At 44.9% G+C, this 72,089-nt stretch overlaps 1 protein-coding gene across 1 annotated transcript; it reads right to left on the bottom strand.

Moving 5' to 3' along the window:
• Positions 1-21,871: 21,871 nt before the first annotated feature.
• LOC146198539 (lachesin-like) lies at positions 21,872-61,864 on the bottom strand. The gene is made up of 7 exons (XM_084594041.1): positions 61,657-61,864; positions 58,771-58,926; positions 48,557-48,685; positions 40,171-40,461; positions 26,104-26,217; positions 23,461-23,547; positions 21,872-22,384 (listed from the first exon to the last, which is right to left on the bottom strand). Exons 1-7 carry the CDS (start codon positions 61,853-61,855, stop codon positions 22,290-22,292), a joined length of 1,071 nt encoding a protein of 356 aa, XP_084450167.1. The 5' UTR covers positions 61,856-61,864; the 3' UTR covers positions 21,872-22,289.
• Positions 61,865-72,089: the final 10,225 nt, after the last annotated feature.

Below are 72,089 nucleotides of genomic sequence, written 5' to 3'. Positions count from 1 at the left end.
CTGCTAAGGAGCAGTGTCGCATATACGCGCTGGTCACTTCGCGTAGAGACGAATTGACCACTGTGGCCACTGCAATTTTGGTGTCTCCTCCTCTCAATAAAGCGTCTGCATACACGGTCGTGTCTTGAGGAGCGTATGTTTTTTCAATGAATTCGGCCCTTGCTTCTCATCTGCCTCGGTAGAGTTTGGGGTACATGTTCCTCGGGATAAGCACTCCCTTGAGGGACTTGCGAAACTCATCGGGGGTCGTTTCTGTCCTCGCTATTTCTCGTATCTGCTCGCGATATCCGAGCCTCTATAAGAGCGCCCTTCCAGTCATTGTCTGCACCAGCCTAAGTTTTTGCAACTCAAGCTGCATCTCGTGTAGCTCCTGGAAACTGTTTTGCATTCCAAGGGCCATGAGTTTTTTTATAGACGTGTTGCGTGGTAGTTGAAGCGCTGGCTTATACGCTTTGCGTAGCAGGATGTCCGCTTGTTGTATTTCGCTTTTGTTAAGGCACTGGAAGGGTAAGCTGTACATAATTTGGCTAATTACTATGAGTAGTTTTAGTGTGCTCTCTTCGCACATTTCATGCCACCTGTTGGTGCTGCGGGGGATCATGCGTGCAACTTGTAGCGTTGTTGCTTTGAACAGGGTAAAGTGTGAATACTGCGCGGGTTGGATTGAACCCTCATGCCTCATATACTTATTGTTGTCTTTTCTGGTATGGGCATTCCTTCCGAATTTTTATCTGTTGTTGGCCGTCATTGCACCCGCTACTGTTTCAGTGGTGGACGACGGCTGTTGCGACGCGCGTCTTTCTGTCCGTCTTTTTTTTCTTTCTTCTCTATTTTCCCTTCTGTCCGCACGAGGCAGTGGAGGTGGCTCCGCTACAGAGCCAGTAGCAGGCTCGTGCATTTTCTTTTTTTTTTCTTTTTACAGCCACAACAACAACAACTGCAACACCTACAGCTTTCGCTCTGTCACTAGGATCAAGCTATGCTTAAACCCCCCCAATTTTTTTCCACCCTCTACCGCCATGTAGTCTGCTCCTGGCCAAGTTGGCCAAGTTCCTCTCGACGTCGCTTTGTCGACGCCTCAGGTTTCATATCTACACTGCTGCTGGCACTGCTGCTAGCTCAGCCTCCTCCTCATCTATTAAATGCTCTCCGTGGCCACGGTCAGCCCCATCGGCCTGCAGGCTGGGCGTACGGAAGCGTGCAATCCGCTCTCTCATGACCATAAGTGGCGCAATTTGGGACCCTGCAGTCTTATCGAATGTGTCCCGCATTTTGAAAAACGTTTTGTCGCTTTTCATTGGTCAACGGACCCCGCCGTTCACCTCCTGCTCTATGACGAATTCAACAAACACGCGAAGAAACATCCCATACCCATTAGCTCTAACCACGTCTTGCATTCTGGGACTGCATTTTCTTAGCGGCGACTTGAAGTTGGCGAGGCCGAATAGGTGGCCTTAGAAGGACTTTATTTTGTCCTTCCCTGACTGAAGATGGCAGTTTCCAGACAATAATGAACTACTGCACATTGACCTCGTGCTCTTATGACATGGCATCCACGAAAGCTCTTCGAGTTGCTCCCTCAAATATTTTGGTCATGGAATAATGCCTGGTGATTCCTTTCGCTTCTGCTAATAGCTGCCACTCGGAATCATTTAACGTGGCGGGACAGGACACAACAGGGGAAGAAGGATGTACCGGAGTAGTACATTGAAATTCCTTCGGTTCACTGTGGAATACTTTACGTTAGGACTTATTGAACGCTATCCAGAAGCCTTATAAGCTACGAGATGCCGCATTTCAGTGCTTCGCATATGAATCCTTGTACGCGTACGTAGTGGCATACATAGATCGTTTGGCCGGACAAACAGTGCTAGAGCAGTAGGGCCTTGTAATGAACCATAATGTATCCATACGCATTACACACTTTCCTTCCTACACTTACCACGTCCATTATTCTGCGCCAAGTGAGGCCATTTCCACACGTTGCCAAGCCCTGGCGCCATACATCAAACTACGAACACGGCAATTCGGGCGCTGCGAAGTTCGATAACAGCTTCGTGATTCAAGTCGGGAGTGAGTAAATCAATGTCGCGGCCCAATCACCGCTGAGCTTCCCATGTTTACTCCCACGTGTAGACACATACTACGCGTTAACCCAAAAAAGCAGTTCATCAAAGGAAAACAAAAAAGAAATATAAAAAAGTGCACGTATTGAAGTGTACATGGGACTCCGGTTGACGAAAGGCTGATGCGACAGGCGTGCACTCCGAGCGAGCGTAAAACCACAGACCAAGTGCAACGGTAGCGATGGGAATCTCCGCCGATACGCAATGTTGTACTACGATTGAATCCTCTTTCTTCCGCCAGCGTCCTTTTTTCAATTTCACCCACCACTTATTACTGCCTAGCACGCGTTGTTTACGACCGATAGCGGCCAGAGTGCATATCTTATCAATCACCGCTCCCTCAGATGTGTTGTTCGTTATTTTTGTCTCTGTTACCTTTGTGCCAGCACTCTCTGGAGGCCATCGGTTATGCCACTTGCATCGAATGCCGCGAGTGCGCACGCAAACATATACATACATCGCGTCCATTGTTTCTTGCGCCTATCTCGTCACATCAGACTGGCTCTGGCACGAGAGGCAAGGTTACGCTATGCGAGCTCCCCGCCCAACACCGCAAAGTCTGTCGAACACGAACTGTGCTCAAGAGAGTAAGAGCGCACCACACGCTTTCGCACCAGACGGCTGGGTTCTCGCGAAAAACGAAAAGCAACTTTCTTTTTTTTTTTACTCTATTCGCATTTTCTTTTCATATTTCTTCTTTGGGCCTGACTGCCCTTTGTACCCTCTGTTGGGTTTTGGGGCCCCGTCACGTCCCGCTTGCTCACTTTCTTCTTTTTTCACGCGCCAAGCGTTGCATCGTTCTGTTCTGTACCACTCTCGTTTTCGGAGAATTTCGCGTTGTCTCTAGTTTCTGTACTTTTTAATCGCACGTGAACGTTGCTTTCTTAGCGCCGGCCTGAGCAAGTGCGCCCACTGGCGTCAGCAGCGCCCCTCCTCGGCCAACTTGGGATGCGTATCTCCTCTCGCGTTAGATGGCTCCCCTGGGCAAAAGACTGTGATGGGATGGATGCGGGATAGGGTGAAGGGAATATAATAGAATATGGAGGAGGTGCGAAATCACTTTCGAACTTTGTTAGCTTCCATCCTTTATGCTTCGTTTACGTCTCTCACCCTTTTTAAGTGGAAAGTTGCTCTCTACGCAGAACTCATCTTTCGCTCTGACGTACTGACATCCAAGCCGTCGTGCTTGAAGAGATGCTAAAAAAATGGATCGGTTTTAAATCACTTACCGTGAAGCAATATCTTCTGGTTTAGCTGGAGCGTATACTCCAAGAGGACGCCCAGTGATTAGACGTTTTATACATATTTCCACATGAGCGTTCATTCTTGCATTTGTTTTAGGTGTTACCGTAGCAGCTTGAGGGCCCTTTGATAAGAGAAAACTTAGTTCACATTATGGAAGCAACCTACGTTCAGAGGCTGAACGCCTCATTGGGCCCGAATATCAGGAAAATCTTATTGTGCCGCTATAGAGGGCACCATTAGCGTACAATAAGAAAGTAAAAAATAATCAGTCCCCACATATACATTGCTGCTTGCCTAAGGACATGTAGACGTTTCTTTATAGTTCCAAACTTTAGATGCAACTTACTTGCTCACAATCAATCAAGAGTAGCGAAGGGGGAAGGGCGTAAAGCACATAAGCAGGAAGAAGAGAAAAAATGCAAATGATCGTAGTAAAATTAGTTATATATAAGGTGCAGTTTTGGTTGGTGCGGCAATACAAGACTTCAGTTATCCGCACTTTAATGGCACGAATAAAATAAACTGTGTGAAAGCCATCGCTATAGAAATCGCTGTTCTTATCGTTTGCCACACTTCGACCAGGCTATCGATATCACAGATGGCTATAGAAGTCGTTTACTATCTGTTCACTACGACCAGTTATGAATCACCAAAAAGGCGTAGAATAAATGAGGAAAGATACGGTTAAAATATAGAAGATGGCATATCACATATGCTAAAGACAGAGACCTAATGGAGCCGGTTACTAACACCTTGCAGGCGAACTTCAGCCAGGGGAAGACTTATTTTTATCAGCTCCGTAGCGATTAGTTAATATAAGAGAATGTATTTACGTACATGCCCGAAAAATCTGGGCAAGCATATACCACGCACCCTTAGTCCCGAGTGTCTTTCTATGGGAGCACTAAAACAGGATTCAGTTTAAGTCCAAGATAAATGAAGTCTGTAGCGCTATTTATTCGTTATGTCACCGTATAAATGAAATATTGCAATCCTGAAGGCATCCAAGAAAATCACTCCTGTGCTCCTGTCTAGCGAGCACATATCAGGGGCACAGAATTATCTGCAGATGCTGGACGTGCTCAATTCTGCCCTTGCAGCTCTCCAGTAGCGGGCGATATGGTTTTCCATTCCTCATCGTTCTGAAAAGAGGTCTGGATGTCTCACTTTGTTATCCGCATTATCATCCACGATGGAAGGCCGCCTTGCACCAAGATGGAAAGCCTATCACCGTGTGAATAATCGTGCTTTGCGACAAAGTGCAATACTAGTATACGCTACATGCAGGATGTTGTGATCGGTGGCCCACTAGGTGCGCATGCCGCTGTTGCGGCGGCCTGCGATTATCAGCGCGAGTTTTTCTTTTCTTTTCTTTCACTGTGTGCTTGCCCCTGAGCGCGCAGCATTCTTTTCTATTTTTTCATTTATGCCCTCTCTTTCTTTTCTCTCAATGCGGATAGAAAACCAGAGCATTGTTCTGGTTATCCGCTTCTTGCCTTTTCTTGACCCGTCTTCGTCATTTAACTACTCAGTGCGGGATATGCACAAACTTTCCAAGCACTTTTGTTACGCGTAAAAGGATCAGACCATTCCTGCCAGTATGCTGATAGCAGTACCCTGCAATGTACTACAGTTTCTTCGCAATTACTGTTAAAAAAGCGTCCCATTGTTTTCCTATGGCAGCCTTAACGCGAATAAATAAGCAATAAAAGTAAGATATTGCTAAGCATCATGAGGTATAAGACCATCCTCATCAATATTTTCAACACAGTATCTCACAATAGTCCATAGTCGTTTGTCTCGTAGTTAAAATTGATAGCCAACAAAGCTGACTCGGAATACATAACCATGATTTGGTAGCCTTATCAGCTTTATACATTCATGACATCGTGAAGATGTCTGTAAACCAAAACCATGTTTACAGACTTCAACGACGCTTGCGGACGCCTGAAGCAGCCGAGGACATTATCTGTGCTATCGTGTGCTAATACACTATTCTGTGCTGTCGTCTATTATGGTGAGTGGTTCGCTACAGTTGCTTTTCTTCGCTTACTAACGTATTTATGGTATGGCATGGTATTTGATAAGTGCTTTCTGATTGTAGTGAGTAGATTCTTTATGGTTTGAACTACAGTCCTAATAAATAAATAAATGTAGCCCACGCGGAAGCTATTCTGACTCCAAGAAAAATGTGTGCGATTCGGAGGAGCTCCACGCTGATGGGACGCTGGTTGTGGTGTTTCCTGAATCGTAACACACAATTACTGTAGCCTCTGAAAAATATATCAGCTCCCAAATGTCGTTCTAATCTTCGTCACTCTCTTCTTCGAAGTGCTATCCAAACTTTAACGAAACGTCGTCTCCATGGATCCCATGTGAAACGAGAAAGAAGTTCGGATTTTTTTTTCCTTCTGTGTTTAGGGGGGCCGTGTTTCGGCCCAGTGCACCCAGTCGGCGGTGACTGCGGCAAACACATATCGTGGTTCTTTATATATGAATAGCTTTTGGAATCACACCCAGTATTTTCACATTTTTCACACCTTCTCTACTATAATAAGGACGACATTCTAGTTGATATAATAAAACTGTTGTCTTGCCGCAACCGTACCATAACAACAGCGCCACCCCCTTCTTCTGACGTCACACATGAGTACTGGGGGTGCATACTTTTATAGGTGTGAACCCAGGATTGAACGGAATTGTACAATTATCTCTCGAAAATTAATTTTCAGCAGCTTATCACACTGCCGATTCCCCTTGAGGCAACCGTTGATATTGTTTTTCTTCCGGCTAGCAAACACAGTCTTGGAACTTCAGTGGCACCATGAAAGGATAGGTAAGGTAAGAAAACATGTGTACATGTGCAGACAACACGATGTTCACCAAATTATTCCCTCGTTGCACTTATTTTGTAAGCTCTAGATATGGTCGAAAAACAATTATTTACTCTCGGGCATAATTTTTCCCCTTCGGATTTGTCACGCGCGAAAAGACTCGTAATTCCCGCTATCGCGATCATCTGTCTGTGACAATGCTTCCTCTTCCTACCGTCAAATGCCGTTGGTTATCTTTCTGCGGATCTTTGTTTTCTTGTTGCTAGTCGCTTTTGTCTCCTTCATGCATCGAGTGCATCACAGTGCTGAAGACGTCCGCAATTCCCTTGTCCTTAAAGGTAATCTGTTATTGAGGAAGCGTGTCTGGCTATACTGGTGGACCTCCGCCCTCCACCGTCTTCGCCCTTAACGCGCGGTACCAGTTTCGCCGCACAGAGAGGCGTGGGCGCGGTGCTTCATACATCACAGACATTTACTCTCAGACATGCCGCTTCTTGCTGCGTCGAGTGGGCGGGTCATCAAGACGGATATAAGTGTAGCAGCGCTCCGTCGGCTGGGGCTGCGCTGCTAGCGACCTCATCCCAATGGGAGATGTCGTTAGCTTCGTCAGAGGGAGAAGGAAGCTGAAGGCTGCGGAAGAAGGTGTCTGCTTTGCCTCTTAATCAGGCACTTCTGGCCCGCCATCGGTAATCTGTTATTCGACTTCTCTTCTATTTTTTATTCTGCTGTAGGAGCTGAGTAAAAAATATCATCTGCAGTTGCAAAAGACGGCAGTTTTTCAATGTTTACCGACACTCTTACGACCAATGAATAAATTTTAGGCTTTTATTAATATTTAGGTGATTGGTCTTCGACAACTGGACAATTTTTGCTTCATTTTTTTAAGGTAACGCTCATTGGTTACAGAAGCAACGTCTGCATAATCACTTTTTAACGTCACTTCACGACGCCTATCATGTAACCCTGTTACCTAAAATGATGCGAGAGACTTCTTTTGTGCCCTTCATTTTAGTTTCCGAGCGCGTATGAAGATTTACGCTGCTCTTCCCCTCCCCCTACCATATATTTTCCTTGTGCATATTTCCACTAAAAAAGTGGCAAGCAGCAGAACAGCGCAGCTGCTCTTAAATAAAGGCGAAGCTAGCTGAGCCGCGCGCTCATCCGAGAGACGAAGACGACGCTCGGCCATGCACGCTTCAAGATATGGTTCGGTCGCATGGTGGCGCCAATAGAGTGAAAGAAAGTGGCAATATTTTAAAGCACCTTTTGTCTGTCAGTTCGACCGCCTGCCTGCCTGCCTGCCTGCCTGCCTGGCCTGGCCTGGCCTGGCCTGGCCTGGCCTGCCTGGCCTGCCCACCCGCCCGCCCGTCCGTTTGTCCGTCCGCCCGTCCGTTTGTCCGTCCGTCCGTCCGTCCGTAGTCGGTCGGTCGGTCGGTCGGTGGAGATTTGATTTACCCAGTGGCAAAATACAGAAGCGATATAAGAAATGAACCTCGAGATAAAACGAGACGAAAAAGTCGAGGTCTGGAACTTGGTTAAACTTCTCTTCCGTTATGCAGGATGGATTTTCTGCAATAATTGCTTCATTATTTGCGTCGTGCTCTTCAGTCATGAAATATATGCTAGGCCGAAATTCATGTTCTCGGGGCCTTGTAAGGGGAAACCAGACTTACGGCATTGCTCCAAAACTCGACTACATAAAATTCACAGCCAGGCCGCGTCTGTTACTCGCTTCTCTTATTTTAGTTCTGTCACTTTTTATTTCCTTTTTCTCTGCGCAAAATACGCTGCACAGGGCGCCTCGAGAAGAAAGACTTCACGATCTGATTGCGTGCGCACACTTTTTTTTTTTAACACCGTTAGCACGTCTGCATACTGACGGGGTGTGGAATATGCAGGAAGAAAAGAACCAAATAAAGGAAAACTTAATGCGAAGAGCCAGTAACCGCGATACACTATGCATATTTAAATGACCGGCTATATGCAAAAACGGGCTCCGTGCAGAGTGGCTTCGTGAAATGAACCCGCCCTAAACTTATAAAAACGCGCTGCGAGACGCGCATGGTGGCATCGTAAACCAAGGCAGAAAGCGTTCGATAGTGTCACCCTTTTGCAAGCTTAATAAAATATTCAACTGCTTGTCGACGCCATCGCGTCCCGTGAGTTGCACTCAACGGTTCTACCCTCCAGGAAGAAGCAAAAGAAGAGATGAAAATGTGTCGCTGAGAGCGCATACAAGCGGCGAATTCGTCCTCACAACGACGCGCAGCTCCCGGATGTTCCCGCACCTCGGCGCAAAATATCCCAGTGCACACTCACGTGATGCAGTGGATTGCTTAGGAGATGTTTCTCTGGCCCTCGCGCACCCTCTTGGAGAATTTCGATGCGGGTGCTATTAATGGTGTTAGTTTCTTGCATCATCTTCTCCTCCGTCGTTTCTGCTCCACGGGAGCAGCGATTCTATCTCTGTGGATTTTGCATTTTAGTATAAAGTGCCTTTCCACATTCTACTTTTTCATAAGGAAGCGATGAGGAGATTGGAGATGTTTCTTCGCTACTTTATCTTCGCGTTGTTCGCTACTTTCATCGCTACGCTGCAAATCTTCGATCTGGCAAACAAGGCGCGACAAGAATGTTGCCAACATACAGGCGGGGAAACGATGCGAACAGCTCCGTCCTCGGAACCAGCGATGCAACCAAAGAAGAAAGGGGAGAAGCGAAAAAAAAAAAAAATAAAGACGAGAAAAAAGGACGGTCGAAGCAGCATCAAAAGCGCGCGCGTCGCGCGGCGGACGGCGGCAAGACCGAGCCACCACCAGCCGAATGGATCGCGGTGTTTCCAGTGTTTGCGATGCTTCACGTTGGGCCAACAATTTCGACCGATCCTCACGTACGCATTGGTGGTGTACGTCTCCACTGCTGACGCGTTTCTTTTTCTTCATTGCTGTATCCTCGCTTTTGTTTTTTGACTTCGCAACTGTCTCTTTCCTTTCCTTTATCCTGCGTCTTTTGGTTTTCGCCGGGTTCTCATGCCATGAACTTCACGGCACATTTATGACGCCTCCCTTTTTTCACACCGTCGCAACTGTAACATCTTTTACTTTACTGCCTGTGGCGTAATTCATAATATTGTTACGGTAGGGCACTTTATGCCTGGCTGATGTTGCAATGCAAGACTATCGTGACAGCCGGCTGCTTATGACACCCAACGAGAAATATACCTCATCAAATTCGATCTCAATGAAACCTCGCCTCGCGTTTAGCGGCTATCTTGCATGTCTGGTGGGGACGTTTTCCTTTTGTACCGTCACAATACCGTCCCTTATTAAGGCGAAAGCCTTTAATGGCTCATGTTGTCGTGGACAAAATGTGCCCCGCTTTTGCGGCGTTCTGATTAGCCAAGGCGGGATGACGTCATAGAGGTCTCGACCAATCACAAAGCACCACAGTATGAGCGAATGCGTGCCTTATATGCCATATGTCAATCAATAGTCAGTTACTAATTAATAAAAAGCAATTACCAATAATGTATACTTAAGTAATTCAATATTTATTTGCTTAAGTATTTATTTAATTACCCACTTGATTACTAATTAGTACCAGTTGCGTAGCATAACGCGGCACTTAGGCTTCCGCTTTACACTACTTTAGTCGCTAAAGTCCCTCGTAATATTTTTTCACAACCTTCTCCCTCAACGTGGCGCCGGGCTTTACTTGACTAGTCAAGGACTAGCTGCTAAACCAGTTATCTTTAGTGATCTGTACCAGGGCATGGTCGGCTTTTATATTGCATGTAAATAAAGTTCTCTCTCTCTCTCTCTCTCTCTCTCTCTCTCTCTCTTTTTCAGTTATTTAATGGACAGATTTAATTGAAAATCATCATTACTTGAGGACACTTGATTGGGAGTAAAGGCAATAAACAAAAATGTCTGATGCGTTTAACACGAATAGAGCTCAGCACGTACTAGTAGCCTATCTGCTGTACCCAGTAGGCGTGTCCAGTTGTAGGCCTGGATGTAGTGCATGTAATTTGAATGAAGTTGTTTCGCTCTCAGCAACGGAATGTGCCAAGACGAAGGCTAAAGGTGACACAAAGAGCAACTTTAAACAAATGCATGTAAATTCATAAAGATTCGGATAATTCCATCTCCGCCCTTTTCGCCACCTTTTCTTTTATGCGTTTAGACTACGGTAAATGCTCTTCATTAGGAAATGTTCTGCTAAAAAAGAAAAGAAAACAGTATTTTTACTGGAAAAAGAAAGGTGAGGACAGGACAGATACCTCGTTTTTTATCTTTAGTCCCGTCAAAATGCTACGTTCTTTGTTGACCATAATGTCTGACCAACTGGGCCCGCCGTATATTTTGTTACAACAAGCGGATGACCTTGGCGTACTGACGGGACGGGAGCACGGCGTCGAACCGAAATGACAATCTAAACGAATTTTGGCAATACTTTCAGTCCGGCCGCTGTTTCCTAAGCGCTTTCCTGTCGCTGGAGTAGCACGTGCGTCAACAACAGTGTCTTCCCGTGTCTCTCTTGAGATGTACGCAAGCAATTATAGAAATATGTCATCATCCGCAAGCATTGTCAAGCTTCTTTCCTAACTTTTAGCCTGCGGACTGTTCTAAATATGCACCCATATGCATTCTAGAATAAGTCCTATTCCTATCTTGCGTGTTGCTCATATAAAAACGAGCAGATGTGATTCTGGCAGGTTTTCCTCAAAATGTTGGGCATGGCGGGTCGTACTCTGCAAGCAATATTTTCCCATAGGAGAACCGGACAAATGGGGAAACGTGTCTACGATCCAAAACTTGCGTCATAGTCCTGCATTGAGCGTCCAAAGGTAGGGGGGCAGAAAAAGCTCCTGAATGCCGAACGAAAATCCTGAACGTAAGTTCCGTACTTCATTGAATGAAAGAGAAACCCTAATCACTATCCAGCTATTGTTAGGCTGCTGTGTTAGCCTTATGAGCAAAGAAAGGTTATACACTTCCGGCATAAAATCAACTCAACCTAAACAGGAACCATAACCTCTATTTTTCTCTATAAGGAAGAAATATTTGAAGGCATCGTTGCAATGCGCTTAAATGCTGAAGTGGGGCCGGGCCGCTCGTTTCTGAGAAGCTTAACCGAAGGCGCCGCCATTAAGTCGCCTTTTCTCTCTTCCCGCCGTTACTGAAGGAAGATACAAAGTTATAGACGCTTTGCATTGGAATAGGGTCAGAAGGCTATACTTCGCCGCAGAAAAACGCTGCAGTACACTAGAAGCTTTGGAGCCATTGCCGACTGACAAGAACCCCGACCCATCAGGGCATATTCGCAGGAAATATATTTTCAGCTCATAACTACGAAGGCTAACGAAGCTACACCCAAGGTATTCGGTTGAACTTCGAGTCATGCGTGCTTGTGAGATGGATAGCGAACTGGAACGTCCTGGTAAACGTACGCAAAGCAGCGTAGTTTTCGTAGTACTGCGCGCGTCTGGCGAGACAGCGCCATGGATATGGGGCCGCTGATTGAGAGCCGCTAGATCTGGCGAGGCCGCGCAGCTCTACGCTATAGAGAAGAGCAACACCCACATTTCGGCCTACAGCTCGAAAACGCCGCGGATAATAGCGAAGGGGATATAAGGAGAGGGTTCCTGTGTGAACGAGCCAGTAAACTCGCGAGGGAGCTGAATTGCGTCCCGATCACCATGCGTGGCAAGCGCACCTGCGACCGGATCGCTTCCCCGGGGGCTCCCGGCGCCGATCCCTCACGGGCGCTGCCGCAAGCCGATAGATTCACCGAGCAGTAATTCATGCCACTGAATGAAAGTCCTCGCTGCTCCACTTTTTATGCTGGCATTTGTTTTACCCTTTTCGAGCAAACACAGCAAAGGCGAACCCCCTTCCGTTGCCGATATTTTCGATTCGATAAGGCACGACTGTTCGCGGCTTTCTTTGAGCTGTTAGCGACCCCAGGGCAGCTTGCACCTGATGCTCCGCACTTGTTGTGTACCGGTTGTGTTATTCAAATGCCCCAGTGACACAGGCCATGCAGGGGGAATGAGAAGTGGAGAAAAATTCTTACTCATTGATAGCCCAGGGAGGATGCCAATACGCTGCCATTTCATCAGCGCCTCAGAGCGCCTACATTTTAGCGTGCGTCATAGCTGACGTACGCCGATAATGTACGGGCTCACTAAATTCTGTCACTTCCGGGGAAAAGTATTTCTTGCCCAAAAAGCACACTGCGTTAGTCACTCGAAGAACGGATTGATGTCATTGAATATTACCCGCATGCTTCGGGTGTCAAAGTTTCGTACAAGCTGCCAGTAAATAAGTGCATGAAATTTTTGAAAGTATATTATGATGGAGCTTGCGGTATTACTTGCGGATGGTGTGATAAAAGGCACTTCATTTATCCCGCCGAATCATGTAAAAAAAATGTGGTTTCCAGTTTTTTTCTAAATTAAAGTTCACCACTGGCGTTCATAAGCGATACCATTCAGACTGTGAATACTGCAAGACGAAGTATGTTTACCGGTACAAAAGGTTGAATCTTGGAACAGTTAATTATTCATGAGATGTTGCATTATACGGGACTTACCGCTTCTATTTAGATGTGACAAATGACTTGCAAATCAGCGGCTTCTTGTCAGCAAAGTATTTCGTCTAACTGTACCCACAGCACACTTTTTGTAGCCGGGTTGATGTAGCACGTCGTGAGAAGCGATAAAAACTAAATATGGGCATTGAGAAAATTGCATCTGCACTGTACTTGCTCAGGCGGCCAAGTCCAATGTTCTGGCATGAGCACCATGCGCAGTCTCAAAAATAATAGCTACATAAAAGCGCCTTCATCTTAAACTGAGGACCCTCGTCAAGGTGTTCCAGAGCAGGACAGGATTCACTCGAGGAATGGCTTTTGTGTTTTTCCTGAAGCGTTACTGCAGGCGCTGTAAGCTTATCGCCCTAATTTCTCCGAATGCAAAACATATTATCATTCTGAGATTAGTCATCTCTGTGACAATATTCGGATAATATATGAACCTAGAGCCCAGACCATCGCGTCAAGAGAACAAATTGTGTGCTTTGATGTCTTCAAGTGTGCAGGCTTAACATGCTCAGGCTCGAAGGCCTTTCTAGTTTAAATTCGAACACCACCGATTCTAGGCTATCGTAGTTAAAAGCTTGAAGGGCGGCAAAACCTTTACTTCGCCCTGCGGGGGCACGCACGCTAGTCACGCACTGCTGGCCCACTGTCATGCAAATTTTCAGGCCTTGCGTACCGATCTCGGAGCGATCTGATGTGCATGTCAATGTGCTCGCGTGACCTCCTACTTTTCGGAAGAAATACAAGGAAACTCTCAAGGATATCGAGACAAGGACGTTCTGCTTTAGGTAGCAAAGCTCGCTTGCGCGTGGAATCTGAAATCGGGACTAGTTCGATGTGTCACAGGGAACTGTCTGATATGGTGTGGCATACAGTACGGTATGGTATTTTGCGGTATGGTATGGTATGTAAAGATATACTACGGCACGGAAATACACGTTACGGTATCCGTAACAGTGTTACCAAATTAACGATTTTCCTGCTACATTTAGTGGATTTTTACTCTGTTTAACAGGTGAAGTGTATTACGGTGAGTGTTTTTTAGCAGCTTTTACGTCGTATTGGCTTTTCTACAGGCGATTTTAGTTTTCCCCCAAATTTTGTTTAAAATAGTGTAAGTTATTTGAAATTATATTAATTTCTCGAACAGAACACGGCTGTGAGTGCATGAGGTCACGAAATCTCAAAGGAGCGAATGTTCGAACGCGTCCAATACTCATTGAATTGATTTTTGCGGCAATTTTAACGATGTCCTCGAGCGAGGTGATACCGCGCATGAGGTCCGGTAGACTGGGACCTGTCAAGTATGTGCAGATTAGAGAAGAGTGATGGCAGGACCCTAATTTACGAGAACAAAATCTCTGCCATACAACTGCAGTGTAAGAAGCCCGCTCTTGTCAGCTGGAGGAGCCGTGGCATTAGCGCAGCTGCATTTTGAGATGACGTGGGCTAGTACAGGAATGCTACCGACAACAATCCCTTCCACGAGCTGGTCGAATTTGCTCTTTCGACGCTGATACTGTTCTGGTAGAGCGCAGGGGCTCCACTCATGTTCAATGGCTGAAGATTATCAAATGTAAACAAACGACCCAATGTGAACGGAGATGTCGAATTCTGTCGTAATAAATTTTCGAGTCAGACACCTAAGGCAGCGTAAATGCTATTGAAACTGGACAACGAAGTGCGCGAAAATGGAGTCCAAACAATCGGCACGATGTAAGTGTGTACGTTGGCAGTAGTGCTGGAATCCCGCCTAGAACCAGTGGTGCGAGCGAACAATCGCCCTCATAATACTCAGCAAACCGAGACAAAGGACAAGACGTTTTTTACACCGTGCCTGCAGAAAGTAGTTTGTAGTGAGATAAAATGCACTTTTACAGATACAATTTAAAATAAATTTAATTTTGGTATGGTAAACAGGCAGGACATTCTGTTGAATGGAAGTGTTCGCAGTCTGATATTTGTAGTCAAACTAGAACAAAGTGATTTATATTATATTTAAAATGTTGATCGCATTGTTTGCGCCCCAAATAAAAAAATAACATGCGTAAAATTACCTTTTGATGCAAATATTCAACTTAGCAGTTATTATCAGGTTATAGGGCTTCCTGTCGCTGGTTTTCAGTTTTTGAATTGGCAACTCTGCTTACTGTAAAGAACGAAGAGGTGGTACGGTACGGCCTGGTATGGTATAGTAGGGTTTGACGTGGCATAGAATGGCAAGGCTTGGTACGGTATGGTATATTATGGTATGGTATGGTATGGTATGGTATGGTATGGTATGGTATGGTATGGTATGGTATGGTATGGTATGGCATTGCATGGTATGGTATGGTATGGCATGGTATGGTATGGTATGCTATTGTATTGTATGGTATGGTATGGTGCGTTATGGTATGGTATGGTATGGTATGGTATGGTATGGTATGGTATGGTATGGTATGGTATGGTATGGTATGGTATGGTATGGTGTGTTATGGTATGATATGATATTGTATAATATGGTATGGTATGGTACGGTACGATATGTGGTAGTGTATGGTATAGTATCTGAGTTTTAGCGTCCCAAAACAGCACGTGAGCTATGAGGGACGCCGTATACTGGGGGACTCAGGATTAAACCCTTGCTGTTCTTTAACGCGCACTGACAATGCGAAAAACGTGGAAGTGTGCATTTTGCCTACATTGGATTGAAGTCGCCGTCATAGAGACTAGATGCATCATTAATGGTTTCAGCAGCCAAATGCGATAACCGCTGAGTAACGGCCGATGCTCTAAATGGTGCCTTTCCTAAGTAACTTCGCACATTCAGAATGTAGCCTACATAACTGTAAACTGCAATTATTAGCAGTGCGAAGCCTGATGCGTTGCCAATCCTTATCTCTAAAATTAATATACTAGTTTCTTGACTCAAACATAATGTCTGCTTCTGATGTCACCCTAGGGAGCCTAGTTTACATAAACAGTCCTTAATGACTGGCTTGGGCATTGGATGCGGTCCGTCGTTATATGTATGGATGTCACTTGCAGAGATCAGTGAACATGGTTTCCGAGGCCTTCCGTTTCAAGTATTATTTCGCGATTAATTTTTTATTTTTGAAGGCTCGAGGTCTATCGATACTTTCTTTCTTCATTCCTTTAAGCGTCTATTGGTGCTGGTGCTGCTGTTGAGATCATGGTTTATAGCTCGCCGCCATTTAGGTCCACCTGCTTGGCCACCAGGCGCTGGTGCACGCCTGGCGAGCGAAATGATGCATCATACAAAAAATACACGTTCACACTTTTTTTTTTATTACAGTTCCATGCGCAGAAGTAACTCGCATTGCTCCAGTTGAAGCAAGGCAAGCGCTCGTGGACGCATATGTGCTTGTTCTGTCGTCATTGCCACCAACGAACAAACTTTGCTTTTTTGCAGCGATTCCATTTCCACTCACTAAGGACAGTTAACTGGAGCAATGTGTCGAAAAGCTATCATTCTCCGCTTTACAATCAGCGCTGGCCAAGATAAACCTTACCACCTGTCTGTTTTCTCTTTCAGTATCTTTCTCTCATCCTACCGCAGTAGCAATAAAAACGTATCATTTTTTATGAAAAACTATTTGAGTTCGTTGTCTGCTCAGGTGAAATGCACACTGAATTTCCATTGAACTCCTCAGGGGCATCTTGGTTGCCTGACGGTCCCACTGCTTGGCTAAGAGCTACCCGCGGGTGTTGTGTAATGTCAGTAGCAAAGTCTTTTTCAACTACTCTTTGCATCGGCGAAAGTGGATGGCCTATGAACTATGTAGGAACTTCCCTTGCCAAATCTCCTCGTGGCTAAGTACATTGGGGGGACTTCATCTTAATACAACTTCATTCCAGTTCCTTTGCGATTAATTGAGGCTGTTTCCAGCGCACACCTGTAAACTTTCCACATTTTCTCGTACTGCCATTGACTTTGGCTCTTCAATCCTTTGCCTTCCACCTACCATGCCCCCTCTCCCAAGCACAAATATATATTCAGGCAGGTTACATGGTTGCTTGGTTTAAGGTACTTCGTGTAAATTCCTGTCCTCACAACGCAAACAAGGCTCTAACATGGCTATGTTTGATTATAAAAAGGTTTACGTGGTTTGTTGAATAAATCAGTGTAAATCTGCAAGAAAAAGTGGAATATATTCGCCTGTTCTTGACAGACGTTCGGATGCTAAACAGCGGCTTTATCTTTTTAGGCCCGCACGAGCTACTTTTTTTTTTTTTTTTTTTTCACGAAAGCCGCATACATTCGCAGAAATGAAGACTGCACGACAAGCTGCAAAGCTATAACAGGACGTCGAAAAATGAAGCTACCTAAGTCCCAGCATAATGTCATTAGGCATGCATGCTTAGTGTTGTCTGCACTGTTTTCATTTATAAGAAGTTCAGACTCCGGCCTTTCGAGCTTCAGACATTCGAATAGTAACACCTCGGAATTCGGCTCTTCGACTTCCACGTGCAAGGTTTAGTTTTTTAATTTAGGAAGATGAAGTGTCAGCGCGGAAACGTTTTCGCGTACATGCCGGCTTCTGCATATTTCCTGCCATGCACCGCGGAAAAGTTGACGTAAACAGCGACCAAGGTATTTAGGTCATCCAACGTGACGTAAGGGTGTGAGTTAATTGGCGCACGCAGCAAATGTGAAATGCGGCAAAGGTTGGCTGCTTCTCGGAGTGCGCATTGTTGTAACCTTGTTCTTTGATAACCTAATTATTCAGCTCAAGTTACCCGATAAACGTTCCTTCGCAATATGTAATCAAGGTTTCATCATTGTACAGCTGCAACTAGTTGCACGTGGTCTAAGTTATATCGCCATACCTTCATTCTTTCACCAAGAAATGTCATAGCTGTAGGCGCAGTCAGGGTGTGGGAATGGTCATTGTATGTTCACGTTGTGGCTCAGGTGCGTAAAGCGAAAGTTTTACTCGCCTAACAGGAGCCAACCTCATTGTCGGGCCAGATTTGACTTCAGGTGTGGCGCGAGGAGGCGGCGCCGCGTTCCTTCTTCGCGCGTGCAGCGCGCAGAGCCGGCGGCGCTCGCTTCTTTTTCTACTTCGCTCACCCGCTACTTCTTCTTCACATAACTGGATTCTTTTTCCTGGCGACCATATTTCTACCAATAAACAACATTACCTGACACGATGCCACACAGCCTTGATGTCATCGGTCCAACCTTTCTCTCCACCGCCACCATTGGATATCTGGTTCACCTACTGGGACTTTCCCCTTCAAAGTGTCCTCGACACCTTCGTGACGTCTAGACTCGACTGTGTGTCCTCGAGGTTCGCAGACAGTCATGGAGGAGTTAAACCAAAGCAAGCCATGTCTGACCACGCTTAATGGAGCTTCCGATCTGTAAGCTAGGTTATTTGTATATGAGTGTAACCAGATTTGGCAATTGTATAACCGGACTTATCCTAGCTAAGCCGCAGCCATTTTTTTCTTTTTTAGCACAAGAAAAAGCAAATCTTCTAGGAAACAATTTTTTCCTGAAACATAGTGATTTTTCTTTATGCCCATGAGGGCATCACTAAATGCTACCCCAGCTCTACGCTGGTTTACTGCTGGATGTCATCCTGGATTGAACTGAATGAATTATTAATTTCACTTTTTTCGCCTAGACTATTTATTATTGGAGATGGTTTTCGTAATTGTTCCTCCCTTGTTGGATTGAGATGCGAGTTGAGAATAGGCGCTGTTGTAATCTACTAGTGAGATTTAGCTTGCGATTCTTCTGCCGGGGCAGTGAAACTGAAATAATAATTAGATGTTTATTTGGCGATATTAGATGCCAGTAATCGGAGCATTGAATTCGTAGTTCACTCTCATGTCAAATCAATACACTTTTGAGAATATGGTGACTACACTTTTCACCCTATCCAATCTGTCCACATGTTTACTGCACCTTCGGTTCTTTCGTTCCTATCAAAAGACTACCCGTGGTTGTGACGCGGATAGGAAATACGAGATGTAAGTTGGATCTAACATCGCCAGCGAATTCTTCAATCCACGGCGCAAAGCACCTGCTGATGTGCCCCATGAAGTGAAGACCAGAATGCTTAAATAAGTCACACTGAACAAACCATGATGTCTTTAAAAAAGAAAGATGGACGCCCTTTATTGTACTCATTGACGTACGTTTGGCACTTCAGAAACCAAAGACACGCTTCAGCGCAATACAGTATGTACACACTGTTACTACCGCGACCACCACAGTCATGATCATCGTCACACACATATACATCTGTTGCTGTTGTCGTCGATTCGCTGTTGAGCTTCGGTGCGAATACATGAGTATGTATGTGTGTGTGTGTGTGTGGTATTTACAAGAAGTGTTCAAGTCCTCCATACCCAAGGCAACACTGGCTTCGCGAGAAAACTGTGGGACAGAAATCCTGAGACATTTTGTCGACACCGCTGAAAGCAGACGAAGACTAAACATTTCACGCTCTGCGTTGGTAAATAACTGCCAAAATAAAGCTGCCTTTTTTTTATGTCATCGCTTCTTTGTTTTTTAATGCTCCTAATGCAATAAATTTTCTCGAATTCGCTGAAAGTGAGCGCAACCTCAAGGAAGCTTTTTTGGTTATTGCTAACTTTAGATTTCTGCACCCTTGATGCATTTCTATTGTTGAATAGAAAGCGCACAAATATGCGGTCGGAAACTCGAACTGAGAGCTCGCCACGCCAGCGTTGCCAGGTGCGTCGTGATGTAGACCAGCGACGCTTTTGTGGAGGAGACCAAGGTATGGAACGCTGAAATAAAATTATGAAAAACTTCGACCTATTATATACACGTGTGCGCTGCTAGCGTGAGCATGCTTACACTCGCGCTTAAGAGCCAGCATTTTCTGCACTTCATGTTTCATAATTTCTTGTAAGCAGGCCATCGACAGACTTGAAAGTTTTACGCAAACAAGAAGGAAGAAATCTCCTTCTGAATGGAGGTAAGAAATCTTAACCGTGTGTGCAATATGCTGAGCACCGTCGACTTTATTGAAATACTCAAGGTGTGTAGTTAGGATCCTGGAGAAGTAATGATCGCGCGTGAAAGTATCGTAAGAAGTACACTTGAATATAACGCACGATTTCCGCACCATTATGTCTCAGCCTTATTCAAAAAGACGTTCTACTGAAAACCGAACTCAGCCTGGACTGAATGCAACAGCTGTAATACACTGTGCTGCGATAATACGTTAAATTCTTGTTTATTGTGCTTCCATGGCAAAAACACCGCAATACTGTTAACCAGTTTTATTTTATTTTTTTTTTTAGATAGATTGAAACTAATTGCTTAGCTTTTAACATAAAGCATCTCGTAGGCGGTCTGTTTCTGTTCTCTATTGAAGATCCGCATATTCAGTTACACCCTAGACCTGCGTAAGGATAAAAAGAAACGCCTTCCTCTTGCGCATTGAGTAAGAAACATATAATCATATCATCAGCCGAGGCTCTTTTGGCACTTATTAGAAATCATGAAAAATAATAAATTTATGAAACCGCGTCCACAAACAAGCTCATCTCTCCGTTAAGCTTTGCGGAATATACTTGTTTCGTTATTCGCCTTATTTGATCTTATTGATTTTCATCCAACTTGGCTGAGCACCATGGTGACTACGCTAGATGCGATCACACATATTTTCTTCAATGCAGCAAAGTTTGAATCCAATTTGTAGTTATAGATGCGTGCTTCAGCAACACCTTGTAAACGAATAACATCCCTGCATCTTCTCTCCACTTCCACGCGACTGAAAATGTACCTTCATACACATCTAGATTTCAAATATTCTGATTTTGTTTTTATTTTTTTCTCTACATCCTAACCCGATGTCTTCAACTACATAGACTGCATATCACCCCCCCCCCCCCCAAAAAAAAAAAGAAAAAAAAAATATCAGATACATTTGCGACTGTTAGGGATATCACGTCGCTACAAAATTTATGTCATTTCAGGTCTTCACTCTGTACGCCCTCAACCCTCTCTTTTTCTCCCGGTATGGGCACTAGCGCGTACATCAATAATTTAATCTGAGAGCTAAATCCTGTGCTGCGCCCTTCAAAACATTGTTAAAAAAACAGAGACACCACGCAAACCTCCTTGTGGCCAATGTTGGTAAACATCCTTTCGTTCCTGTTCAGAGAACACGAGAGGATTGTTCTTGGCGATACGCATTGATCAGCAGGTATCATTGCATGCATGACGGTGATGTTTATGCTGCTAACGTGAACCGCGAAATGGCAACGGAGTGTCGTTCGGCAGTCTACTTGGCTACGGTTTTCAAAAACGCGTACTTGCGAGGAATGGTTTGAGAAAGAGATAAGTATCATTGCACACAAGAGACTATGATGCGCTCCTACGGTCTTGGATGAATAGAGCGGACAGCCTTCACTTCCTTCTCTGAATGACGCAGGCCACCCTTTTCCGTGCGACTGGACGCTAGCTTCTGTAATGAAGGCTATACGCGTGATTCGTGCATCGTACGTGCGCCGCTGTTTCTGCAGTTGAGAATGCCGTAGAAGTCGTGAAAATGATTGGCGTGAAACTCAGCAGGCAGCTAATGAGCGGTATTCTTTCTTCGGAACGAAGTACTAAATAATAAGCGATGCTGAAGTGTAATACAACTGACCGGCGCTGTCTTCTTTTTGTTCTTTTTTTATCTGATTGGAAAGAGCTAATTTCATATCAACCAATCTCTCATCCTAATCTTCCCTCTAGTCACCACTCAAACAACCGGAAGTGAACTGACAGCGTCTGTTTGTCGAAACTGAACTGAGATATTACATGTAATTAGCCATAGTAGGAATTAATCTGCACTTATATATACGTATTGGGCGCGGATGTGCTTTGGCGTATACTTTCTAAAGCGCATAATATAATCAGTAACGTCTACACAATTGGACTAACGAGCAAGAACAATAATTGTCTTGTGTTTCCAATTAGGAGTAACCTAATACCACAGGAACATATTCAAAGCCCATATTCAGAGAAAAAAAAAATCATTGTCGAACTCTATCTTGCTGCTCGAACTCATACAAGCACTGGCAAAGCTTAGACTAAGGCAATATATTTTTCCAAGTCCACTGAACAAATGCACTACTGCACATTTCTCTATTATCGTTCAGCGACGAGACGTACAGAACGCATGCGGAAACAGAGAAATCAACAGGTATATAAAAAAAAGAAAACCTGAACGAGAGACAAAAAGTTCTCATAATGGCAAACGCATATGCGACGTCCGTCCTCTATTTCGCCGCCTTAGCGAATTGCCTCGCGTCACGGAAGATTGGTGGCGATGCTTCGTTCGATTTTTGTTGAGCCGTTGGAGCGCCGTGCTTCCCATGTCGCCACCGCCGCTGCCGCCGCCGTTACGCAGCGCGGCGCGGTTGACTCCCGCACGGCATGCGTGATGGTGGTCACCGACACCACAGCCTGGAGGCGGCCAATGCAGGGACGAGCCGCAACACGTCACGACAGAAAATATAGGAGGCCGAGGATGAGCGCCAGTGATGTAGAGAGCACCGAGTTCTTTGGCTGCGTCGAGCCGCCGTGCAGTTGCAAGTCTGCGATAGAAACAGTGAACACAGGAGTGAGCATAAACCACTCAAGATGTCGTTTTAGAAGATTCGGCGGTGCCGCTGTGACGAGAAAGACGTCATGTAAGATGGCGAACTCAAATTGAAGCGCCACGTTGTCGGTAGATAGGGCGAGAAAGTAAGAAAAATATGGGCTTCTTGAGTCAGAGGATAAAATGTTGCACAAAGTTTCAAAGGACAGTTACATGAAAAGTTAATTGTTTTTTTCTCTTGTGTACAGTTTGCAACCATCCCGACTAAAACCGCTACATAAGTGTCTCGTAAAGAAAACCGGTCCGTCAAAAAAGTGACGAAGAGGTAGGATTAGGTTTTTAAAATGAAACAATTCGCTTTTGGTGGAGACACCCTGGACCTTCTTAAAACCGTCACCTCTCACTGCTTCCCTAGCGCCAACCAAGTGAAACAAATATTGCCAGTCCTAATATCTGAGCTACGGCAGTTATCTATATAGAACTCCAGGGGTGCTCCCCTGGCCTGAGCAACGCTCGCAAAAAAAAAAAAAAAAAAAAAAAGACTTATCCATGTTTTGCTCATTTTTTTGTAATTGCCCGAAGGACAGCAGTTCTAGGCTATAATCCTGCTGCCTTAACCCCCTAGAGCGTAAGACAACCTCCATATTTTTATTTCCATGCACCATATTGAAGAAGCGACGCGTGCAAGTTCCAGTGGGTACATTCTATAGAACAGCAAGCCAGATAGGGAGGTACGAATACACGGAAAGCCTGTAAACGATATGAAAAACTGTTCTTTGAATACAATCCTCGTTTAAAGGTAGCGCAATACATTGTGTTTGGTTTAAATAAATTTTAATAATTTGCTCAAGGTTTTACTCTGTTAAAAGTACAAATCGAACAAAAAATTGCCACGCATAATAACTACATTTCTCCCCTTTCAAAAGAACAGGATCTTGACGAATTTCACTGTTCAGTTCTTTTGAGTATTAAATGGCGTTTTTCGCGCGGGAAAGATTGGCCTTCTCAGCAAAAAAAAAAAAATATTTCTTAGGAGACTAATTTCGACGTTAATATTCACACAATACTCGCCTCCGATTTTCACAACAGCCGGGGTGTAAGACGGCCTCTGGTCTCTGGATGCCTCGGAAAGGTCTTGTGGCTTGGTTGTAGCCACGGCTGTAAAATGGCACGAAAAAATAGCACACTGTAAATGCTATTTTTATAAAGGGCTTAACTTAGCACTACGAAATCACTGTTAACTTCTACCGATTAGTTCAACTGAAATAATCTGCTAAACTTCAGCGAAGCCAAGAATTTGGAGAAATTTAGCTATAGATACTTAAGTCATAATAAAGCAGCGAATAAACACGAACGCTCGATTATGTCAGTATAGATCCGTTATCGATAATATAGTACGTTACCCAAACAAAGCAAGAAATGTAAAGTTCACACATTATAAAAGCGAAATTAATACATCCCCTCATTCCAGTTCACCTTCGCAAACCATAATCCCTTCAAAGCTGGCATGAGCAAAAGCCACCGCCGCATCTCTTCTCACGTGGATATCTAAAAAAAATATTTGTCTTTTTGCTACAGCATTTCAAAACAAACCCGAGTCTATCTGTGTGTGGCATATTCCGACCTATACCAGGTGTCCTAGACAGCATGGACAAAGATTTAAAGAAAAAATTCTCAACTGAAATTGAGTGTTTGTAGGAGTCATGTAAAGTACCCACTTGTATTTTTTCCTTCCGCCTACTTCAATAACTAGTAGAAAAATAACAAAATAGCTTTCTAGATGCCTCTCCTAATGCTCAAATGTCAAGAGGAAAACAGTCCTAACCAGGTGTTTTTCGACGAGTCAGCTGCAACGCAAATATCTGCTGTAGGCATCGAAAAATGGCGCAAAGCTGACAGTGCTCACACACTTAGCCGCTTATGTGCTCTGTAATGGCGGCGCAATCGGGCGCACACAGCTCGCTGCCCCGTGGTACATTTAAAACTTCGCGGGTTTTCATTTCTGCCGAAAAAAAAAAAAAATTAAAGACTACGGTAAATCTATCTCGTCGAAAACACCTGTCATTGACTATTTTCGTGGCACTCGACAGCTTTTCTATTCACTTCTGAGCATTTAAAGCTATTTTTAAAAGGATAATTACTTAACATAAACTAATTATAGGCACAAGGAAGAAAAATACTTGTTGGTACTTTAAATGATTACGAACGACACTTCCTTGATTTTAGTTGGGAAGAAAGCATAGTTTTCTTTTCAATCTTGGTCAATCTTACTTGGGACAGCTTGTATAAAACAGGCCATTATATCGAGGTGCACATCCGGCCAGTTCCTCAACAGTGCCGCGCGGCCATTGACTGCCCGGCGCTACAGCGCCGGAAGACGTAGAAGATGACAACGCAAGCAGGGCAAGGGCCACAACCCTTCGCTACTAGAGCCACAAGCGAGGGCCACAACTCTTGCTGGTGCAGCGAGCCTCGTCTGCTGGGCTATTCTGATTAGCGCGAAATGACCCCCGGCCGCAATCGCCTGATATGCATCGGCACCCCATGAAGCTACCACAGTACTTTTTTATCTGTTGTAAATATGGGCGGATAATACCTATAAACGACACACGTTTGCAATGGACAGCTTAGCATGCTCAATAACTATTGGCAATCATTGCTTTTGGAATAAATGATGGTCGATGACATTACCTGAATATCATCAAATTAATTAATTTCAAAACAAACCTCCTCGAGACAGTAACCGCAAATGGAACCGGAGACAACCATGCTACTTGGAACGTTAGAAGCGTACCGATCAAAGCTACAAACACACAATAGATACAACAGGCCTTCTCAGAAATCAGACATCGAACTTGACTCGGGGGGTTGCGTGCGACGGAGCAGAACGGTCAGGAAGACGACACTCGCACTAGCAGCATGATTCCGCCCCCACGCTCGTTCCCTCTCTCGATTTCGATCCGCTTCGCTTCCTCTCGGTGCCCCTGCCCTGCGCCGGGCAGTCGAAGGTTGCGCGGTACTGCTAAAGAATTGACAGGGTGTTGGGAGCTTCAACAACATAGCATATCGAAATGTCTTTCGAGCAACGCTTGCTATGCACGCCTGTTGTGAGGCAGAACTCAATTTGAAATACTGCTGTATGCTCTAGCTTTCGTAGTGTCCAAATATCGCTTTATGTTCATAACCACAAGCTAATAAGAACTTCGATTTCAGATTCAAACTACGCGAGACGCAAATATTTCCTATCGTAAATTCTATAGCTACTTTAGGCCAACGTAGAGGTCGTACACTATTGTTTTCTCTTCTTTTGGTTTACCGAAGCTACGACGGAATTGTGTATCAGGCTGTCAGTGCTGGAACAAGGAAGCTGATTTTTTTTTTCGGGTAGTGGGAGCCCAGTACCATGCATTCTATTTCGTTTGAGTTCGAGCAATTAATGTAACCTCTAAACAACGCAGGCTATCTCAACCGATAACCGAATTTCGCTAGATGAGAGATGTGCATGAGGCCGTAGAGGACGGTATAAATCTGGCTAAGCTTTGTCCCGCTTCTGATGCTACTGTGGGTGACATCAAAGTTTAAAAAAGCAACACAGTCACCAGCTTCAGCGTCAACCGACCAAAAAACTGCAATTAAATTTCGATCTACGGCGGGCGAGTGTGGTAGTACGAGGAAGTTTTTCGTTGGAACCTGCGAGAGCTCGTAGTCACTCACCCCGGTCGCTGGGCCTGGTGAGAGAGTTTCGCATCTGACCGTTGCGCAGCTTCTCCGATTTCGCTCGGAACGCCTCGGGCGAGTGGGACGTTGACGACGAGCTGGCAGGAATCTCTGCAGTGCAAAACGCCATAACTACTCGTGAGACTAGAGTGAGAAAGGAGACTATGAATTATGAACTGTTAACCCGGTACTTATTAGTTAGCAAAACGAATTGCAGTATCTACGAATAAAGCTGAGAGCATGCTATTACATCTGCACATTGCGAAAAGAATGCTGTTGCTTGAGTATTTTATCTACAGAAGAAAGTCAAGGCTACTATTTTTGTGCGCTGGACACACTTGGTCTTGCATACCCAAACATCGAGGAGCTGAATTATGGTTAATTCAACGAACGTAGCAAAACAGCTTCATAAATTTAACATGCAGCATCTTACGCAGAGACGCTTCTAACGCTGTGAAAATTGCACGCGTTAAAAACATGAGATTAACATAACTGCGCACTCTTTAAAAGGTTCCATTACTTGTGCTGGTGTAGCACTGGTCTATACAATAAACGCTCTGTAATGTATTGATGTCGTGCATAGTATTACGCGGTTGGACAAGTTTGATTTGGTTTGTAAGGTTTAACGTCCCAAAGCGATTCAGTCTATGAGATACGCCGTTGCTGGAGGGCTACGGAAATTTCGACCCCCTGGGGTTCTTTACCGTGCACTGACATCGCTCAGCACACGGGCGCCTTGCTTTTCGTCTCTATCGAAAGGCGGCCGCCGCATCCGTGATTCGATCCCTCATCATTCGGTTCAGTAATCGAGCGCCCTAACCCCTGAGCTACAGCGGTGAGCATGATGTTCGATATTTCACTTATGCGCCAACATGTGGACGAAGAATGTGATGGAGGGAGAAGGCGAGAACCTGCAGTCACCACTACGACCAAATGATCTTATGATATTCTGCTAAACCGACTCGAGTTTTTTGAGAACTGAAAAATGTGGAAATGGCGGGAAAGTGGAGAAATTATCAAGACGCAGTCGTATCAAATATTTATTTGCGGTGAGCTTATATTCTTTTTACAGCATAATTCTACGCTGGCTTTTGCGCAGATTAATTGTTGTTGCTTTGTTATTGAATTGTATTAGTGAAGCACTTCATATCATTTATTGTTCTTTATACTTAATTATTCATATTCGCTACATATTCTTAGTTCAAGGTCCGCGGAGGGGAGCGAACGCTACAAGGGCAAAACAGCCTGAGGTGCGCGCTTGAGATACCGTTGAATGTGAGGCAATGGAGTAGGGATCAAAAAGGACGCGTCAGCGAAGCCAAAAAAGAAAAAAAAAAAAAGACATGAGACCTAAGTAATACATAATAAAGATTTGTGCAACTCGACTGCGCAACCCGTCCGCATTTGCTTGTCTGATATGCATTATACTCTCAAAGGTGATGACGCTGTTAGTGATAAATGTAGGCTTAACCACACCATTCAAAAGTACAATAATGAGGAGGCTAAGTTAAGAATGCGGCTCCGCTGACGCTGGCAGCATTCTTTATTTGCAGCTTTGTGAATTTTGTAACTTATCGAACATTTATTGATTGGCAGTCGATGCAACTGAACGATGCTTTTGGAGAAAGGCAGCAGATGACACATCGCCGGGGCGTCAAGGGCGGGCAGACAGAAGCAGTATTCGATCACAGGGCTTACGCAAGGAGTGGTGCCGAGCAACGATATTTTTGCCTCGAGCAACTGTTACGAAATACGATTCGCGGTGTCGCCGAACGTGACACTGGGCCAAACAACAAAAAAGGAGGGGCTAGGGTTTAGTTTTTAGCCTACCAATAACAAGCAAGCTGATTTTCGTCGGGCGTTACTTACTTTGTATACAGCCAAGGAACTTTCTGCTACTATGAGAGACCCGTCTGCCTGTGTCATTTATGGCTCAATAAGACAGACGCTACGCGAGGCCTTTTCAGTAAAGGGTGAATACACAGAATTAGGTAACCTTGCTCTTCCCCTTCGCTCGCTTCTAATTTGTTGGCAGAGGTCCCATAGGCGAGGCAAGATGTTACGTTAATTTGTCAAGACGCACTGCACAAGTAGGACCCAGCAAACTGCACAAGCCTTTAGAAACTACGAGTTCGTTCATTATGATTACTGTCACACATACTGCATTCTTAAACCGTTCTGATGATGCAACCCTGACAAAGTGAGCGCTGCACAAAACCTATGTTGAGTAGAACATGTTGTCGGACTGCAAATGGTCAGACGTGGTAAGGTGGTGCAGAATAAATTTTTATAGAAGCTAGTGAAGGAAGCAGCAGCAAATACGTGCGCGGTGCGGCAGGGCAGTGTCCTCAGCTATTTTAACGCGACACGTTAAAGTCTGCGTTTCACCGAAAATCTGGCGTCGGCGGCCCTCCGCCCCCGCTGGCGTTGGCACTGTGAGCGAAAAATTACGGGCATGACGCTAGTACGCGGTAGCTGGTAGCTGACGTGGCCGCACACTGACTGGACGTGTGGTTGCTTGACGTTACGTTTGGCAGGAGCTACCAAGTCGGGCCTCTCTTTTCTTATGGTATGGTGATTTCACAATCAACCTGCCAAAACGTTTGCATTCACGTTATCCCTAGGCAACGCAGGCACGTGCGTAAGGCTCGGTTTAAGCGGGACTTTAAATGTGGGCTGGTAGCTTACGGTATCGCGTCATGCCCTCAAAAGCGGAGCTTAAGTGTCCCCCATAATTAGGTCTTTCCTTGTTTACAGCGTTCCCTGTACGACGACGACGCCTACATTTGCGCTTTCTGCAAAACAGCGAACCTGATCCAGCTGACCTTGCAAGAAGGCTTCACTGTCATTGACTGCTTACTAAGAGAGAGAGAGAGAAAGAGGGCTCATGCTCTCGCTGCTGCTCGAATGAATTTGAAGGATTTTCCGATCTGCCTCGATGGTCAACTTGTTATGTCTGTTACGCACCATTATTTTCTGGATATTGTTATTGACAAACAACACTCTCGTGTTCCATATATCTATCAAATACCAGGCGAGCTTCGCGGTGCATGTGTTTCGTGGGCTTGTAGGTAAGTCCTGGAGCAGTTCGTCTTAGTCGTTGAGGAAAGTGCACACTGCTTCACGCATGAAAAGAATGCTTCTCACTTAATGGAATTTCGCGAACATCAAAAAAGAGCTTAAAAACATTTTCAGGCAGGGACTTTCGAGCGTATTTCAGTGCTCCTCGAACAACTTACATGGGCATTGCAAAAGAACTGCCGACCCCGTTTTAAGTGCTACCAGCCGCATATGTATGCAGGAAACTTTACGTTTGATGTTCCAGTATGAAAAGTATACTTTAGCTTCCGCGCTTCAGAAACTAGAAGGTATACCATGCAGAAGTATTTCAACGCAACCCCGGGCTCCTTCCAAATTGTCAACTTGGAAATGAGAGTTAGCGTATCTACCATGTTTGTTTTTTTGCCCTACATAGAGTTGCCTGTTGAAGGGGTAGTTATCAAGCGTTATATTATGATAGTTGCAGCTCGAAAGTTAGCTCTTTGCCAGATGTTCATGCACTACCCTTGTTACATTAATTTAAATACTAATGGATAGTCTTCATGATTAATCTACTTCCGCATTTGTGATTCCACAGCTGTGTAGGTCGCAAGCATTGAAATTGACACGTGCAACAGAACTGACGGCTACATTGCTCAGCGCCATTTATTTTACCTTCCAATTTATCACACTACTGCAAGTTCCAACTATATCCCTCTCATGCTCAACTCACCATTATTGTGCTTAATTGTACATGGTTCCTTGTTGTGCGAAGTGATTATAAGCACGTTATTGTTCCTTCTGCTGACACGCGTATTGCTTTCCCAATGTTGTGCACTGTGATGTACCTGTGTTGAATCTTCTTCATCTGTATAACGTCAGTACAAGTGGTTTTCTTAAATGTATGCAAATGAGTAGTCGGCAGCGATAGTAGGCACCAGCCTCTCCTTATACGTCCGTTTAATAAACAACAAAGAAACATACACAAAACAGGTACGAAAAGAATGCAGTCTTCCAGTCTTCCGCCATATCTCCCACACTGGCTTTAAACGCAGTTTCACAGCGTGCTAAACCATCTGAAAGCGCCTCTTCTAACTTATAACAGCTTTCTACCGCTCCAAAAGTCTCAGTAATCTTCTCCTCGTGGCCCACAGCCCTCGAGATTTTGTTACACACAACGTAAACTTCATTCCATGCCTTCTCCCTTCCCCTCTAAGCGCCATAGTCGAGTTGGAAGGAGCTACCTGCTCGGGCAGCCCTTTTAGGATAGAAGGCAGGTGAATTTGAATGTAACCTACAAAACCTGGATCCTGAGTCAGACAGGCTACTTCCTAAAACACGCAAGCGCGTTTTTACGGCTTGATTTATGCGGAGCTTTATAGCTTAGTTAAGCTGTCTTGCTCATAATGTGGTAAGTAGCTTACGACTATATACTTGTATGTGAAAGATAAAAGAAGCACAAATTATTGTGTTAGTGACGAGTTAGTGAATAGCAGAATGCATGTACGTTAATGAAACTTCGAAATGGGAGACTTGGAAGGGAGCTATTAACGTTGTTGCATCATACCCTTAAAAGCGAGTCTGAATGTCCCCAACGTTGTTGTTTTTTCATAAGCAAAATGGTGAGAACTACCCTTCTCCCTAACCGCCCCTTGCAAAAAAAAAGAAAAAAAGAAAGAAAACGAAATCGCAGAAGCATGTTAGATCCACCGCATATACTTAAGAGGCAGAATATTAACAGTGTAAATTCGGTGTTTCTTTCCTAACTTCGAATCATTTCATTGTCATGAATACGTGTGCTTGCATACATATTTCTGTGTCCCAGGTAATTATGAAGCTTTAAGCAAAAGCTGGAAGTGTAGTTTCAGGAACCTGACTGTAGTTACATGTCCTTATTCAAAGGTCGGTGTGCAAAGCTCGTCCGCGTAGCGCTCAACGAATTCTCGACGAAAAATACAAAAAGAAATTAAGAGCTTCGTCTGAGAAACATTTCCATGATCTCGGAAATAGTTGTAAAAGCAATCTTTCTGAGATGAGCCTACCGTTAAGTCCGGCAGCGAGCAGGATATAATGCTCTGCGGTTTTGGTCGCGGGATTCGTGGAAAGAGGCAATTCATTTTCGCGAAGCAAAATTAAGCAAGAATGCAGCGGGGAACAAGCGGCCCGCAGTAGGTTAAAAAAAAAAAAAGAAAACAAGAAAAACATGCACCCGAGGCAGGCTCTAGAGGAGCCGGAGCGGGAAAGAAGAAGGGATTTTAACGTTTTAATTACGGCAAAAGCGCGAAATTCCTCTCCCCAAATCTTTCTTTCGCGTCTCCGGGTCCAGGCCAGCAGCTAAAACAGTCTGCTGTAGGAAACGACCCTCCCAGCGTGTTATGAATAGGCGGCACGGTAAGCGAATGGAAGAGAAGAAAAATAAGCGGTCACGGGAGCGGCTAGGGAAGTAAAACACATATAGTTTGGAACAAATAGGACCACCTTTCGTCTTTAGCCTAGGCATTAAAGAAACGAAGAACAATCGAGGACATGACCAAACTTTAGTGGTTTTCATTCTTTTTAATGCGAACTCACGGTCGTCTTTGTGCGTCGTTCATGGAACTCGATTACCTTTAGCATTCACACTTTGCATATATCTCATTGCTTGCTTTTCCTCTGCCTCCCTTCTGCCCTCACCCTGTCTTACTTTCCCTATCTTTCCTTTTATTTCCCCCGTACTGTGCAGCTGCTGTATTTACCCATTTATTTCTTCGGATTACATCCTCTCTCGGACACTCACCTTCCTCCTGCTCTTCTCGGTGCCCTTACTTAACCTCTTTCGAGGGAAAGGGCCGGCGTAAAAAAGCGTAGTAGTGCTAAAGGGGGCGTGGGAGAGGCACATCGTTTCCGCTCCACAGAACGGAAAATGGAGAGCTGACGTGAATACCTCTGCGGTACCGAGCTCCCATAGAAAAAAAAAAATCATTAGAGAGGAAAGAAGCGCATGATGAACGCGTTCGATTATGCGTGCCTTCCATGGCTATCTGCCTTTATTTCTCTTTGTCTGCGGCCTGTGTTCTTCGCGCCACAGAGTTAGCTCCTCGCGCTGTGCTGAGTACTTGAATGCCCCTACATATACTTCGAAGTCTGCGAGCAGGTTGTGAAGGAGTCTGGAATCTCACAAGAAGCCGTACATGCATATACGGATAGGTTGGCTTCTTTGTACGCCTTAATCCCAAGCTGGCGTACGGTATTATAATCTCTCGCAATTGGTGACAGCGACGGAAAAGACAAGGGGGAAAAAAAAAATCAGTAACAGTCACATTTGTGATTATGCACCCACAGTCGGAACACGGTGGCAAAAATAGAGCATATACTCGCTAATCATTTGCTATTCGATAACAAATTGTACTTTCTAGCTCGTGAACACTACAGCACTGTGGTTCATCGATATTTTTCACATGTCGATGGAATAACCCATAAAGGTAGGATCATTAGGTTTTCTGTCAGGCCTCCATGATTACGCCGCCTGCCACCACGACAATGTCATGAACTCTGGAATACATCACACTATCTGATTACCTCTATAGAAATAGAAAAACTAATAAACGGAACAAGTACAAATTTTCGAAACGTGTACGTCAAATTGGCGCCCGGCACTCTTCGTCATTTATGTGCAAATTTCATATACACCGAAATACCTTTGAAAAGATCGATACAACAAGGCGTAAAAGCATAAGGCACGTGAATTGCATTCGAAGCTCCAGAGTTCCTTTAATGAGCTCTTTGGAAATCCTGCTGAGATGCAAATGTCGTACGCGGATAGAAATGGGTTGTGTTGAGTACGGCATTTCGAATCTTTGTAGTTTAGGATTTCAAAAATTGTCCCGCCTCGACCACAGGCTCGTTTGTGCTAAAACTGCGCAAGGAGCTTCCACATCGTGGTAACTTTTGTCTGGTGGCAAATTTGACTATGGCGCTTACCTGCTTTTGCCACGCTTTATGCAAGCGCATTATCGTCTGCATCGCAATCGAAGAACCAAAGGTCCCTAACCCCAGGCTGCCCCCTAAAAACGGAGGTGGAGACATCTATTGTTTGCAAAGATAAGCACCAGCATGAAAAAGGAGTCGATGTGAGTATAGCATGGGTTGTGGGTACCTGCAGACGACAAATGACGAATCCAGCTCCGTTCGTCGGCAACCGCCGTTCGCAGTTTTTGGCCCCTTGATCTCAGCACAGACAATTACGTGTTTGCATGATGCGCGTAGACATTAGGTGTCTATACCATTGTCAAATTTACTACAAGACAGAAGTTATCGCAATGCGCATCTCTATGCCCAGTTTCACTTGAAATGAGCCAGAGATTGAGGCGAGGGAATTTTGGAAATCTTCACGATAAAAATTCACAACACTGCATATCAAACATTCGCCCATACTTCAAGTTAGCGATCTATTTAATGTGTTTTCGCCCTCATCTGACTGGTAAAAATGCCGGAACTGGCAGTTACGGCTCAAATGAATAAAATAAAAACTGAAGAAACCAGGCGGTTAGGTAATTAACATAGCGTAACATGGCGAAGTCCCATCGCAGATGCCCAAGGGTCCGAATGAGGTAAGATAGCCAAGATGGCAGCGCGCTCTGGAGTTATCTAATACGCTGGCATTGGGAAGTACTCCTTTTTTGCCGTTGTGGATGGAATCGTGTTCGATGACGACGTTTTTTACAACGCTTCAATAGGTTTTCCTCTGGCCGCCATGAAACGAATTAGTGCTAGCATCCTAAATGGGGGACAATGGGCTCCTATTCAAGTTTCCTTCCCCTGGTGAAAGCTTCACTAGGCTACCTCGAGCCAATGTCAGCGATGGCTCAAGTTTACCATTCATGCAGCCAGATGATAAGGTATGGCTATAGGAAAAAAAGCTGTGTCCCCACCGGGAATTAAATCATTATCCCTCCGATCCCCAGCTGAGCGCGCAAACCACTACTCCACGTCAGGATCGTGGGAAAGCGATCTTAATGCTCCTTGTATAGCGAAAGAACGATTGTAGGGATGCCAATGACTATACAGGTAATGATAATGATGACAGTTACGATGACAATGATGGTGAATTTAGTTGATAATGGTGATGATAGTAGCGATGACAATGACGGTGCAGTTAATGAAAACAGTCTTGTAAAGTGTATTTCGCCATTTCCGCCCATAAGCATACATAAGCGCAGTCCTATGTTATGATCTATGCACCCTGGATATGTGGATAAGCGACAAGAACATCTGAAGAGAATATAGGAGCGGCAGAAAATGGCAGGAGATGCTGAAACACCAGAACATAACGGGTTGCGAGGCTAGCTTTTGCTCTACTTTATCCACGATTAAAGCTGCCTAACTTTTTACTGCATACCTCTTATTTCTTTAATGCAAATAAACTAAATTTATAACGTGGTGTCTACGGAATAGAAAACGTAAATTATCGTCCGTAATAAAAGCAATTAAAGCCTTGTTGCAACGGCACGCCGTCACGATGCTTGGTGGCTCAGCAGAGCAACGAGCGTTCTTTGTGTAGAAAGTGAGTGCTCGCCCCAAATCACCTTCGTTTAGAACTTTGCGAACAAGCTAGCTTTCTGCTGTTTACCATTGGTGGCAACAGTGGCCACCGTCTGTCGCTCTAGAGCCATGCATTTATCGGCAGAGCAATAGGAGCGGCTGTGCAGCATACTGCTGCTGAGCGCTTCGCTGCTGTAACCGGAACGCATCTACTTCCCTCCACTGCTCGCAGTAGCAACCGAACTCACGTCCAGTTACAGCGTTTCTACCAATCAGAAAAACACTTCTGAAAACAGCGAATGCTCGCAACACGCATCACGCTAGCTCATTGGCTTGTTGATAAACATAGCTAGATTATTACGGAAAATGTTAGCGTGATAACTGTACTCAATTAACTCCATCATTCAGGAGACAGCGAAGCACGCTCCAAATGAGCCCTGTCGTACCTGTGCCGGCGGGCTTCAGTCTTGCAGTTTTTAAGACCCTGGGAACTCTGTGTTGTTTCTGAGTTAGAAACATTATTTATGTGCCAGTAATGCATTATTGACGTCTATATGAGCAACTAACAATGGCACATGAGAATATTTTAACAACTACGTTGCATGAAAACACGCAGTTGACACTGGTTATCGAATCTTATCGGTTATCAGTCTTAAAGGACATTCCAAGATTCTGGATCAGTGACTGGCAGATGCGCTGGCATAAAATACTAATGACCACAATTTCTGGGCTAATAAACGCGATTTTTTTAGTCAAACATACAGCAAAATCCTGGCAGCATAAATTCTGCCATTACTTACTCATTATCTGGGATCTTTCCGTTGTCGTCTATCCCAGTCTCATGACGCCAGTTCGGGTAGCCATTTAATCTGGAGAAGTTTCTGTTAACCTCTCATCATTTACGTCATGAAATTTAACTAGAAAAATGATAAAATGCCCAACTAACAATGAGCGACACGAGTGAAAGTGCTGACAAGAAAGAAAAAAAGATGAACTTAGGAAACAATGCCTTAGCTGAAACATATCTGGTGAAGTGATCAATCACCCAGAAGAGCTGATACTCTATCCCGTTACCAGAATATGTTTGCTGTTTCGCCTTTAACGGCGAGCTCCAAATCCCACAAAGGTTTCGTAAACCTGATCTGATAGGTTGTGGATATATCACTAGTAATCAATGATGCCCCTCCCTCCACTTTTTTTCTTTTTTACCCTCGATTTAATAACCCTCACAAGTAACCTTTATAGCACTGCCCAGGCTTCCATCTAGGTAAAACTGCCACTCTCTATTTTAGGCTTGTAACCGAGAAGAAAAACTGGAGCATCGTGCCGCCTGGTTTTCCACTTTTTGTGCGCGTTTTTTGCAATTATTTTGGCATTGTATCTCAGCCTGGATTAAAAAATAGAGACTTCGGTGGTCACATTTATCTGCAGTTTATCGCACTCTTTTGTTAACTGCACATGCACTGACAGCGAAGTTTCTTTTGTGAAGCGATGCTCCGTGCGCAGATGTGTTTCAAGTAAAACTTAAAAAAAAAAAAATATTGACTCCAACAAAATATATTTTTCATACCGCTTTCGTTTTCAATAGAAAAAAACATAAGTCAATAACCTCACGAGCATTTTTGATTTCTTATCATTTTGCTTCCATCACGCGGAGTGCGTTAGAGAGCGCGATTTCCCAAACGCGCAGCAGCTTAATCTCTCCACGTGGAGCTCATACACTTCGGCAGTAACTTAGCCTAAACGAGCCTGCAAACGATGGCAAGGAATAGAGTCGTCAAGCCGGTTAAATTCTGGGTACAAAGTGACTGAATACCGTCGCCTTTCTTGAGAATGCAAAGTAAAGGCTCAGTATGCTGGCCTCAGCATAAAGAAAATGACAATTCAATCATTGGTCAGCAAGTGCCAAGTACTTCCGGTACAGCTTTTGAGAAAAACATTTTTGGACCACATGCAGTGGAGTCGTGTGGTCATAATACGACGTCATTGAAGCCATACGTGCTTGGAATGTGAGTATTAGGGCTGATCGCGCCCTACGGAAAATTTGTGGTGGTGGTTGTGGTGGTGGTGGTTTGTGGGGTTTAACGTCCCAAAGCGACTCAGGCTGTGAGAGACGCCGTAGTGGAAGACTCCGGAAATTTCGACCACCTAGAGTTTTTTAACGTGCACTGACATCGCACAGCACACGGACGCCTTGCTTTTCGCCTCCATCGAAAAGCGGCCGCCGAGGCCGGGATTCGATCCCGCGCCCTTGGGAACAGTAGTCGAGCGCCGTAACCACTGCGCCACCTCGGCGGGGGGGGAAATTTGTATCTTCAGTGATACCACAGGTTCTGCACTGCGCCTTGCAAGAGCAGGTCACGTGACATCGACCTTTCAGCAACAGTAAACGAATGTCTTAATTCAATACCGCCACTGGCACTCAAGGTAGCCAGCTAAGATTACAGTAACCATGCTCAAGGACTAAGCACGAAACACAAAATGACCGTCTCTATGCAGGCTTTTTTTTGCGCGTTGTTGTTTTTGTTTGACAGAAGTTCAATGGCCTTATCACATCACTCATCTCTCAAAATGCAGCTGCATGTGAAATACATCTTCGCATCAACGGTGTAACCTTCACATTCGGGTGATTTTCTTTTTTATTGCTTACCGTTCAAGAGCGCGCATTAGCGTAAGAACAGAAGCTCCAACTTCGATATCCGACTGCGCCATCACTTTCTTCGCCCGAACAAATATTTTATTGCGACGCAGATTGAAAGTTCATTATAGCGGCATGCAACATAACAAAGTCTAAGCGATCCTTTGACGCAGCACCCTAACCACTTCCGCGCAAAACGGATCCGCTATTAATGTATGTACGACGCCACGTTAATGACATGCTGTATACAAATTAATAAGTAATCGCATTGACGTCAAGAACTTGCCATATTTATCGGTGCTATTGGAGCTAGCAGAACATTCCACGAAGCAGCGGTAAATATCGCATGATTAGTTCTTTTTAATCTCGAAGGCTTACCTTAAGGTATAATTTAGGTTGGGCGCATATTATAGAAAATCATGAACGCTTTTGTCGTGCAGAGACCGCAGCAGGTGCATTTATGACTAATATTGCAAGATTATGGATGGACCACAAAGACTTATTCGCGTAATTTGCGTAATTCGCAATTGCTGACAAAGTTTGTCTACTATAAACAAAGCTCGATCGTTAAGAAATTTAAAGTGAGTGTGCCTCTGTACGGGCGATATTGTCCGCTTATCAACTAAAAAAAAAAAATATATTTTTTCGAGCCCTTTCGGCATGTTAATTATGACATAAGAACAATCGAGCAATTATGTCCCCTACTGCACGTTCATTGGCTAGGTTAAATTATTTTGTCGCTAAACTAGGGCTGTTTGCAGATCAATTTTCAGGTGGATTTTTCTGTAAACGCGTACCGCGAATATGAAAGAACGCAAGCAATATGCTAGCAGGGAGTATATCATCATCTATGAATACGCAGGTTTTAACAGTGCAATTATCTGACCATACTGGTTCGCACTGCTGATCTATGACAGTCATAAAAGCACCTTTATTATGGCAGTCACAATATTAAGAAAATCAAATCAGGTGCCCTATTGCTTAAACCCGAAGCCATATTCCGTTTTGCATATAGTGGCACAATATTATACGAAAACATTCTTTTTATAAGCTGCCGAACACGTAATTGAAATCGAGCCTGTCTTACGCCTTTTAAGAACGCAATATTAGCCGTAGCAGTCATTTTTAAATTTAACCACTTTCGTCTTTTCTAAGGACGCAAAAGTCCATGTGGCTAATGATGCAAGCGTCTGTCAAATAAAAATGAAAAAGTAGTTTTAACACAGAAAGACCATTCCTATTATCAAAATTGTGGGATGTTTAAAACTTGTGATACTGTAATAGCATACCGCGTGCGTAGAGCTAGTTTCACAATGCACTGAATGTTTGATAAGGACCTTTTTTTCTTTTTCAGCCACGTTCGTTCTCTGCATTTAATATGGTCGATTTCTCGCTTTTCCGCAAATGGCGAGACTCGATGCGGCTACACTATCTCAATTCGGCAAGCAACCTAACGTGGAGGACAGGAAAGCCTTAACCGTTATTAATTGCATTAGGTGCGACGCTGACGAGCGAAGGTAGTGTGTAGGCACGAACTTTATGCTTGTCGCTCCTCTGTCCACGTTACGCAGTTTCTTAGCTTAGTCGAAATGTGATCACAATCGACCCTCTGCATAAGATAATTGAGAAACGTCGACGGTCGTGCTGCTTTATTTTCCTTCGTGAACTACTCTATCATTCCCTGTGAACAAAAAGGAGAGGCATTCCTGTGTTACAATCATACGAGAGACACCGAACGAAGCAGACTTCGTAATATTTTGGTTGTTGAACTTATGTCTCATCAGTCGAGCGTACAAGAGTAGAGCACGCTTTTAAGTCGTGGAATCAAATGCTGCGCGTTACGCCTAAGCAAAAGGACGGAAGGAAACGGTTTAAGTTACGATATCTCAGGTTACTCTTCAAAAACATTCACATACCCTGAGCATCATGAAATCCCTCGTAATATAAATTCCAGCTGTTTCCACATAACACTTTCTCCTAAAGTATGCTCGCAAGGCTGCTGTCTAGCATGCGCAGTTTCGTGCCCTGTTCGCAGTACGCTCGCCAGCATTATTCCCCGCACCAATTTACTTGTTCTATCCGAATAGGAAATGGGGACACTAGGACTGCCCCATGCCCTCAGGGTACGAAATATTAATGCATGAATTTGTCACGTCATGCAGTACCTGTATACGCTTGCCAATATCCTGCTTGCTTTGAAACCTAAGAACAGCACAGAGATCAGGAGATGCGGTATGATGGCGCCGCTAGAGATCTTTCCGGACACAGCACAAAAGCATCAACGGTGAATGCACACTTTCTCGTGTTGCAGTTATTTTCCTCGCGTTACAGCAATAAAATATTCACGTGCCCGAGGATGTGCTACCTGACTCTTGAAAATATTTGTAAAATTTGTTAGAAACATCTGTGACAGTTAAGGGAACGTATCGCTTCTACATCAACAAAAATTTGCCTCCAGGTCTATTCCGTCTCAATTAACTTCTAATGTATCAGCATCTAGGTCTTATGCGGATCATTGTACTAGGAGCTCCTGATCTGCGTACAGTTCCTTGCCGCATACTGTGCTTAATCAACGTAAAAAAAAAAAAAATATGTGCATCATCTCGACATTTTGCCAAAGCTAACGACAGCGTAGGTTCTGAGTGCATCGATAAATACGACATCTGTGTCACTTCAATAATTTTCAACGCATTAGAGGCGAAATGAGAATTCATTTCGCCAGTATATTTAGCAGAATGTTACTGGATAGAAACAGCGCCACTTATTTATGCATTGGCTCAATTTGAAGTGATCGCCTAGAATTTTCGCGCCGCGTCTTACAAGCTGATGGACAGATACTCGCCTAAAACGTAATGTGGGTGACTTACCATAGAGCTTTATGGTTCCCTCAGTCTCGCCGAGCGAGTTCTTGGCGACGCAGTGGTATTCGCCGAAGTCCTCGGGTTTCAGCCTGCGCACCACCAGCTGCATCTGGACCTTGTACATGGCGTGCTGCACCGTCACCACAGAGTACTTGGAGTTCTGGTGGATGATGGTGTCCGTGTTACGCGTCCAGTAGGTCACGGACTTGGGGTGCGACTCCAGGTTGCAATCCAGGGTCACGTCGGTCTCAATGCTCGCGCCGACCAACTGGTTGGGGATCCAGATCATGGGCGCGACTGCGTAAGCGCGAACAAGGTCCTTGATGGTAAATGTTGGAAAACACCCCACAGGCATAAGGTGTACAAATCCGATACTCTGATCAATCCAAAACATGCGGTTTGGATGTTGGTGGATTACTCCACATAAAGTACTCTAATGAACTTGCCAGAGCTCTTAAAAGAATAGAGATGGGGCAGATATAAAAGTTGCTAAGCGTTCCCTATCGTTGATTTTACAAATCGTAGATCGTGTGTCCACCTGCAACTCTTCAGGCACATGCTGAAGGGAACGCTTGAATGTCTTAACTCGGAATTTTAAAGCTACAGTACAACGTAGTAGTACGTAAATTAGAATAAAACTTTTAATATCGGCATTTATCGCTCTTCTGTGGCTGCAACAATGTTCCGTGCATCACTGCAGAACAGTGCGTTCTTGACATTCAACTGCATCACCAAGATTTGCCCCTTTAAGAGTCTCCCTGTTACTCGATTTTATTTCATAAGTGTTGCGGAAGCTTGGCTGTAGCTTGTGTAGACCGACCTACACGGAAATGCCTGCCGAAAGTTTGGATAACGCCACTACTTTTCGGTTGGCCAACTGCAACAAAAATATTGCTAAGACATCTTAGCTACTGCGCCCGGTGTGAACAGGATTGAGGAAAGCATCATATCCTTGAGGTTGAACTTTGCGACTTTATAACTTTTTTCACCTCTGTAAGAATGATGATAATATTTATAGCATAAATTATTGAAGATTATGGCATTTTGTACAACTGTGTAGCGGCCGACCTGCATCATTGGAAACCAAGAAAGGCACAACTGCAAGAGAATGGTTTGCCCAGGACAAGCTTGCATTTCCTTAGGGCCTCGTAAGCTCAACATGTACACTTCTCACTCACGTGTTAAAACCCCATCGCTTTTTGAGTTTTCTATGCTGCAGAGCTCCTTTCTCTATCGTTTTTCACCTCTGTTTCGCAAGCATACGTGCTTTCCGTACCGATTAAATGTCGGCGCCCGCAAGACAGATGCTGCACCGTCCGTCATCTGAAGGAAGGAGCGGGTGAGCGGAAAGGGTAGCGCGGGGCAGCAGGAGCCCTGTAGACGACGGGTTGCAAAACACGTAGACGCCACATAGTCGGAGCCACAAGACACCTCTCCTTTTACGTATCGCCTTTTTTCTGGCCTCGGCATTTCAGAGAAGCTTCAAACGCAGGGCTCATAGAGTCCTAGCAACACAGCGTAGTTTAAACTTGAAGCGTGGGCCCTAGTTAAAGCGAAATAGCGAAAAGGAATAGAAAAACGTATGGACAAAAATTGGCTGCTTCTTTTGTGGCCGTCATAGCAGGTATAGCTACAATGCCTCGAATACAAGAGCTCCGCCAGTATTGCTCAATGGCCGCTCAATGCGAAAGCAGTGTTATGGAACTGTGTACAATGAACTTCGTCGAATATTACTTTTCATTCATGAAAAGTGAACACTTTTTTAGCGAATAGCAAATCTCATTTGTCTTTGTTTTTAGATTGCAGCAGTTGCGACAGCAATACACAAGTTGGTCAAGAGCGGCTCGATAAGGTACGCAACGGAAGCTGCGGCGCCAGAAAAAAATGTTGTAGCTAGGTGTGAACTTTTTGTATTTTTATATAGGCATTTCTGTAAAGGCCCCAGATATGGCGCATTACGTGAGGGATTCTTTGTCAATACATATAGTTGCGACCGTGAGCGCCTAACGCCGCATCCTCGAGTTGTAGTTACGACACCCTGCAGGAAAGGAGATGTCTGGCGACTTACGCAACGGCGACTTTCAGTACACGCGCCTTGACACTGTTGTCATTACCAGCACGTATAGGATGGTAGGTGATAGGCGATAACTCCCATCTTTCATTTTTTCTCGTGACTTCACGTCTACCTAATATAGTTAGGTTTGGTTTGGTTTGTGGGGTTTAACGTCCCAAAGCAACTCATGCTATGAGAGACGCCGTAATGGAGGACTCCGGAAATCTCGACCACCTGGGGTTCTTTAACGTGCACTGACATCGCACAGCACACGGGCGCCTTGCTTTTCGGCTCCAACGAAAAGCTGCCGCCGAGGCCGGGATTCGATCCCGCGTCCTTGGGAAACAGTAGTTGAGCGCCGTAACCACTGCACCACCCTGCGGGCTAATATAGTTAGGATGATCGCTTTACCATCACACCAATTAGAGATGAAGTTGGTGAAGTTCCGAAGGCAATATGCCAGCCTGGTTGCCTTTATTTCCACTGATACTTCCACCACCAAGACAATCAGTGTTATCTCATCCATTCTTAGCATTTCGTAGAAGATACGTTCTTCTTTCTAAGCATCGTTTAGGAACGAAGCAGTAGCTCCGTCTAGAATTAAAAATGTATAAAATTTAACGGACAAAAAGCGAGACTTCGTCTGTCGTTACTATACTTTAGTGTCTGTCATGCGTTGGTCTTTGCTAGCCAGAGTTACCTCCGGACACAGATCGCTTCAGAGCTGAAAGTTTAGGAGACCTTAATTTTTCAAGAAGTACTTAGCCTTCTTGCAAATGCCTAATTGAAATTATTTTTTATTTTAGTGTTCATTTAACCTGCGGTTGTTGACCTGAAGCAACCGGCATGGCTATTACGTCGAGTCGTTTCTTCACAAAGAAAAAAAAAAAGAAGAGAAAAGATAAACACATCGTACAGAAAGCAGCCTAGCAGAACTCGGACGAGAATCAGCAACCTTGTTCGGCTTGCTTTGAGCCTTTTTAATCTGGCTAAATGATCCGCGTAAACAGAACTTGCCGCAAGCTTCAGGTTCAATGTGTTTTAAATTTGTCCACTTCTCTCCTTGGTGTAATCGCCAGGTAGTGCAGCTCTGTGCATTGTATTACCATTTGTTGAGCGCTGTAGTGACGATTTCTGTTCGTTATGTCGTAACTTCGCAGGCAATCTTTGTTTTAACGGGTTAGCATTACAGGTACCATTCACCGAAAGGCCGGCGTCGCGGCCGTCCGCTGGCGTTGGCGTTGTGAGCGAGAAATCACGGGTATGACGTTGACAGGCGGCAGCTGGCAGGTGACACAGCCCAGCGCTAACTGGACGTAGGGTTTCCTGGCATTGCGTTTTGTAGAAGCTGCGAACTCGAACCGTTCCTTCTACCAGGAAGATTGATACCAGAACCAGCCTGCCAGGACCCTAGCATTCACGGCGCCCTTTGGCCACGCAGGCACCATAATACGGCTTGGTTAAAACGGAGCTTTATATGTGAGCTGGTGGCCTACGCTATCGCGTCATACCCTTAAAGGCGAAGAATAAGTGTCCGCATAATGTTTGCCAACATCATCATCATCATCCCGACTACATCCACTGCATGACACAGGTCTATACCAATATCCTCAGTGAACCCTGTCCGGAGCCAGGGACGGCCCTCTTATATTGGCATGCTTCCTAATTTCTTCTGCTCAGTTGAGTTTTTATAGCTGGCTACTACAAACTCGGGTATCTTGAGTGGCCCAATTTGCTCTATTCCTATCTTTTTACAATACGCCTTAAGTTAGGTTCCGCTCTTTGCGTTATCAGGCACTTTTCTACCGCAAAGGTAACTGCAGCAGTTATGCAGTTTCAGCCTGACGCATGTTTTTAAGCTGACATTCATAATATAACAGAACATGCCAAGAGCACATGACCCTATTTCTATTCGCTTCACTGGTTTACCATCGTGGCCCAGATAAGTAATTACTAATTGAATTTATTGTATGCATTTACTCACAACGGGCGCCGCATTCTTGCTTATCGTAAACCGCTATTCCGTTTTGTGGTTGTTCAGTATATTTCCCAGTTTACTGCGAATTAAATGTTATATCTAACACTCCACACTTGGTATCTAGATCCCCAATAATATTTTGAAATTCTTTCCTCGAGTTACTTAGAAAGACAATATCATCAATTAATTGCAGGTGGTCGAAATTTCCGGAGTCCTCCACTACGGCGTCTCTCATAACCTGAGTCGCTTTGGGACGTTAAAACTCCACAAACCAACCAACCAACCAACCAAGTGAATTGCAGATTGCTAAGGTAGCTTGTGTTATTCTTAACCCCGTCTCTCATAATTCCAAATCTCTATACCTCTTTTAAACTTGCGATCAATATTTCTCGCGAGATTGTGTCTCTCTGACTGGCACTTTCTTTGATGAGGATTATATTACTTTATATTTATCGACGATAAGTCTAAATATTGCCGCGAACCTTTCAAATGCTTATTTGTTCTTTTTCAGCAGCCGCCAGAATGCGGCCTTATTACTCTGATTTGAACGCACGGATCAATTCTGTATTATTTGCTTGTTCATGTTCGTCGTCGCAAGACGCGGCTTTATGATTTCCTTTGTGACGGCAGATCATTCGAGATGTATCTCGAAAGATTCCAGCCACGCACGTGTGCTTCTACAATGTTCCAGGTCATGCTAGTCACCGTACGCGGTTTTACCTAGATCTTTCTTCGACGCCCTTAAATTGAGCGCTGAGAAATGAAACTGCATTCTTTGTTCGACGACCGCCGAGCCCAATCGTTGCCAATGCCGCCGCCGAATCGCTTAGTTCTTCTGCGGGGCGCAAGTCAGCCCAATAAAGAGCTTCTTCAGTCCCCTCCCAGACTCTTCATTTGTGTCAGCGACCTTGTCACCACCACGTGACAATATATTTGATGGTATTGCACATATCTGTCACGAGCGTGTCTACCTAGCACTCCAGTTAAGGTAAAGAGCCACAGCATATGTCATTGCGGCATATAGCAATGGCAGCGGCCTCCTGTGGTCACTTCATCTCTCCAAACTAAGCATGTTTACATTTGCAGGATGCTCGCTCAAAATACTATCTGCTTCATTGATGTTATTCTTGTTGTTACCTTTACAACTTCAGTCGTGTAATTCTGACTTCCAGTTCCGGTATTCTCATTGGTGAAAGAAGGCATACAAATCGATAAATTATTGGTTTGATTTAGCTTGATTTATGGAGCTTAACGTCCAAAGCGGCTCAGGCTATGAGAGGCAACGGATTCCATGGATTCAGCAAACTATTTCGTTCAGCAATCTCTAGTAATTACTTATCCTATAGCTATTCCAGAAATGTATACCATAGTTACCTACTGTCTGGTCTATGCCCGCTTCTGCATAGTTGCATTTTTCTGTAATATAGAAGCGCCGGTGTCATTATCAGGCAGTAAAGCTCCCTCGAAAGTCTGTCTAAATAACTAAAAAATAGCGGTGAATGAAAGGAAGAGATCGGATTGATTGAAACAGGAGCCCAGTATGCAAACAAAGCTATTATTTTCTAACCGCGAAAGCCTTCATGTCTGAAGGAGAGATAAATGTGACCGGTCCAGGCATTCGAAGTTCTTTTCGTTCTCTCTTTGGCGGCTAAAGCCTTTCATTGCATGTTTGATTACACGGGCTGCTCCTATTGGTAGTTTGATTGAGTGCCTAAACGCATTTCTGATCACGTTTTAGCAAACGGGCGTCCAAGAACCATTTATGCGAAGAATAGAGAGGAAACAGATAGGGGAAAAAAAAAAAGAGAAGGACGTGCTTAAAATCCTTATTCGGCGTCCGAGATGCACGCGGAAGCTTATCTGGGCCTCGCCGAGGCAAGGCACGCGAACGGCAAAGCCAGGGGATTTGGACGCCGACTCTCCGAGGAACGACTCAGCTGCCACCGTTCACTCGACCCATTTGGAATTTGCTTCGTCGACGGTTTAACAGCGGGGTAAAAGAGAACAAAAACTTATATCAGCCGGGAAGACAACCCATCAGCTTTAAAAGCTGCGTCCCACAGCAAGCACGGCGCGAAATCGTCTCAATTTTTGTTCTTTATTTTAACTAAGCCTTATCTGCACTGTTATTTTCGCGCTGAGAAGACGGAATAACGGAGAAAAGCGAGCAGGGCTGCCTCGTCATTAGCTGTTGGCGATACGAGGACGCACGAGTTGTTCGCTTTCGTTTCTTGCATGTTTGGACGATCATTGTTCAGTGGAGCCCAGTCAGAAAAAGAGAAAAAAGGCACGCTGATCCACAGAAAACATCACTTGTTACCGGGTTTTCAACCATTTAACTGTTTCTTGCCGCTTGCGCATAAGTACTGAGCCAAAGGAAAGATAAGGATTATTCTCGTACCATTCTAAGTGACACATGAGCCCTTTTGCGTCTTTTGTCATACTCTCTCTCACCTCGTGCCTGTAGCGCAGCAACAAAAGAAGCTGAATAATTTAAAGACAGCAATAGAGAGAGACGACGTGTAAACAGAAACTGACTGGTTGTGTGCAGTCGCTTGGGTGGGCATTAGTAACAACAATGCGCGCAGTTGGAACACACACTCCGCCCGACACACTAGGAAAACAGTTTCTACGCGCGTGCATATCTTTGTCGGTAAACTATGCTTGGCGTGCGCCTGGCAGCTCTGTTTTTTTTTTTTTATTTCTTCTTTTTTTTTGTTGCTTTTTTTTTCTTTTTTTAAAGCCCTGCCATTCGACGGCAACAAAAACGCGAAGGCGCTTTCTGTAGGGACAGCTATTAACTGGCCACTCTCGCGCTTACCCGTCTTTTGTGGTGCATATCTTTTCATTTGTTGTTTTGAACTGTATTTTCTTGACCTTGTACCCCATTTTCATAGCGAGCATGGTTATCAGACGAACAGTGAATAGTCGATTCTGTCTGTTTTTTAAAGCACCTCAGAAAACGCTTCTTTTTCTAAGCAAGGCTGTACGAGTCAATAAACGAATTTATATTTGCTCTGTATTTTTGCTTTTGCAAGAGTGGTTGTTTTCTTAGAAACCGAGTTTTTAGTTTGAGCTTAGGATTGAAAAGGAAGTTGCACTCTGACCTCATTATTGTTGTTTTTCTTTGACAAAAGTCACTACAGTGTGCATTGAATTGCATTGCAGATGGGCTAGAAACTTTTCGCAGTAGGCGAACACGTCAAACAAATAACTTCTTGATTCTTGGCAGAGTCCTTCTTGGCAGAAAGAAATTATCTGAAATTGATATGGAATTTGAAGACTGAGAAAAATGACGAATTGTGTACAACCCTTGAAAACTATACCGGCCACTTTCAGGATAAGTCATTAAACATAAAAATTCTAAATTTAGTGCTTCAACGTATCAAAAAGACTCACGAGCAATTGTAATGGATGCTATAGTAGATAGCTGCAGGATAATTTAAATTACGCGGTGTTCTTTAACGAAAGCTGACGTGACACAGCTCACTAGAACTTTTGTTTCGCCTCCGGACCCCTGAGATGAAAACTGCGGCCTTCGGATCAGCGGGTTTAATTCCAAACCTACTGAGTCACCGAGGCGGGTAATCCTTAAACATTGGCTAGTATTCAAGCACGCCTGTAAAATTAAAGCTCTGACCCATTTACCAAATACAAAAAGGTCAAAATAAGCCTCCGCCTGTAATTTAGAGTGTCGGATTACTACATGTACCAGCACGCACCGTTGCAGCGGTGGCGTCGTGAAACCGACCGGTGCGATTCGTCTATTACACGGGGAGAACACAGTAAACTAATACTAGCTCTAGACAAACGATTATTCAATTAACTGAAGCGTATATACTAACACGTGTAGATGATCAAGCCAGTGTACTTCTCTTTTTAATCCTCATCGTCTTATTACCATGCGTAAGGACACGAGAGAATACACTTATTAACTGTGATGAAGACAGAGACACTATGCACACAGTTGACAAAATATAAATGTTCTGCACCCATAGTAATTCTGGCTAACTTAGTTTAGACATGGTAAGACATCCATTTCGTTGGACAGAAATATTGCACCGTGGCTGGCATGTCCTGACTGCGCTCATTTCTCAAGCTTCGCGAGGCAAAAGCTATAATATATTTACGCCCCCCACCTCAACACGGCCTGCAGTTTAGAAAATAAGGAGGATTTGAAGGTGTGTGGTGACGAGACGTATACTATAAAAAATGAATGTATTAAACAAACATAAAATGCTAAAATGAGTCAATGAGTCAATGAGTAATTACTCTCTTACTATAAAATGCTAAAACTAAACAAAAAAGAAATAGGGAGCTGAACGAATAATTGCATTCGCTCTGTTGGAGTGGTTACTCACAGCTGACTTCAAGGATGATCCGCTTGCTGACCGAGGGCAGCACACCGTTGGAGGCGATGCACAGGTAGGCACTCATGTGCAGGCGGGACACCTTCGTGATGTTCAGCCAGGTGCCCTTCACTGAAGGAACTGGAAGAGAAGTAGGCGGACCCGGACTCAACATTACTCAGACACCCTAAATGTGTTTCAGTATAAGAAACAAACAGAAGTAACTGCTGCAGCACACGCCTTACAATTTACCTGCACCTGCCTTCCTGTCATAGCGCTAAGCAAGGCTGCTGTAAGTGAAAGTAAATAACTAGGTATTATCAGCGTGAAAAAGACAAATGTGCAGGTAAATGTCAGTACTTAATATGCCATATATTCGAAAACAAGATAACGTGTATGTGTAACCTCTTGGAAGAGACGCCAAATTTCGAGCTCTTGTTAAGTGAAAGCTACTAATTCGACAGAAGTCTTAGGTTATTATAATTTGGCGTATCGGGAAGAAAAAGGTGTCTCCAACTAAGGCTTTAATTGAGAACGTCATATTTTGAAACGGACTTCGTTCCTTCTTCAGGGTTGCAGCGAATACTCCGATGTGCAGTTTTCGTTGAAGTCGTATAATCTATACGAGCCACACCAACACTCGAGAGGACATTGCAATAGCCCCGAAAAAGGCGGGGAAAAAATACACACGATAAAATGCCACACGGCGTTCGTAGACCCAGATGATGGATAGGAAAAGAGCGTTGCAGCACGTGCACGGTTTTCACAAACGAGCACAAATTGTTCAAAATTTTCACGTAACATTTTCACATATACGAGCCTAAAGAAGATTGTAAATAGTAACACAGATTCATACATTCCCATCTACTACCAGCGCCAATATATCACCAGGCCCTGAAATATGACCAATCAACCTTTCTGTGAACCGTACTTATGAAGGTGGTTTGGTTTGGTTTGTGGGGTTTAACGTCCCAAAGCGACTCAGGCTATGAGAGACGCCGTAGTGGAGGACTCCGGAAATTTCGACCACCTGGGGTTCTTTAACGCGCACTGACATCGCACAGCGAAGGAGTTGTAACAATGTCAAAACTAGCACAATATTAGAAGGCAGCCATATCCCGTGTGAACGAAGTGTTGAAGTCAAGTATCTGCAAGTGATTGACGGACTCCGGCTTTCTGCAATATTACATCGTCGATCAGGACAGACAATCAGACGCACGGCTTGCTCCATTGAAGATGCGTAACGTTTAAGTAGAGTTATGTATCAGATAAGTTTTCGGGATACACATCTCATTGTTTGCCACAAAACAACCCAATTTTCTGAGCACCAAAACCAAAAACTACGATACTTTTCTGCGCTGGCATGATATAGAAGATTCAGCTGGCTCCAGTAAATTGGTACTTACGTATAACTCAAGTGCTAAACACTGAAGTTGGATTAGGTGCACGATGTGCCAATAACGGTGTCAGCGCAGGCCGAAATATATGATGATAACGTACTCCACCGTCCCGAGTAGTTTATGATCCGTTCCACGTACATACTTGATGCTCCATATATTTGAAACCCAGCTACAGGCACGAGTTTTGGGCACACCTGTGAAAGAACCATCTGCCTGGGAAAGAATCAGTTGTAATAGGCGCAGGATAACTGATCGTGTTTCTCTTCGAAGAATTCGAAATAAAACCTTCTAAAGATAACACTGCGCTGTCCCTAATTTTGGAGACGTCGTCTACAAAAGAAATAAAAATGATGGGGAAACACGAGCCGCTTATAGAACGTGCCCTCATTTCTTTCGAATACTCCGCGAAGCAAAACTTCCGGAAGGTCTGCACTTATTCAATAAGAAGAGCTCGACTCGATTCAGTAACATCGAGGGAGAAATCTGAAACTCCGTTCATACTTCTCAAACAGACCCAGACCGGTCTTGAACTTAATATTATGTTCAAGTATATGTATATGTTTATTTTATTCTTTCTTTTATGTGGGCTCGTGAGGTCAAGAAAAGGCTAGAAAAAAGTAGGAAGCAATCGCTGCTGAGCTTCAATCCCAGAAGGAGCCGGTGGCATTACTCTCATTAAATTTGACTTCCTCTCCGCAGGCGCCCAGACAAGGAGCGACGTCTCGCGGTGAGCGGAAAACTTTAAAGGGCGCTTCACGGGCTCACGTTGGTGTTAATCAAGTTATGCGTCCATTAACATCGAAACCCGACCCGCGCTGGCTTTCGCCCTTAGCGCAGCGATTGAATATTCATTCACAACATTGTTACTTAGCTGGGTCTTCTCTCCTTCCCTCTAGCTCTCTTTACAAACGTTCCCTGTTTCAGGCATCAAAAGCTAAATGAACACGAAGTAGCGACGCCTCATTGGCTGCTGTTTGTTTCAGTACTTTTTATCCATCATAGTGTGTAACACTCCCGTGCGCCTTTCCCTTTTGCTGTGAAGCAGCTAGGAAATCTCGTTAGTTACGATAAAAGAAGAAAACTTGGCGACCAAAGTGCTAAGAATGTCTAGGATACGGCGAAGGCTTTACGAAAAGAATTAGAGAACATCCAGAAGCGAAGGCATAACAAGGGACGATCTTTCGATAAAGCTCTCACTACTAGCTCCATAATCGCACCAGCCTTTTGTTTTCGAATCCAGGCCGGATAGACGGGCAAAGGCGAAGCCGGGATAAAGAAGGCGAAGGGGAACAATGGCAGGGTCAGGCCGGCCGCGGCCGTAGGGTAGGGCCGACGAGGGGAGAGTCCACCGCGGGTTACTGCTGGCTGGAGCGCGAGAAATTGATAGGGCGAAACGCAATACTTTTATTCCATTAAAGCCTACCTAATTGAATCTTCCTCTTGTTTCACTGCGGCCTTTTCTTCTGCGCTCTCGGCTCTTCCCCGGCACCGGAGCTGCTGCCATGCAGGCAGCCGCTGTTTAAGCGCCTGACAAAAGACAGGGCACACAGAATGACGGTATTGCCATGGGCTTCTCAAGATTTTGCTCCTTCTTTTAGCTTCTCCTCTTCACTCTGTCAGACTTTTTTTTTTTTTTTTGCCGATTTCGTTCTCCTGATTACTCTCGTTTGGCGGTCGTGAGGCCAGACACGTGAAACGCGGCACGCCTTAGTGGTAACCAAATCTGGCCGTCACGCACTTTTCCAAGCCGTTGTCGGCGCTGGAACGACAACGCTCGGTGGCCAAGCATCTCGCGTGATTTACTTGAAAATTTAGGGTTTCCCGCCTTCACTCGGGCTTGAACCTCTTATGTTTACTTTTCTTTTTTTAATCTTGTTACCCCTGGAAACTGCACTCTGTGGAGTCGTTGAACTTTCGAGAGAAACATTAATAAAAACACGTCTTGGTCGATTCTCTTTCTATCCTAATTTTTTTAGGTAGCACTGCAAAGCTCGTGCCTAAACCTTGAACCACTGTATGGAGGCGATATCAAATTACATGTTTCGCTTTCAGTGCCTGCTAGGCAACAGCAAATGTTGAGCGGGAAGCCATCACTGAATTGACGTTAGAGGCTGACCACGCCAGCCTTATCGCTGGTCATAACCTTAACAAATAGTGCGCCCACAGCTTCCAGCTGGGGTGTTGATAAAGCGCGCACGGACGTGCATCAACGGCCGCATATCCTGGGAACATCCGACCGCCCCCCTTCCCGGCATCCACCGATCGCGCATCCCCAACAATCGCTTATGAGGAGGTATGGGAATGGAAAAACATGTTTTCGTTCCCGAAAGCCTTGCGCAGCCCTTGCTAGCTCTTCGCCGGAACTGGATCTGTGGTTCTAACGTTACCCCCTCCCCCTTCCCATTCTTTCAGAAAGTTTATAATATTTCTAGCTGCTGACAAGAGCCAGAACTCTTAGGACATTTATAAGCGTCATAGCTGGTTTTACCTCTGCCGGTTCGTACACAGCTAGTGCAACATTATCACAAGAATAGCCTCAAATAAATCATCTATTCTTGTGCTGCCGTCATCCTAGCGCCATTGATTATGACGGGATTAAAACGACAACGGAGGAGCACTTGCCAGCAGTGTTATGCGGGTCTTTATTCTACGTTAGGTTGTATAACATATTGCGTAGCTTGGATAGCTTGCGACTATATGCCATACAAAATTTGTGAGCCAATAGAGGCTCAAATTAAGAAATCAGTGATTAGGCTATTTGCGAAGTGCATGCACACGAACAAAGGTTCGCAGGGGAGGCCGCACTCAGAAGCAGTTGATGCTTTTGCGTCATGCTATTAAATGCAGAGCTTAAGTGCCCCCCTTCCCCTTTTTCCGACTCATTTTATTTCGAGCTTTTGTGCATTTATATTTTGTGACATTGCTTCTGAGCTTGCCATTGTTTAATCCCGGGCTAGCACTTATATTTCGAACTTGTTAATTTTATCTCCTAGCACAGCTTTTATTTCTAATTTCCACTTTTCCCTTCATTTTCACCTTTTTGTTAGTGTATATGTGAACATTTTGGTCAAATGTGGTTAAGGAAATCTGCGAAGGTGGAGTATATTTATAATTAGGAAGCAATTAATCATCATAATCCACCCGCATGCAGCCATATGGTTATAAAAAATCGACAGGACTGTGGAATCTACACTGCAGAAATGCGAAAGCTGGAGTTTTGGTGCTGCATACGGTGCAAATTACGTTTGCTCTCATCATTATTATGAACTAAATGCACCGCCATTATCAATGCTACTGTCATATAGCTGTATAACGTCACAACACCTGTGGCGCTCCTGGCGGAGAGAGCGGGAGTTAGGCCGCCGTTCATGTGCACCGCCGTCTCTCACGGACGGCGCGAGTTGGACGCCCAGCTTTGAGGCGTGACGTCATAACAACTGTGGCGCTCCTGGCGGAGAGAGCGGGAGTTAGGCCGCCGTTCATGCGCACCGCCGTCTCTCACGAACGGCGCGAGTTGGTCGCCCAGCTTTGAGGCGTGACGTCACACAGAGATCATGCGAAAGGTCATTTCATGTGCACCGCTGTTGCACCGCAAATGCGTGAAAGTGAAAGTAGTATTGCTTTCGCAATAAAAGAAAGCTGTACCGCTACCGTGGAAACTTCGTATTTATCCTGCTCCGGGGCTTGGACCTGGGACCAGCGCATCTCAGGAGACTACTACTTCACAGGTCACCGCCGCCTCCCCACATCCTTCTGAGTATTAATAAATACAAATACAATGACGTTCAAAGCAAATATTTTACATCAAAAGAGTATAGAAATCTGTTTACAGAACTTCCTCGTGCAAAGCGATTTTAAGGTCTTCTTTTCAACTTCGCAGAAAACACTCCCCCTCCATCCGCGCAACCCCTTCAACTACGTGACCCTGATGTTGATGTTTGTAATGTTCATGTATCAAGACGACCGTAGACACTGCAACGTGATTGCGGCTACTAAGCAAAAGAAGCCGTGTGTCGTTTGGTGACCCCTCTCCTTCTCTTTTTTTTTTTTTCTTTTTTTGGATTTCATTTCCTTCGCGCGTCGCTATTGTATTGTCGGCCGTTTCCTGGCAAGAAGGAATGTGGGCTGACTGATGCGAGTAAACAAAGCGGCGCTCCTGCAAGCAGAAACACGATAAAATGCATTTGCGTCTCTAATCAAGGTATAGACATCTAGGCACCACAAATTCAATACTCGCCAGTCGGTTCGGCTGCCCTACTTTTGATGCAACAAATGAAATTTATTTTCAAAAAACAGGACCCGCAATAATGAAAATGAAATTTCGCTGCTCCCCATTCCTTGTTTAGGGAGCTTTGATTTTAAGGCAATCTGAAATTATTTGTTTTCCTCTAGTTGGTGGCCTACTTCTTTTTCTAAGAATCGATGAGAGCTATGAAAAAAGGCATATTTCACTTTCGATTTGGAATGTGTTGACGGAAGGCACAGGAATTGAGGTCTTTTTTTGTGACTTTCTCAGCTTATTGAGCAGTGGCTTTGTCTGTTTTGGTGACAATGCAGTGATTCTTCAAGACTGGAAAAATAGGTGGGGACTTTCAGCCAAGTTCGTCACCACATCCGGGAAGTGCTCCGAATGGCACGGTTCTAAATGCATGTTTGCGGCGTTGTATGTTCGTAATCCCACATTCACCTGTCACCTTGCTGTCTTTTTCTTGAGGAAAATATTTTTTTTTTATTTGGTTTTCCTGGCTTGCTTTTCGTGGTACATCCGGCAGTAAACCATGATGCTTGAGAAGATGAAGTTTTCATTCATTGCTTACTAAGATGGCGATGGATTTAGCAGTCTCAAGAAACACGGGCATAGCTAGAATGTTTCATTTATGGAAGTTAGAAATGCTAGATTATGTCAGGGTGACCTTTCCGCATTATGTGATAAATAAAGCCCGCTTAATTGAAACTGTTGGTGTTCGGCAAGACTAGACCAATGCAACTACTCTTTATGGGAACTCTTATTATAGCAAAAGGGAGTACTGTTAATACAAATAATCACACAACAAAGGTTGATATCTAAGATCCAATGATCTGGAGTGCCATACCTCCATCAAAGCGCAGGTACTAACTTCCTGTTATTTCGGAGAGCAGTAGAGTCGTTCGTAGGACTATTTTCGCATTCAAGGTAAAAAAGAAAACAAAAAACATGAAACAGGCTGAAAAAAAAAAAATGCGAGTACTTGAAGGAAGAAGGGCACTCTTGCAGCTTTTTCTTTGTTCTACTCGAAAAGTGAGGCTAATAGAAAACGCCTGCGGTGCCTCTTTTTTCTTGCTTTTCCCGCCATTTGCTTCCGACAAGAACACTGCTCGGCTCCAGCGTAAAATTTGTGAAGCTTTCCTGAGCAGGCCTGCTGCTGCCTCAGCTAGCAAGCAAACTTAGACACGGAGACAGTTTTGTCGCCGAGTCGCAGAGTCGAAGTCGTCTAGCGAGCGGACTCGGTCGGGGCCGAAGTGTGGGGGACCGAAAGAACAACGGTGTTCATTACGACCGGGGCACCAGTTCCGAGATAGCGGGGAGGGGGACCCATCTGGTCGGGGGTTTGGGCCGCCTTGTAATCAGAAATTCAATTACAACGCTCTAGCTTTCTCCCTCTTTCACTCCTTCCCCTGCTTCCTCGTTTTTTTTTTTCTTTCTTTCTCTCTCCACCGAGGTCTCGAATCTCTTCCGCTGTCTTACGGAAAGGCGCCGAAACGACTTCGCGACACTTGGACGGCGATGCTTCGGAGCCGCGTTCCCGAGTATCGCTGCCGCAAAGAGAAGCTGCTTCGAGACCCCACCTCCCCCCTTCCCCTGCTTCCTCGAACACGTTATTGGAGAAAAGCCCTGGTTACTTAATGGCGCCCGGCCCGCGCGGGTTTTGAACTGCGTAACAGCCGACTCGAGGTGACAGCGTAGGCACGCGCGAGCATTGATTAAGGCCTCTCTCTCTCCCAGCGTCGCCGGCCCGTTTCACGGAGCGGCTGATACGCTCGCCCTGTTGTTGTTAGGGTGAGGGTTGAAGGGGAGGGGTGAGGTCGCCGTTTACTCCGCCTGACTAATTGCCCGAGTGGCGTTTCGGGCCTGAAACGTTCCAGCCGCGGCGGCGTATACACGTCGGAAAAGGGGTGACCGTGGAGGAGAAGGCAGAAAGACGGGGAGAGAGCGTGGTGGGTGGTGTGATTTGGAGACGACAGATGGCACTGAAAACGCTAGGAGCCAGCGTCGCGGGATTGAGAACGGTGGCAGAGAGAACAGAAAAGAACGGCGAAAGGCGAACGAGATCAAGGAGGTTCGCGTTTAATGGGAGGGATTTTGATTCGAAAAGTCGCAGGCTCCGAAGCCATCTGTGGTTCGCTGTTATCGTTTGAAGCCGATGGGGAGCGAAGAGAAGAGGGGATACTCGCTCGCCTGCTGTTAAGGACGCGAGAGTGAATGGGGACCGCTGCTGGCTGCGAAAGACCCCGTCCGAGAGGAAAGCTTGTAACTCGAGCCCCATTAATTTGAAAAGATTGCAACCGTTGACTCCGCAAGAGGCGCTCAGCTCCTACGTTACGCGCTTCGTTTTTCTTCGCCGATGGCCCTATTGTTTGTAAAGTCGCGTGTACGTGTGACGCCATGCTGCTATTTGCTTCTTTCACGGAAGCATGTTGCGGCACAGCCGGCGAAAGAAAGGAGAGAAATTGATTGCCTGTGCGTTCTGCGACCAGCGCGTGGTTTGGAAGCATACAAATTACGGCTTCTTCGTCATCTTTTGTTGCAGGCCCACTAATGTTCGGTATTTGTCAGAACTTTCTATTTGGTGAAAGCCGTGAATTTAGCTCCGTCACCAGAAATAAAAGTCTCGAATGCAGCTCCCATCTGTGGCTTCATTACAGCTGAGCTATTTTGTTTCTGTATCACGGTCTGGCTTGGTGCGCTCGATAAAACGTTCTACACGGAAATAGCATTTTTGAATTCGACTTGCGCTGTGTTGTCAGTTATGTTTGACACCTCCCTGAGTACATCTCCTAGTTTCCGTAGTGTTTAGACACAACTTTACCGGACGGCATCGCAAACCGTGGTTGGTACAATGCTCTTCTGCAATAGTTGGGCATGTCATACCTGAAACCTTGTTGCCCGTTGTCTTTCGTTCTTTTTGCGGAGGAAAATGCCACTAATCGCATTGTGAAGGGGAGTTAATTGTTGGCCAGCGAGATCTAACCTGTCTTTCAATCATCATCATAATCATCATCAGCCTGATTATACCCACTGCAGGGCGAAGGCCTCTCCCATATTTCTCCACTTAACCCGGTTCTGTGCTACCTGCATCCACTTGACCCCTGCGAACTTCTTAATCTCATCCGCCCACCTAACTTTCTGCCGCCCCCTGCTACGCTTTCCTTCCCTTGGAATCCAGTTTGTTACCCTCAGCGACCATCGGTTATCCTCTCTTCGCACTACATGTCCTGCCCATGTCCATTTCTTCTTCTTAATTTCTACTAGAATGTCGGTAACTTGAGTTATTTCTCTGACCCACTCTGCACGCTTTCTATCTCTTAATGTTACCCCTACCATTTTTCGTTCCATAGCCCTCTGGGTTGTCCTCAACTTAAGTAGAACTCTCTTGGTTAGCCTCCACGTTTCAGCCCCGTCTTTCAATAACGATCGCTAAAAATATTTGCATGCAAAGGTTTGGGAGGCTAATTTTGTGTTTGATGACTACGCCCCTATTTTCTAATTTCCTGATATCATGAACCCGGTTCAGTAGGTTGAACAGGAACTTGGTTGTCGCTGCGCGCTTCAGACCCGTCTTTTCCTATGCTCAACACCACCGGCATCTGCACAATATATATTCACTCAAGCAAGTATGAGTGTGTAAATTCCATCAAAATTAAACGTTTTCTAAACAAATTTATCAGATTAAACAACTCTCTTGGTGCGCTATGCCTAGATCACTTCGTAGAGGTCTCTGCTCCTGTATACCAATGTCCGTCCAGAGTCATATTAACTCAGATATTCAACGCAAACACTTAAAAACTCAAATACTCAATGTTTAACTCAATACGGTCGCCTTGCATTCTCGTAGTCATCGCCTCAGAATTCGATCGCAGACACCAGTCATGGAAGGATCGAAGGAGGTGACGACCGGCGTTACGCTTATCCCATCGCACCGCAGCCGGTGCTTTTCTTACACTTTTGGAGCTGCCTCGCTAAGGCAGTGAAGCCACTAGAACAGTAAGGACCAGTGAAACATGGCCAGCAATGCCGGCTTATATGAAAAGTAGAATCTTGCTATACACCTGGGCTTCAATTAGCCACACTCGCACTTTACCTTTTTTTTTTTTTTGCTTCCTATTGTATGGTGCGCAATGAAATTCGGCGCTGTAAATCTTTTATTATATAGTCCCTTAATAAAGAGCAGAACTCAGAATGAAATCTGTGAAAGTGTGAACCTCAAAGTGTTTTCGTTTAAGCGTGCGACAATTTCTCACTCACTAAGGGTGAAATGACAAAGTGAGTGATCGGGCCATGACGTGATGTTTGCGTTTTCTGCCCGAAAATACCAAAAGTGCGCCAGCATTATTGCAGTGTGGAGCGCCGCACCACAAGAAAAAGAAATTTCCTAGCAGCACTATCCGCGTTGCTTAGTTTATTGTCAAACCAAGAGGTACACACGGCGTTTTTTTATTAGCGCCTGTTTTTATAGGTAAGTTATATATATAGGCACACCAGGGCATCGTATTACGTCGTTGTATCCGCCGGACCCCTGCCGTGAAGCGGTGTGGCGGACGCATCCAAATCAAGCCAGCGCTACTGACCTTTCTCGCGGCCGAACGCGATTTCCTGGTCGTCTTCTCTTCTCCACGTGATTTCCGGTTCCGGGGTCCCCTTGGCAACGCACTTGAGCGCCGCTTCGCCGCCTTCTCGGACTTCGGTGTCCGAGCTGGTGTTTTCTTCGTCGATCTTGGGCGGCACTGCGTAATAAAATGAGGCCATGGAGCTACGCACACGACACTTCGCACTGCCAGCCAATAGGCATGGCGCAGAAGAATTGCGTTCGCTCGAAGATAAAAAGAAATATACACTCATGTCCGGGCACATCGAAGCTTGCTTTGGGCACTTTTATTTGAAAGCGCTTTTGGGAAATGGGATTTCCGCTGTAAAGGCCTTGCCTGACACGAACAAGACATTCGAATCTCTAGAATTCAGCTCCTTTCCCTGAAATTATTGCACCCATGTCACAAGTAGAGAAGAGTTAAAGTCTGACAAATCTACGTGTCAGGAGCGATAATGGCGACGCAGTGAATTTCATGTATAACAAAGTAGACCAAGCAGCTGTGTCTGCGAGAAAATTCGATTTAAAAAAAAAAAAAAAACGTTAGTTTGAATAATCAGTTATATTCTGCATAGAGAAGGGTGACTTAAATAATAGGGGCGTTGTTTATAAATATGGTTTATTTTGATATCACGTTTTGTTTTTGTTTTACACTTGTTTCACATCATCGTTCATATCCATATTCGTATTGCTCACTTCGCATATGCTCACTCCATAGAGACAGCCGAGCACAAGGACAAAAACGCGCAACGAAAAAGAACGTCGACGTAAAACTACATTCGATAATTCTTTTTATTTTCTTCGTTTTCATACAGACGCAGTACGGGATTAGGCACCGCATAACGCCACACTTCTCTCGATTTTGAACAAAGCAAACATCCAGACCACAGAGCTTTCAGACAGCGTAATGGCTCTGATTAAGGAAATGCGTGCGTAGAAAATGCCGCGACTCAGTATGAATGTTAAGGCGGGAGGACCAGTAACAAAGAGTGACAAAAATAAGGATCATTAGAATAAGTTCTCTGCAGCTTTATGTGTGTTAATGGCTTTCTTGTAGCGCATACAAGCAATCCAAGCTGTTCGTTCTATCCGCATATCGACATGAACCATAAAATCCCGTAGAGCTTGAGAGATTTGGATCTCCATGAATGTTTCGTAATAGATACGATACCTGATATATTGCTATAATCTTTGAAAACAGAAATGCCACGAAAACCATAAATACCAAAATTTCGGTAATAAAGATTATCGAGGATTTGCGCGTAAACAGGAAGTAATCTAGAATATTCTTTGAGTGGCCTCTTAGCGTGTGACCAAATCTCTCGCCGGTTCAAATAATTAGATGCAATTTGATGCGCCCCACACTTTATAAGGTAAGGCAGAGCACTGAACGCATGATAAACTAACGCTATCCCGCTAACTGAAAGCGTTCAGAACGCTTCAGTGGCGCCTTGTAGCTAGTGTGAAATATTACAATAATATCATAAAACTGTTACGCAGTTTGCACTAACGTCACATGTTATACTGCAATAGACTAATGTCAACAATTACAAGTACCATTACCCATTTTATTGTAATTTAAGCCTATCGTTATTCCAAAAATTATCCTAATGTTCTTTTTAATGTTCATATAACAATATAAAATGAAGGAAATGAAGGCTGTACATTGGGCGTTGTTAACATATGGCTAGTTATGTCTAAATCAGGACAAAGGTTTCTTCACTATATATTCAATTAACCGTTCCTTTAGCCAGCTGCGGTCACCTTATTTCCGCTGTTTGGGTTTGGGGAAGAAGATGGTCGAAGTTGGCATAGAAAAGTGCGTGGAATGTTAATTTTACTCTCTTGAAGCTCCGCAAAGCGTAAAATATCAAATTTACAAGGCACGAATTGTTTTTACTTCTTGTTGGTTTGCCGACGGTGGCCTTGGTGCCAGAACGAAAGGGGAACACGGCGCCGAACCAAAATGAGAACACGAAAGCGAACCGAATGGAGAACACGAAGGCGAACCGAAAGAATAACACGGCGCCGAGCCGAAAAGAGAAACGGCACCGAACTAAAAGAAGAACAAGAAGCTCAATATCTAAACGAACTTTTTTTTTCGGGTAACCACATGGCGATTACATGCTGCGGTGCTTCTGGAACAGTGCATGCATCGACAAGCGTTCTATGATGGGCAGGCCAGCGCGTGGCACGAAGGAATATATGCTCTTCCCTGCGGCCCGGGCGGCGCACGCGCATTCTTAGTGAAACTTAATGCACGAGGAGACAGCACTACTTGAGTTGATGTCGTTACAATATTCGCGTTGTGGCCGAAATTATATTCCACAGGTCCCTTGGCGCCATCCACCGGCAGGGCCAGTAAGGAGCTCTAATTTGTTCCCTTTGCCACCGCTTGACTGGAAACATAATCTCTAGTTGGAACTAAGTTAAGTTTGAATCCGTACGCTTTTAGGTCTCTGTCGACTCTGTACTACTCTGGAATTAAAAGCATTTTGAATATACTTGCTCGATTACGTGAGGAGAATTGCTTTAAATATTTATGCATAATATTGTCGTTGAAAGCACGGATACTCGTTTTCTTATGCGACCATCACGGCCGGGATTCGGGAGCACGACCTCTGGCCAGGTAATAGCTGAAATATGATTGTCATTGTTTAATGCGTTGCCTGCTCCCTGAATGCACTAATATTGCTAATTTGACTTATAATTTCAAGGGCTATTCGGTCGCATTAACACAACCGATTCCCATGCTTCTCACTCTGCCCTGGTCGTACCCGGCATACTAAAGTACCACCCGGCAACGAAAGCGAGACAGTAGTGCGCCGTATTCCCGTCAGTGATCAGGAGCTGATAGACAGTCACTCACCGACCACGTTGAGGTATCCCACTTGGGACTTCATGGGCGACGTGTTGATCTGGCACATGTAGGCCCCCCGGTCCCTCTCCTGCACGTCGTGGATGTGCAGGTGCCAGGTGCGGTGGCCGTTGTGCGTCACCTTGAAGCGGGAGTTGTGCGTGATCACGCTCTTGGCCAGCGTCAGAAGCGTGAACTTCTCTACGAACATCCAGGCCACCTGCGTACCAACGAATAAATCACTTCAGGAAACGCCGTAATATCCAGTGCATAAAAAACGCCGAATTATTGTTATAAATTTTAAGGTTTTATCAGCAATAAATCCTTTCTTGCGAAAATGTAAAAAAAAAAGACACGGGAAAATCAATCAGAAAAATGATTATTGCGACGTAATGTAATATAGATAGCCACGACGTACAATTCCGTGTCATTTAAGACAATAAATTTCGCTGCAAATATGCAATCGCATGCGCTAAGTAAAGAACGAATTTCAAAACTACTTCTTGAATTGCTAATAATGTATTACGACCACAGAAATTTTCGGGCCGTTTTGCAGTTAGGGTCAGCTTTTTCAACGATTATTTTTTTTTTCAGCCGAGAAGCTGACACTTCGTTGTTGCTTCGGCATATATGCTTTTTAGACAATCTTTTGAGGAACTATAAGAATTCATGTTCTTACAAGTGATACCAGAGATTTAATTATTCTATTTTTACGCTGCACATCACAGGTGAGACAACTGGCATCGACCCAGCGTCTATCTCGATACGCACAAATGTAACGCCAGCCAGCGATAACGCACTCTGTTCAAGATTCTTACGGTTCATATATACATAAAAAAGAGAACATGCGTGACATTATGCGTTCCTTGGAGATTTTTCTACACCTAGTGATATACGCATTGACCAAAATGTACCTCAACATCATCAGAAAGACAGCTGGTGCCGTCGTGTAGTGTGAATTGAAAGCGCCATTGTAATAACTAGGCGACTCTGCCCGGCGGCCAAGAATCTCAAGCTTGCGTAGCCTCGGAAGAAAAAGTGTCGGCCAGCGCCGTACTCTCTGTGACGTCTGGCGGTCATGAGCGACTGTCAGCCGCACATTTTTGCGCCTGACAAAGTCGTTCCCGCAAGTCAAGAACCACGGACGCAGCATGCGGCGTTTGGCTTTTATTTCCGCGACTACCGTAATGCTTGCGTGGCGTCGCTTTTTTGTGTGTGTTTTTCTAGGCAGTGTTGCACCGTGTTCCCTCTGCGGCACCTTTCGGGGCCAAGGAAAGCAATTGTTCAACACGTCCACGCGGTCCGTGTCGGACATTTTGCATCCTGACAGCTAACAATGCACCGTGCTTCTTATTACTTTCTGCTCTTATCCTCTTTTCATTATTTTTGTTTCTGTTCTGTCCGCCCTGCAAGGCCTCATCGTGGGCTGTCCTTTCTGCACGTCCACGGTCCGACGTCAAACGCACGCGGGCCGAAAGAAATTGTTATGGTAATTTAACAGGAATAAATTTCTGCGAGCGCACACTGCTGATTTTTGGGTGTGGTTCAAGCCTGTCAATTCAGGAGTAGAAAGATTTTTTTTTTTTTGCAGGTTTGTTTTCTTTTTACCAAAAATGCAGCGCTGCCGTCGAATGTCCGCGTAAAGCGGCGTGGACGAGATTTTTTTTTTTTTGCGTTTTTATTGCATAAAGTCGTAGAATCATGACTAGAAATATTCTGCACCACACTTTCGGTTATGTGTTGCCATACAAGGATGAAAAATGCAGCGGGACGACACACGATAAAATTATAAAAGAAGATTCTCAGTTCGCGCACGGTTGTTTTATGTCCTCGTAACGGCTGGTCAGCAGGGAAGGAATGGGAATGAACATTGTGTAACTTCATAGTTAGTGGCAGATAACATTTTTTTCGGTACTTTTATGATCAATAAAATAAATAAATAACTTCTTTCTTCGACGTATTACATATTCGCATGAAACGTCATGCCATTGAAACGTAAGGATACAGGTTATGCTGTTTCACAAGATGTCGCCCCAAGCACGCGCCTAGCTCAGAAACGCCTTATCGGGTTTGGAAAGGCCAGAAATCTCCGGTACAAACTGCGGCTTGACAAACTTGTTGCAAATGGAAAGACCTACCGCTTTGACCAAACTTCAAATCAAGTCGTTGAGGAATGTTCGTAGCCATCACAAACTCAACGTCAAAAACCGAATTCACATAAACGTCACCTTCTATCATTTTTGCTAGCTAACATTCGAAGTGTCATTCCAAAGCGCGATTCCTTGTGCAGTATGTTAGGCTCATCTTCATGCGATGTCTTGCTACTAACTGAAACCTGGCTTAACATATCTATTCATGATGCCGAGATTCTTCCTTTCCTTTCTGATTTTGACATATTCCGAAAAGATAGGCCTGATAATTCCCGGGGCGGGGGTGTACTTATCGCTACTAACAAGAGTCTGAATTATTCGCTTATCAACATCTCATCCCAACTGGAAATGATCTAGCTTCGCTGCATCTCTTCGCACCCACACACACTCATAGGTATTTGCTATCGGCCCCCTAACGCTGACAGTTGTTTCACGCCTTTACTTCATGAAACCTTAACAACATTAACACAAATGTATCCAAATAGTCCTGTCCTTCTCTTCGGTGACTTTAATTTTCCTTCCATAAATTGGTCTAACTCTGCCTCCTCATTATCTAAAAGCAACCCTGCCAGCGATTTCTTGAACACGTGTATAACATTTGGCCTAACGCAACTTGTAACTGAACCCACACGCGTTACCGATAGCTCGTCCAACATTCTAGACCTTGTATTAACAACTCACCCGGATAACTTTACTGCTATCACCCTGCTGCGTGGTCTGAGTGATCATTTAGCTGTACACACTTCCTTTCATTCCAACATACAAAAGAAACAAAAAAACAAAAAGACACTTACTTTATATGATAGAGGGGACTATGCCAGCATGAACAGAGCATTATCTGACTATTTCGTCACCTTCGCCGCTAACTTTCCTCTGAATTCTGTCGAGACAAACTGGCTACTTTTCAAAGCAGAGATGCATCGGGTTATGCATCTTTACATTCCCACAGTTACAATAGCAGAAAAAGTAACATCACCATGGTTTACCGCATCCCTCAAACGTCTAAACAACAAGAAAAAACGCCTTTTCCGTTCAGCTAAACGATCTAACACCCCAAACGCATGCAGAAATATTACGCAGTCCTAAAAGAATACGACAAGTCAACTGCTCAAGCTAAACGTCAGTTTTTTTCTACCACTTTACCCTCTATGTTGCAAAATAACCCTAAGCGCTTTTGGAAGACCATTAACCCTAATCAAACTACTCAGATTTCACTTCTTAACAGCTCCGAGCTTCCTATACCTGAGAACGAGGTCGCAGATATTTTGAATAAAAGATTTAGTTCAGTCTTCACTAACGAACCGCATGACACTTTTACAGATACACCATACCTTACGCACCCCCTGATGCAAAACGTCACATTTCATCCCATGGGCATTGTTAAAGTCATTGAATCCTTGAAGAACTCGTCATCTACTGGTATAGACGGTATTAGCGCCAAAGTTTTAAAAAATAGTAAACATCCATGTAGCCTGTTTTTGTCCCTAATCTTTCAGGATTCACTCGAAACCGGTTCAATCCCACGTGTCTGGCAGGTGGGCAAGGTCATCCCAGTCTTCAAGAAAGGAAGCCGTTCATCACCGAGTAACTACCGCCCAATCTCAATAACAAGCATTTCTTGTAAAATAATGGAACATATTTTATATTCTCAGATTGCCAAATTTTTAACGTCCGTAAATTTCTTTAATCCTAATCAGCATGATTTCCGCAAAAATCATTCTTGTGACACTTAGCTTGCTCTTTTCCTGCACGACCTGCATTTAAACCTGGACAGCAACATCCCGACTGACGCGGTATTTTTAGATTTTGAAAAAGCGTTTGATAAGGTTCCCCATTGTCGTCTTTTGTTTAAATTATCACGTCTTAACATTCATCCGTGCGTTCTGAGCTGGATTCGAGGATTTTTGGCTAACCGTCAACAGTTTGTGTATGCTAACTCACATTCTTCCTCCTTAACCCCAGTGCTTTCAGGCGTACCGCAAGGTACGGCGCTTGGGCCTCTTCTTTTTTTTTGATATACATTAATGACCTGCCTAACAATATTTCTTCTCATATTCGCCTCTTCGCTGATGACTGCGTCGTTTACCGAGCAATAACAAGTTCCGCTGACTCTCTCTCTTTACAAAGGGGTCTTTCTCGCATACAGGACTGGTGTAACACTTGGCTCATGTCTTTAAATGTCTCTAAAACTGTCCACTTGCCCATTCACCGCCGTCGTAACTACATTGCTCCCGATTACTGCATCAATAACATCCAGATTGCAAAAACTGAATCAGTGAAATACCTCGGTGTACATATTTCATGTGACCTAACATGGATACAGCATACTAACCGGATAATAAATTCTGCTAACCGCGCTCTAGGTTATATACGACGTAACCTTTCTATCGCTTCTCCCCCTATTAAACAACTTGCTTTCCAAACGTTTGTGCGTCCTAAACTAGAGTATGCTAATGCTATTTTTGACCCATACCAAAATAACCTTACTAATGCCCTCGAATCAGTTCAGAACAGAGCAACAAGATTCATTTTGTCAAATTATTCCTACTATTCGAGTATTTCGGCACTAAAAGCACAATTAAACTTACCCTCCCTAGCCTCACGGCGTAGAATCGCGCGTCTTAACCTTTTTCATAAATTTTTTTATTCTTTGCCATCTGATAACACGTACATAAAGAGAGCCCACCGTATCTCCCGCTCCAGCCACATTAATGCAGTGTATCCCCCTCAAGCTCACACTACTACTTTACAGCAGTCTTTTTTCTTGCGCACCGCACAGGACTGGAATGGCCTGCCCACCGAAGTCGCTACAGTCATCGACCCCAAAATATTCATACGGCTCATTGAAAACATCTCATATTGATCATCGAGCCCAAAATTTTCAAGCGCATCATCGAAAACATCTCATTAAGATTTTTGTTATACTTATATGCCCTGTAACGCCCACTCCCTCATGTAATGTCTCATCAGAGACCTTTGAGGAATAAATAAATAAATTCTAACAGCGACTCAGGTGTGTCACGGACCTATAGGCTATTAGATCTCGCAATAAATTGGGCAAATGCCAAAGTTAGAAACATTCGAAGTTTAACGTTCAAAAAACTAATCTCGTCTTGAAAAAGAGGATCCCGTCATGGTGGCTCTGTATTTAAGCGCTAGGCTGTTAATTCCACAGTACCCGGGTTCGAACCCACGAACCAAAGAGTTCAAGCCCTTTTTTGCTTAATTTGCACAGCCGTCGATCAACCGTTTAGGTGCTCAATCGTCGAGTCGTGAAGGTTGTTCCGACTTTTATGGTGAAGAGAAAGACAATAGCCGGGTCTACGCAGTTTAAGCTCATTCTCACGTCTGTGCATTGGCGCACAGGGTAGAATCATCACAAGAAAACTGAGTTCCTATATAAAATTATTTAAACTAACATGCTCCTACCTAACCGAAGCCTGGCCTTGCGGTTATGTACTGTCCTCGACGGCATCCAATACTGCTCGAGAATTTTGCCTTCCACAATCGAGATTTTTTTTTTTTTTTTACTGCGAAGCAGTTAGTGCCTACAATCCGGCATGAGCTTCGCGGGGGCTGACAAAACACACAACGTCCAATGACAACGAAGAACCATCCGAGTACGCGGATGGAGACTGTTAATAATTGGTTCACGGGAAAGGAAAGTTGCAGTATCTGTCACACTTTTTTCTGTGGACTCCTGAAACGCGCCATAAGGGAAAGGAGGAAGGGGGAGTGAAAGTGGATAGAAAGAAGAGCCGTAGTGGCCTACGGAGTAATTTTGACCACCTGGGGATCTTTATCGGTGGACGACGGCTGCTGCGGCGTGCCTCTTTCTCTCCCTCTTCTTTTTATTTCTTCTTTACTTTCTCTCTTCTGTCCGCACGAGGCAGCAGAGGTGACTCAGCTACTGAGCCAGTAGCAGGCCCGTGCATTTTCTTTTCCTGCTTCCTACAGCCACAACAACAACACAGCTCTACGGGGCTGAAACTATTAGGTCACCACCGCTTAATTAGGGGCGAGGGGAGGTATTAAAGAGTGGCTGTTCCTGGCCTTACGCGGCTGGGACTGGTAGGCCAACGCCGCTTCCGGCGGGGGCTAGCCTATCACAAAATTATCTGTTGTAGGCCATCATTGCACCCGCCACCGCTTAGGTGGTGGACGACGGCTGTTTCGGCGCCCGTCTTTCTCTCCCTCTTCTTTTTCTTTCTTCTCTACTTTCTCTCTTCTGTCCGCACGAGGAAGCTGAGGTGGCTCAGCTACAGAGCCAGTAGCAGGGCCGTGCATTTTCGTTTCCTTCTTCCTACAGCCACAACAACAGCAGGGGCTGGCCTTCCACCGGATTTGTATCTGTTGTAGGCCGTCATTGCACCCGCCACAGCTTCGGTGGTGGATAACGGCTGTTACGACGCACGTCTTTCTCTCCCTCTTCTTTTTCTTTCTTTCCTCCCTATTTTTCTTTCTGTCCGCATGAGGCAGCGGAGGTGGCTCAGCCACACAGACAGTAGCAGGCCCGTGCATTTTCTTTTCTTTCTTCCTACAGTCGCAACAACAATGTGCGCTGACATCGCACAGCACACGGATGCCTCTTCGTTCCGCTTCCATCGAAACACAGCCGCCGGCGGTCGGGATCGAACCCGGGTATACTACGGCACAGCAGTCGGGCGTCTTACCACTGCACCACAGCGGCGGGCAGACACGAGGCAGCGGAGGTGGCTTAGCTACAGAGCCAGTAGGAGGCCCGTGCATTTTTTCCCTTCTTCCTATAGCCACAACAACAACAGACTATTAAAGGGCTATAGACAACAAATCGCGCACTCGGCGATCCAGCTCAGGCTTCACAACACGCTTAGCGAGATCGCCGAAGCGCAGCGCACTTCACAACTAGAAAGATTAACGAGAAGGACAGCAGGCCGCCAGATCATAGAAAGTCTCGGAATCCCTTACCACGCACAACAAGGCCAGAAAGTCGCTATTCCGGACGCGATCAGACAAACACTAAGAGTCGACCCGATTCCACGGAATGTCCACTCGGAACACAACCGGGGAAGAGAAGTGGCCAGGGCCAGAGCTCTCCTACACAGCCACGGAGACGACATGGGGACAAGGTACGTTGACGCCGCGGAATACGCAGAACACTCGCGATTCGCGATTGTGCCCGTCGATTCGTGTGCCAAAACGCGTATAACGGCAAGTGTAGCTTGCGAACGCACAGAAGAGGCGGTGGAAGCGGCGGTGGCACTCGCCCTCACGAATCCGACGTGCACCACGGTTCTCTGCGACTCCCGTCAAACTATCAGAAGCTTCGCCAAAGGATGGATATCACAGAGAGCGGCTCGAGTCATGAGCGATCAAACAGTCCAGCGGGAAGTAGAATTTCAAACCAGAATTCAGTGGTTCCTGGCACACATGGGAGAAGTATCGAAGACTCATAGCAACCAAAACGAGACGGCACACGCTAAGGCACGCGAGCTCGCAAACCGCGCCGGCGACCGTTGTTCGTGATCCAGCACCAAAGAGTGCTTGACTAGCTACAACGAAATTACCAAGGCCCTCTGCCTGGCCCGCCGAATCTTCCCTCCGTCCAGCGACAAGCTGGACAGGGCACACGCGGTGGCCCTTAGCCAACTGCAGACGCTCACGTACACACCACACACCCGGAACAATACCACAGGCTCTACCCCGGCACATACCCGACAAATATGTGCAAGGTCTGCCACGCTGATATAGCCACTTTAAGTCACATGCTCTGGGACTGCAACAAAAACCCACACGATGCTAACCCCGGAACCCTCCCACCGCAGTTGGCCGCTGCCTTACGCAGCCCTACAGCCTCAGTGACCAACTCTTGGCCATCAAGCAGGCCCGCGAGGCGGCGAGGAGGCAAAATCTCGACGTCCCCACGTGGGAGACCTAAGGCGCCGTCGGAGAAAGCTTGCAGGACTATAATTAAAGTTGTTACCAGCCAACCAACCAACCAAATTTTGGTGACATTTTTTTTCCTATTAATGATGCATGAGTCATTCCTGTATATCGATCCGCACGCAGTTCCCTCCTATGACCGCTAAATAATTTAGAATAAAATCATCTTTTCTCGCCAGTTTTGGATTCGAGAGCCTAGAGATGGCTGTGACGTCACAATCATGTCTTGATGCGCGGCATGAAAAAAGAGCAATATAATCGCTCATTCTTCGCTTGTAGTAATTCCTGTCCTTGAGGCAGGCTGGCTTTATCCTTGTAGCGAATTAAAATGAGGCCTCAATAATTATATATCTTTGTATTTTCATCCTTCGCCTGACCTAGACTTGACTGTGACGTCACAGCTATCGCTCTGTTGCTGATGCCGAAAGCGAAACAGATGAGAAAAGAAATTCCATTACAAATTAATTATTCAGCAGTCGTTGGCGAATGTGACGTAGTGATTCGTGTACCGCAAGTCTTCGACATTATTACAATTGATAAAACACGAATCCAAGAAATAGGTGTCTGAATTCCTTTAAGCGAAAGCATTTCTTGGCTCGTGAATGGCGTGGACAGGATCAGTGAACAGGATTTGCTAACAGAGCATGCCTCACGAGCTGCCAACAACAAAAAAACATTATTGCCGCCACTGGGTTTCAACTCCGTCAAAAAACGAACAGACCAGCTTCCCTGGACCAGGCTCCAGAACACTATGCTATAGCCGCAGCCAGCCACGCCTCATGTAGAACTGCAGCACACTCTCGCGCTGTGCAGTAAACATCTTCGTCTTCAGCATGCAAGTTTTCACTGCAACACACTGCCACGCTGCAGTGAGCATCATCGTCTTCATGAAGTTCCATCTGCGCCACTCCTACGTCCCATACAATGCCATCTCGCCGAGGGCGGCCGAGGCTTGCTAATGTAGTGTCGGGCACGGTGTAAGAAGTAGCTTTACACCATGGTGTCGGGCAAATTCACCAAGAGCGTGACGGAACGCGCAATGATTTCGCATCATTGCACCTGGGCATACTTAAGTGCGCCCATGGAAACCTTTAATTCACAAAAGTACAAATCGCACAAACATGAATAGCTGCGATTGCCGAAGGTTGTTTGTGAGGCAACGTAATAGTAAAAGCACGTTTCTGTCTTATTTCTTATCTTTTTTGGATTCAGTGTACCATTAAGTTATTAAAGAACTTTGGGTGTCGATGTGAGCTTTCCACATTTTGTACTGACAATGTCACTTCAAAGTACAAAGAAAATAGATTTAAGACTTGATATAATTGCTCCATGTACAAATTACTATTTTTGTATGGGCTAATCGGCTGGACGCCGTACACGTGCTCTGATACCTCCGTGTACGGTAAGCCTCCCCCGCGGTTTAACTCGTGCAGAGTAGGTGGCGCTTCGGAGGATTAGAGTTGGGGTGGCCCTAACACCGGCAGTGATCAAAAAGAGGCCTCAATTTCAAGATTGGCATCCACACCCTGGGTGCCCCACCTGCAAATTCAGAAAAACAGAAGCTGACATCCATCACTTGCTTTGGGAATGTCCAGCCCTTAAGCCAACGCGGATCCGGCATCTGGTGGCAGCTGGCCTCTCCCCCCATATTCCGCAGTCATATGCGGCTTGGACGCAGGGACCACATCATCGTACACTCCTCGACTTCATTGCATCAGCCAACCTTTATCCAGTATTTTGACCACACCCTTCATCCTTCATAGCATTTTTATGCCCTGAGGCAATAAACATCGCAAAAAAAAAAAAAAGGAAATGCTAAAGAAGCGGGAAGACAGTGACGATACGTAGAAGACAGGACAGGCGCTGGACAACCAAATGAAATTTTTATTTGAAATAGGCGCAGCTTTTAAACGCTAAGGCATTACAAGGCCAGGTATCAGGAAAGAAACCTGATTGCTAATCCAGCACAACTCATTCATTTATCCCAGAAAACGAGTAAATGTGAAACCAGAAACAACAACCAGCGGGGAGACAAGTGCAGGCACTCGACACGCGAATGAAATGAAAAATCATCGATCAAAAGCACACTATATCAGAGCAAAATCAGAGTAAAGAAAGAAACACAAACAAGACAGAATGACAAAAACTAGAAAACTACAGCCAGTAATACAGACACATAACCGGAAACAAGTGTGACCAAAATCCAGACAAGGTTACTAAACTTCCATTAAAAACAAAGTGGTCAGTACGTCGGAGTGAAACCGAGATCCATTTATAGCTGCAAAAGCTGAGTCAGAAACCAAAACAAAACAAAAACTACATAAATAAGGGGCAATACGAAACAACAGCAGCAAAGACCTAGTCACGGAATAG

Source organism: Amblyomma maculatum, chromosome 2 (genome assembly GCF_055883805.1).
Source record: "Amblyomma maculatum isolate TAMU_Amacu chromosome 2, ASM5588380v1, whole genome shotgun sequence".
NCBI classification, from domain to species: domain Eukaryota; kingdom Metazoa; phylum Arthropoda; class Arachnida; order Ixodida; family Ixodidae; genus Amblyomma; species Amblyomma maculatum.
This window is presented reverse-complemented; position numbering and strand designations above follow the sequence as displayed.

Coding starts and splice junctions, on each gene's coding strand:
- LOC146198539 (XM_084594041.1), bottom strand. CDS start 61,855: ATGTTCGTAGAGAAGTTCACGCTTCTGACGCTGGCCAAGAGCGTGATC. Junction 58,927..61,656: donor GGGATACCTCAACGTGGTCG/GTGAGTGACTGT, acceptor TTTATTACGCAG/TGCCGCCCAAGATCGACGAA. Junction 26,218..40,170: donor GGGAACCATAAAGCTCTATG/GTAAGTCACCCA, acceptor TTTGCACTGCAG/AGATTCCTGCCAGCTCGTCG.